Source organism: Schistocerca gregaria, chromosome 2 (assembly GCF_023897955.1).
Source record: "Schistocerca gregaria isolate iqSchGreg1 chromosome 2, iqSchGreg1.2, whole genome shotgun sequence".
Classification (NCBI taxonomy): Eukaryota; Metazoa; Arthropoda; class Insecta; order Orthoptera; family Acrididae; genus Schistocerca; species Schistocerca gregaria.
In genome coordinates this window covers 94,579,776-94,651,864 of record NC_064921.1, presented here as the reverse complement: position 1 = coordinate 94,651,864, position 72,089 = coordinate 94,579,776, and the positions used below count along the sequence as shown (strand labels likewise).

The following is a 72,089-nucleotide window of genomic DNA, read 5'->3' as shown; positions in this document are numbered from 1 at the left end:
AATTTGTAAGTAGACTGTTTATTTCTCTTATTGGTAACGTCACGTAGCGTTCTATATGAAAATCACTGACTGTGCTGTGTGCAGTCAGTGGCTGGTTGGCATTGTTGTAATACTCGCCATTGTAGTGTTGGGCAGCTGGATGTTAACAGCGCGTAGCGTTGCGCTGTTGGAGGTAAGCCGCCAGCAGTGGTGGATGTGCGCAGAGAAATGGCGGAGTTTTGAAATTTGTAAGACTGGATGTCATGAATTGCTATATATATTACGACTTTTGAACACTATTAAGGTAAATACATTGCTTGTTCTCTATCAAAATCTTTCCTTTGCTAACTATGCCTATAAGTAATTAGTGCATTCAGTAGTTTGAATCTTTTATTTAGCTGGCAGCAGTGGCGCTCGCTGTATTGCAGTAGTTCGAGTAACGAAGATTTTTGTGAGGTAAGTGATTTCTGAAAGGTACAGGTTAATGTTAGTCAGAGCCATTCTATTGAAGGGATTTTTGAAAGTCAGTTTGCGTTGCGCTAAAAATACTGTGTGTCAGATTAAGCACAGTCATGTATAATATTTCTAAGGGGACGTATCAGATTCTGTTGTCGATCATCAATGCAAGCAAGATATGAAATATATTTAGCACTGTTGTCTATTTGTTGCAAAAATTTAATTACCCTATGTATCAAAAGTATCCGGACACCCCCAAAAATACGTTTTTCGTATTAGGTGTATTTCGCTGGCATCTACTAGATGATATTCCATATCAGCGACCTCACTAGTTATTAGACATCGTGAGAGAGCAGAATGGGCGCTCCGCTGAATTCACGGACTTCGAACGTGGTCAGGTGATTGGGTGTCACTTGCGTCATACGTCTGTACGCGAGATTTCCACACTCCTTAACATCCCTAGGTCCACTGTTTCCGATGTGATAACGAAAGGGACACGTACAGCGCAGAATCGTACAGGGGGATCTCGTCTGTTGACTGACAGAGACCGCCGACAGTTGAAGAGCGCCGTAATGTAAATAGGCAGACATGTATTCAGAGCATCACACAGGAATTCCAAACTCCATCAAGATTCACTGCAAGCACTATGAGAGTCAGGCAAGAGTTAAGAAGACTTGGATTTCAAAATCGTGCGATTGCTCATAAGCCACACATCATGCTGGTAAATGTCAAACGTCGCCTGGCTTGGTGTAAGGGGCGTAAACATTGAACGATTTAACAGTGGAAAACGGTTGTGTGGAATGACTGATCACGGTACACAATGTGGCGATCCGATGTCAGGGTGTGGTTATGGCGAATGTCCAGTGAACGTCATCTGCCACCGTGTGTTGCGCCAACAGAAAATTCTGAAACGATGTTGTTATGGTGTGGTCATGTTTTTCATGGAGGAGACTTCAACACTTTGTTGTTTTGCGTGCCACTATCAAGCACAGGCCTACGTTGATATTTTAAGCACCTTCTTGCTTCCCACAGTTAAAGAGCAATTCGGATATGGCGACTGCATCTTTCAACACGATCGAGCACCTGTTCATAATGAACGGCCTGTGGCGGAGTCGTTACACGACAATAACATCCCTGTAATGGACTGGCCTGTACAGAGTCATGACCCAAATCCTACAGAACACCTTTGAGATGTTTTTGGACGCCGGCTTCGTGCCAGGCCTCACGGACCGACATCGATACCTCTCCTCAGTGCAGCACTCCGTGAAGAATGGAATGGCATTCCCCAAGAACCTTTCCAGCACCTGATTGAAAGTACGCCTGCGAGAGTGGAAGCTGTCATCAAGGATAAGGCTGGGCCAACACCATATTGAATTCCAGCATTACCGATGGAGGGCGCCACGAACGTGTAGGTGATTTACACCCAGGTTTCAGGAAACTTTCGATCGCATAGTGTACTCGGCTTGCATTATGTTTATGTGTGATACTAAAACGTTGAAAATATATTTTATTACCAACAAGGATCATCTGAAAGTAGTGGTGAGTGTTTTAAGAGATCTATTCGACTCCCGTAAATTGTTAAACAATTAATTTTATATAGTAGTCCAAATGGTTTACTTCCCTCTACTTTAATAACGACATTCCGTCAGCTCTCCCTTTCTCCCAGCATTAGCCAGTAGGAATACAGTATTCTGAGGAGAGATGAAAATGTTAGTCCGTGTGTTTGGAGACGTTGGTTCACACATACTCTCAGGAAGTAGCCACTTGAGAGAGAGGGAAGAGAGAGAGAGAGAGAGAGAGAGAGAGAGAGAGCATGTATTTCGACCCGAGTTTCCCAGGTATCAATATCAAAGAGAACCGCCACGTGCCGCTTTGTCTGACAGGAGGTAACTGGAGTGGTGAAGGGAGAGAGGAGGGGTTTGGAGGGATATGGGACGGGGAGGTTGCTATTCCCTGTGTCCTCTGCTGATGGTATTGTGAACTTCTCAGTCAGTATCTGCACAACAATGCGAGCACAGCAGTTGCTTCCACAACCCTTGTATGGAATGTGTGTGTTTGGGAACGACACAGACAGTGTGACTAGCATCAAAGAGGCGCAGACACCTGATGCTTTGTTCAGGGATTAAGTAGCAGACGACCGGGGGGTGCTACCGATTGCGGCCCTGCTTTCCTGCAGTGGTTGCCTTGTGCGGCCACGACCCAGTCATCACCCAGCACTTGTGGATGACATTTATTTATTTATTTATTTACACGCCAAGTTCCGTAGGAGCAAATTGAGGAGCAAATCTCCAAGGTCCGAACTGACTATGCGAATGTAGACGAGATGTGGCTCAAATTCAAAGATATAGTAGCAACAGCAATTGAGAGATTCATACCTCATAAATTGGTAAGAGATGGAACGGATCCCCCGTGGTACACAAAAAAGGTCCGAACGCTGTTGCAGAGGCAACGGAAAAAGCATGCGAAGTTCAGAAGAACGCGAAATCCCGAAGATGGGCTAAAATTTACAGACGCGCGAAATTTGGCACGTACTTCGATGCGAGATGCCTTTAATAGGTTCCACAACGAAACATTGTCTCGAAATTTGGTAGAAAATCCGAAGAAATTCTGGTCGTATGTAAAGTACACAAGCGGCAAGACGCAGTCAATACCTTCGCTGCGCAGTGCCGATGGTACTGTTATCGATGACTGTGCCGCTAAAGCGGAGTTATTGAACGCAGTTTTCCGAAATTCCTTCACCAGGGAAGACGAATGGAATATTCCACAATTTGAAACACGAACATGTGCTAGCATGAGTTTCTTAGAAGTAGATACGTTAGGGGTTGCGAAGCAACTCAAATCGCTTGATACGGGCAAGTCTTCAGGTCCAGATTGTATACCGATTAGGTTCCTTTCAGATTACGCTGATACTATAGCTCCCTACTTAGCACTCATATACAACCGCTCTCTCACCGATAGATCTGTACCTACAGATTGGAAAATTGCGCAGGTGGCACCAGTGTTCAAGAAGGGCAGTAGGAGTAATCCATTTAACTACAGACCTATATCATTGACGTCGGTTTGCAGTAGGGTTTTGGAGAATATACTGTATTCAAACATTATGAATCACCTCGAAGGAAACGATCTATTGACACGTAATCAGCATGGCTTCAGAAAACATCGCTCTTGTGCAACGCAGCTAGCTCTTTATTCGCACGAAGTAATGGCCGCTATCGACAGGGGATCTCAAGTTGATTCCGTATTTCTAGATTTCCGGAAAGCTTTTGACACCGTTCCTCACAAGCGACTTCTAATCAAGCTGCGGAGCTATGGGGTATCGTCTCAGTTGTGCGACTGGATTCGTGATTTCCTGTCAGGAAGGTCGCAGTTCGTAGTAATAGACGGCAAATCATCGAGTAAAACTGAAGTGATATCAGGTGTTCCCCAGGGAAGCGTCCTGGGACCTCTACTGTTCCTGATCTATATAAATGGCCTGGATGACAATCTGAGCAGTTCTCTTAGACTGTTCGCAGATGATGCTGTAATTTACCGTCTAGTAAGGTCATCCGAAGACCAGTATCAGCAGCAAAGCGATTTAGAAAAGATTGCTGTATGGTGTGTCAGGTGCCAGTTGACGCTAAATAACGAAAAGTGTGAGATGATCCACATGAGTTCCAAAAGAAATCCGTTGGAATTCGATTACTCGATAAATAGTACAATTCTCAAGGCTGTCAATTCAACTAAGTACCTGGGTGTTAAAATTACGAACAACTTCAGTTGGAAGGACCACATAGATAATATTGTCGGGAAGGCGAGCCAAAGGTTGCGTTTCATTGGCAGGACACTTAGAAAATGCAACAAGTCCACTAAAGAGACAGCTTACACTACACTCGTTCGTCCTCTGTTAGAATATTGCTGCGCGGTGTGGGATCCTTACCAGGTGGGATTGACGGAGGACATCGAAAGGGTGCAAAAAAGGGCAGCTCGTTTTGTATTATCGCGTTATAGGGGAGAGAGTGTGGCAGATATGATACACGAGTTGGGATGGAAGTCATTACAGCATAGACGTTTTTCGTCGCGGCGAGACCTTTTTACGAAATTTCAGTCACCAACTTTCTCTTCCGAATGCGAAAATATTTTGTTGAGCCCAACCTACATAGGTAGGAATGATCATCAAAGTAAAATAAGAGAAATCAGAGCTCGAACAGAAACGTTTAGGTGTTCGTTTTTCCCGCTCGCTGTTCGGGAGTGGAATAGTAGAGAGATAGTATGATTGTGGTTCGATGAACCCTCTGCCAAGCACTTAAATGTGAATTTCAGAGTAGTCATGTAGATGTAGATGTAGATGTAGATGTCATGGAACGTGTCAGTACATGAACTTACAACATAAAAGTAATAACAGATAAAAATAAATGTTCATGAACCTGCAAGAAAATCTGCCCATAAGTTTAAGCAAACGCTATCAGCTATAGAATGAGAATCAGCTTAATTTTTCAAAGGAACTCCTCGACAGAATAGAAGGAGTGATCCACGAGGAAACTCTTCAGTTTCGATTTGAAAGCCCTTGGATTATTGCTAAGATTTTTGAATTCGAGTGGCAGTTTATTGAAAATGGATGTAGCAGTATACTGCACACCTTTTTGCACAAGAGTTAAGGAAGTCCGATCCAAATGGAGGTTTGATTTCTGCCGAATATTAACTGAGTGAAAGCTGCCCATTGTTGGAAATAAACTAATATTGGTAACAGTATCCATATTGAGAGGCCAATGTCAAAATACCCAGACTGGTGAACAGAGGTCGACAAGAGGTTCGTGAACTCGCATCACTTTTTGCCCGAACCGCCAATTTCTGAGCCAAAACTATCCTTCTATAATGGGTAGAGTTACCCCAAAACATAATTCCATACCACATAAGTGAATAAAAATAAGCAAAGTAGAGTAATTTACGTGTCGAGGTATCACTCACTTTCCATACCGTTCGAAAAGTGAAAATGGCAGTGTTAAGTCTTTGAACAAGATCCTGAACGTGGGCTTTCCACGACAGCTTACTATCTATCTGAACACCTAGGAACTTGAACTGTTCAGTTTCACTAATCACATGCCCGTCCTGTGAGATTAAAACGAAAGATTTTGTTGAATTGTGTGTTAGGAACTGTAAAAACTGAATCTTACTGTGATTTAGCGTCAGTTTATTTTCTACAAGCCATGATCTGAGGTCATGTACTGCACTACTTGAAACCGAGTCAATGTTGCACACAACATCCTTTACTACCAAGCTAGTGTCATCAGCAAACAGCAATATTTTAGAGTTACCCATAATCGTAGAGGGCATGACATTTATACACTCCTGGAAATTGAAATAAGAACACCGTGAACTCATTGTCCCAGGAAGGGGAAACTTTATTGACACATTCCTGGGGTCAGATACATCACATGATCACACTGACAGAACCACGGGCACATAGACACAGGCAACAGAGCATGCACAATGTCGCACTGGTACAGTGTATATCCACCTTTCGCAGCAATGCAGGCTGCTATTCTCCCATGGAGACGATCGTAGAGATGCTGGATGTAGTCCTGTGGAACGGCTTGCCATGCCGTTTCCACCTGGCGCCTCAGTTGGACCAGCGTTCGTGCTGGACGTGCAGACTGCGTTAGACTACGCTTCATCCAGTCCCAAACATGCTCAATGGGGGACAAATCCGGAGATCTTGCTGGCCAGGGTAATTGACTTACACTTCTAGAGCACGTTGGGTGGCACGGGATACATGCGGACGTTCATTGTCCTGTTGGAACAGCAAGTTCCCTTGCCGGTCTAGGAATGGTAGAACGATGAATTCGATGACGGTTTGGATATACCGTGCACTATTCAGTGTCCCCTCGACGATCACCAGAGGTGTACGGCCAGTGTAGGAGATCGCTCCCCACACCATGGTGCCGGGTGTTGGCCCTGTGTGCCTCGGTCGTATGCAGTCCTGATTGTGGCGCTCACCTGCACGGCGCCAAATACACACCAAGGCAGAAGCGACTCTCATCGCTGAAGACGACACGTCTCCATTCGTCCCTCCATTCACGCCTGTCGCGACACCACTGGAGGCGGGCTGCACGATGTTCGGGCGTGAGCGGAAGACGGCCTAACGGTGTGCGGGACCGTAGCCCAGCTTCATGGAGACGGTTGCGAATGGTCCTCGCCGATACCCCAGGAGCAACAGTGTCCCTAATTTGCTGGGAAGTGGCGGTGCGGTCCCCTACGGCACTGCGTCGGATCCTACGATCTTGGCGTGCATCCATGCGTCGCTGCGGTCTGGTCCCAGGTCGACGGGCACGTGCACCTTCCGCCGACGACTGGCGACAACATCGATGTACTGTGGAGACCTCACGCCCCACGTGTTGAGCAATTCGGCGGTACGTCCACCCGGCCTCCCGCATGCCCACTATACGCCCTCGCCCAAAGTCCGTCAACTGCACATACGGTTCACGTCCACGCTGTCGCGGCATGCTACCAGTGTTAAAGACTGCGATGGAGCTCCGTATGCCACGGCAAACTAGCTGACACTGACGGCGGCGGTGCACAAATGCTGTGCACCTAGCGCCATTCGACGGCCAACACCGCGGTTCCTGGTGTGTCCGCTGTGCCGTGCGTGTGATCATTGCTTGTACAGCCCTCTCGCAGTGTCCGGAGCAAGTATGGTGGGTCTGACACACCGGTGTCAATGTGTTCTTTTTTCCATTTCCAGGAGTGTATAAATAAGGAGCAGGAGTGGCCCCAACACTGATCCTTGGGGAACCCCCCACTTGACAGTACCCCAATCAGATCCCATATCACAGCCGTTATCAACATTGTGAATAATGACCTTTTGCTGCCTGTTGCTAAAGTAAGAGGTGAACCAATTGTGAGCTACTCCCCTTATTCCATAATTTTCCAACTTCTGGAGCAATATTGTGAGATCAACACAGTCAAATGCATTTGTTAAATCAAAAAATACGCCAAGCGTTCGAAACTTTGTGTTTAGCCCATCCAGTACCTCACAGAGAAAAGAGAATATAGCATTTTCAGTTGTCAAATGACTTCTAAAGCCGAACTGTACATTTGATAGCAAATTGTGTGATATAAAGTGATCAATGAACCTTACATACAAAGCCTTTTCGATAACTATTGCAAACACTGATGGCATAGAAATAGGTCTAAAATTATCTACATTATCCCTTTCTCCCTTTTTGTAAAGCGGCTTTACTACTGAATACTTTAATCGCTCAGGAAACTGACCATTCCTAAAGGAAAAATTACAAATATGGCTAAATACAGGGCTAACATGTGCAGAACAGTACTTTAATATTCTGCTAGACACTACATCATAACCATGAGAGTCCTTAGTCTTCAGTTATTTAATTATTGCACAATTATTGCACAAAGAAGCAAGAATGTGCAATCAGAGAGTTGTTTTTTCACCAGGTAAGTTTAGCACGATCTGTAACAATATAATTAAGTGTGGTGAGTGTTTTATGTTGGCAGTATTCCTTGCGCGACCGGAAAAAAGTTATCTATTTACGTATTTAATTACTTATTTTCGATGTATTTTACAAGACCTGTATCTTCCACCATATGAGAGAGAGATCCAATCCCAGAAAATAGAACTTTGTAAATAGGCAATTTGTTTTTATCCCCTGGCCGAGCGGTTCTAGGCTCTTCAATCCGGATCCGCGCTGCTGCTACGGTCGCAGGTTCGAATCCTGCTTTAGTCATGGATGTGTGTTGATGTCCTTAGGTTAGTTAGGTTTAAGTAGTTTTAAGTCTAGGGGACTGATGACCTCAGATGTTGAGTCCCATAGTGCTTAGAGCCATTTTTGAACCCTCTGCGAAGTAGCTGAATTTTCTGTTTGGGGATTCTTCCAGTACACCAGCTCAGCGACTTTTTCCGCCAGTCTCTTATAGAATTGGTGGGGAGAAAGGGAGCTATGGGTACACTGCGCACTAGCTCAGTCGATCCCAGCATGTCAAGGTGAGCACAGACGCAGAAAGTTTCTAAACAAGACAACACCTCCAATCTGAAGCAGTGTAATTACTTAATTAGGAGACGTAGTTGCTAAACAGGGTAATACTTGCACCAGTCAAACCAACAGCTCTGCACAGACTCAGTGAAATTCCTGCCAATTTTTTCTGGGTGGCGAGAGGGGAAGTGCGGGCAGAGGAGAGGGGGGCTAGGGGATTTACAAGGAGGAGGAGCAGAGGTAAGTAAGTGATCAGTTTAATTAATTAGTCAATTAATTTGATATCAAAAGTGCGCTAGCATCGGCAAGGGGGAGGGGGTTGAGGTTGGGAATTTCACAGAGGGCTGGCAGATTTGAAGGTGGAGGCTGAGGACTGGTCTTTTTTTTCAGGAGGGTGGATTATCCCCTGAGGGGTCATAAATGAACTCCAGGACATAATGAATCAGTTAATCCATAGGGGGACATTAATCAGTCAATTGTCACAATTTAATTAATTTGCTTCTCCATAGGGGGACATAATGAATCAGTTAATACATAGGGGGACATCCATCAGTCAATTGTCTTTAATTAATTTGCTTATAAATTTGATACTAAAAGTGTCCCAGAACCCGTTTGTCCTCCTACTGATGTGCAGTGGAGCAGAAGTGGCTAGCATGATTGGTTTCCTCTACTGGTTCTGGTGACACGAATTTTTCCCCTTAAATGACTAAAGCGAGATGTAATGGGGTTGATCTTGATATGAAAGTTTCCCATCGAGTCACTGTTTTTATGAGAGAGGAGTTACATAATCGACAGTGTCCTCCTGAAGCAGAACAGTTGTGGAGTTATTTCTCTCAATTGTTGGGTCTGTTAGTAACTCACGGACTGTGAAAGCACCGACTGGTGTCGGTTATATTCTCCAAACTTTAGTTTAGTGCTTACTTGCTGCTGCAGGCAGTGACAAGCTGACCTTCGAATTGTTTTACGGTGGGTACGGTGAGCGTAAGTGTTCCTGGTGTGTTTTTGTATCACGGCTTGGGAAACTGATTGTGGCCTGCGATGCGAAAATTTCCTGAACGACGCGTGGTTTGCGATTTGGGACCTTGTATTTTTACTTGGATGCAACTGAGTGAAGGACCAGTTACCAACAGTGATGGTTAACACACTCAGTTATGTATTCAGTTGTTTGAGTATGTGCAGTCTGATTGAAATCATGTACTGGTTTTCTACTTCAGTCATTGCGTGCTTTACTTAGGCCGTTCATTGATGGTGAAATGAATTTTGTATTTATTGAGGAGGAAAGGAACAGCAAGTCTCGCTTTGGTACTGTGCGAAACTTAAGCAATTATAGCTCAATGTGGTTGTCATAAATAAGACCAGCTGCACTGATCTTATTTGGATTGCCACTCGAATTGGTGTGTACCTGTTTGGATTGTCCCACGACGTGTGGTTCACAGAGACTGTGTACGGGCGTTCTTTGAATTTTGGCTGATTGAGTTTCATTAACTTTCTAAGCCTTGATGATAAAATCTTCTAGAGTTCACAGCCAGAGAACGATGCATTGACGCGGCCTTAATTTGAGGAATATATTTCTAAGAATGTACGTTTGGAGCACAGTATTGTATAGTAGTAAACCACAGACCGTGGGAATAACAGAACAGAAGGTAATCGAAGCACTTGGGATGTAGTGCAACAGACGAATGCTGAAAATTAGTTGGACTGGTACCGTAAGGAATGGGGAGGTTTCCACAGAATCGGAGGGGAAAGAAATATCTGGAAAACACTGACAAGACAAGGAAGAGGGACAGCATGGTTGGACATCTGTGAAGGCGTGGGGGAATAACTCCCATGATACAAGAGGGAGCTGTAGAGGACAAGAACTGTAGAGGAAGACAGGGACTGGAATAAATCCAATAACTGAGGAAGTGGGTTGCAACTGCTACTCGATGATGAAGAGGGAATTCGTGGTGGGCTCTATCAAACCAGTCAGGACACTGATGACTCAAACAACATAAGTAACGGCCTTTGAATTAGTTGTGACATTTTCGTCATTAAAGTTAATGACCATCAAGTGCACACTCTACGATAATAGTTGGCTTGGGTTAGTTATGTGAGTTACCACTAGTGTGTTCACTAAAGCACAGTAGCCATGACTACTAAACGGGTACATGGTAACATCTGATTTCCCTAGGTAACCAACTCTGTTACGCATTTGGTTTTTCATTAGTAGCCTTGGCGACCATTGAACCTGTGTTTTTATCAATGCCACTAGGCGGTTGTCATTGTGTGAAGTGGCGTACACTGATTGTGTGGCTAGAATTACAAGCTATATGATATCGAATTAAACTGTTGTTCCAGAGGCGTTTTCGAGTCTCGATCATCTGTTATGAATATATGTAGACTGAAGTGACGAATGAAAATTTACCAAGGCTAGGATTCTAATTTAGGTCTGATGCTCACTAGGCAGACGAGCTAACCGTCTCACCAGCCTAGCGCATCGGCTTTGTACAACAGTACGGACTTCCCTAACATACCGCACTTCCCAATCCATATTCCCATTCATACCTCAGCACACTCAGTATTCCCTCAGTATTCGAACACAAGTGCGGTTGGAGCATCTTTCTAGAAAGCGGGAGACCAGGGTTCGAATCCTGGCCTTGGTACAACATTTCGTTCATGTCTCCAGTCTGCATATATATATCATGTATGATATCGACTTGAAGTGTGTTATTTGCCACGTCTTTCAGTATTCCTTCATGTCGGAAATTGACCTTCTTTTAGGTGGTCAATTAACTGTCATGAGTCAATATATTGCTCATCCAATCCATAAACTGTTTGTTGACTGTATCTTGTTATTTGGTGTGTTTTAAGTAGGTTTCCAGCCAGTGTTTCTGCAGGGAGAACGAACTTGAAGACGTTCTGTAGATCACATCACTTATTCAGACCTCTGTTTCAGAGCGAAGTCGATTGTGCCATGCGTTTGTCATCAAACCTCAGTGACTCCGGGATTCACGCAGTCCCTTCTTCCGACGCCACACTGGTTAAGACGGTTGAACTTCTGGATGGCGTCTAGTGCCGGGTGCCCTCTGAGGACGTATCGTCGAAATCGAAAATGGTGCGCTTATCAAAAATAAAATTAAAGCACTGAATAAAGGTGATTGCTTTAGCATGACTTACTCTGTCACAAATAACCCAGTGCTCCATTTCCCAATCACTTTTGATTGGTTTACCCTTAATGGTGGCGTCATCGCAGTAGTCGTACCAACAACAGCTCTTTAGTCATTCACACATACATGTACATTGCATTTGATGAGACGGTGATGTTAAAATACGTACTCATCATGAAGATCACGATGTGTATTCTATAATGAATGGTAATGTAAGTTTTGGTATCTCCATAGAACAGAACTGAAGCGAATATTTTATAAGAAGAAGGTGTGTGGGGATGGGAGAAAAAATAGGACAAAGAAGTCGCTAAGTGAGTAGTTTTCCAGGTATGCAAGAGGAAGATTGGTTGGAGCCTTTGGCTGCGAAGGGGTGGGTATGTTATGTTAGACTTGTTTGCGTGGGATGGAATATTTTGATATATGCGTCGTAGCGGGTTAGAGTTTTCAACCATGGGTACAACCTTGCTGTGAGATGTAGGTAGGTGGCTCTGGAAAGCAAGGTGGCGTGCTAATACTGGCGGGGAGTTCCAAGCTAGCTGAGAAGTGGTGAAAATGGGATGTATATGTGTATTATCTGTCGCACAGCAGAGTAATGTGCTTTGTTTTCGATGCTTAGCAACTGGGGATTCCATGAAACAGATTACAGATACGCATTACAGACAGGAAATGAAAACATAGATACGTAATCTGTATTGCCATTTTCGGCCACATTGAGAGTAATGCTAACGTGGTACTGACTGATTGGTTGGTTGATATGGGGCGAGTGAGCCAAACAGTGAGGTGTTTGCTCCCATCAGATTAGGGAAGGATGGAGAAGGATGTCGGCCATGCCCTTTCAAAGGAACCATCTTGGCATTTGCATGATGAAATTTGGAGAAATCATGGAAAACCTAAAGCAGGATGGGCGGACGTAGGTTGGAACCGTCGTCCTCCCGAATGAGAGTCCAGTGCGCAAACCACTACCCTACCTCGCTCGGTAACCTGTATTGTGTTAACTACGAAGTATTACTGTGTTCAGTAGTGCCATTAAGTCTTACACCAGACGAATTTTATTAAGGCAGTCATAAAGGAAGCTGCAGATTGCTCAGTTATATTGGATATCTTCTTTATAACTGCAATTATTAGTTTAAAATTTAATTGTATAGGTGTTTTTCACAGAGAATGTTTACCTACATCTGTGAATAATGAGTCCCGTATACAAAACATTATCATCATGCAGTTTTACAACGACAACTGATAATTGCCCTGTTCCTAGATGGGCTTTGCAGTCCCTGAATCTAGATATTCAGGCAATTTGTAGAAAGAGCAGATAATTAGCATTTTTGTAATTTTTCTTCGAAAGGGTACTTGCTTTGTGTTAATTGAGAAGTTTTTAGATATCTTCCCACCACCGGATATAACTCTAATTTCAGCCTTAGACAAGAAGAAAAATTTACGCAAGTGTCTGTCCTATATACAGCACATTACTATCATGACGTTTTACAACGACGACTTGGCATGTAATTAACAGAGATTTTCAGTCCTTGAATCTGGATATTTAGACAATTTACAGAAAGAGTAGGTAATCAGCATTCTTAAGATTTTCCTTCGAGAGGATTGGAATTTTCAGTTTCTTGCATTCTGTTAACTGAGAGGTTTTCGAATATATTCCCATCAGCGTACATACCTCTAGGTTGATCCTTAGACTAGAAGGGAGGGTTTACACTAGTGTTCACTAAAGTAGAGGCTGTTAATTATTTTGTTTGAGTCATCAGTCTCCAGACTGGTTTGATGTGGTCCGCACTGAATTCCCCTCTTCATCTCAGAGTAGCACTTCACACCTACGTCCTCATTATTTGCTGGATGTATTCCAATCTCTGTCTTTCTCTACAGTTATTGCCCTCTACAGCTCCCTCTAGTACCATGGAAGACATTTCCTCATGACTTAACACATGTCCTGTCATCCCGACCCTTCTCCTTATCAGTGTTTTCCACATGTTCCTTTCCTCTCCGATTCTGCGCAGAACCTTCTCATTCCTTTCCTTAACAGTACACCTAATTATCAATATTCGTCTGTAGCACCATATCTCAAATGCTTCGATTTCCTTCTCTTACAGTTTTCCCACAGTCCATGCTTCACTGTCATACGGTGCTGTACTCCAGACGCACATTCTCGGCTTCCTCGGATTAAGGCCGACATTTGATACTAGCAGACTTCTCTTGGCCAGGAATGCCCTTTCTGGACTTGCTAGTCTGCTTTTGATGTCCTCTTTTCTCCGTCCGTCATTGGTTATTGTACTGCCTAAGTAGCAGAATGCTTTACGTTCATCTACTTCGTGACCATCAATCCTGATGTTAAGTTTGACGAGTTTCTCATTTCTACTAATTCTCATTACCTTCGTCGTTCTTCGATTTACTCTCAATCCATACTCTGTACTCATTAGACTGTTCATTCTGTAATTCTTCTTCACTCCCACTCATGATAGCAATGTCATCAGCGAATAGTAACGTTGACATCCCTTCACACTGAAATTTAATTCCACTCCTGAACCTTTCTTTTATTTCCATTATTGCTTCCTCGATGTACAGATTAAACAGTACGGGCGAAAGGCTACATTGCTGTCTTACATCTTATTTAATACGAGTAATTCGTTCTTGGTCGTCCACTCTTATTATTCCCTCTTGGCTGTTGCACATGTTGTATATGCCCCATCTCTCCTTATAGCTTATCCCTACTTTTTTCAGAAGTTCGAACGTCTCCCACCATTTTACATTGTCGAACGCATTCCTAGGTCCACAAATCCTATGAACGTGACTTGATTTTCCTTTAGTCTTGCTTCCATTATTGACCGCAACGTCAGAACTGCCTCTCTCGCGCCTTTACTTCTCCTAAAGCCAAACTAATCACCATCCAGCCTGTTCTCAAATTTCTTTTCCATTTTTCTATATATTATTCTTATAAGCAACTTGGATTCATGACCTGTTAAGCTGATTGCGCAATAATTCTCGCACTTGTCAGCTCTTGCCGTCTTCGAATAGCGTGGATGATGCTTTTGCGAAAGTCAGATAATATGTCTCCCTACTCATACATTCTACAAACCAACGTGAATATTCGTTTTGTTGCCACTTTCCCACATGATTTTAGAAATTGTGATGTTATCTATCAATTCTGCCTTATTTGATCTTATGTACTCCAAAGTTTTTTAAATTCTGATTCTAATACGGGGTCCTCTATCTCTTCTAAATCGACTCCTGTTTCTTCTTTTATCACATCAGACATTGCTTCCCTCTTATAGAAACTGTCATTATATACTTTCCACCTATCTGGTCTCTGTAGTAGGTGTGGGCTTCGTATCTATCTTGGTCACAATAATGCGATCACTATGCTGTTTGTAGTAGCTTACCCACATTTCTTTTTTCCTATTCATTATTAAATCTACTCATGCATTACCCCTATTTGATTTGTTTTGACAAGAAGAGAATAGAAGCTTTCGAAATGTGGTGCTACAGAAGAATGCTGAAGATTAGATGGGTAGATCACATAACTAATGAGGAGGTATTGAATAGAATTGCGGAGAAAAGGAGTTTGTGGCACAACTTGACTAGAAGAAGGGATCGGTTAGTAGGACATGTTCTGAGGTATCAAGGGATCACCAAGCCAGAAGACGGTGAAAAGTTCAAATTTGTGGCTCGTCAGGGTCGCCTGAACCACAAGCCGTTCTTCTACCACACTATATCTAGATTGAGACTTTGCATTTCTCTTTTCAGATTTTCTAGTTTCCCTACCATTTTCAAGCTTCTGACATTCCACGCCCTGACTCGTAGAACGTTATCCTTTCATTGATTAGTCATTTTTCTTTCTAATGGTAACCTCCCTCTTGGCAGTCCCATCCCGGAGAAACGAATGGGGGACTATTCAGGAATCTTTTGTCAGTGGAGAGATCATATGACATCTTTTGAATTACAAGCCACATGCCCTGTCAATACACGTTACGTGTGTTTAATGCAGTGGTTTCCATTGCCTTCTGCATCCTCATGCCGTTGATCGTTGTTCGTCCTTCCGCCTTTAGGGACAGTTTCCCACCCATTGGACAAGAGAGTGCCCAGAACGTCTGTGAGCTCCTCCGCCCTCTTTGACAAGGCCGTTGGCAGTGTGAGGGTGACTTCTTATGCCGGAAGTCTTGGGTTGCTAGCGCTTATTATTTTTCAAAATTTAAGCAGTGACGGGATTCGAATTCGGACCGAAGAAGTTTTGATTATGAATGGCGCTATCCCCACCTTCATCCATAGTGTTTCTTCATTTAGTGAGGTTGGCAAAGTAGACAGATGGACGCCACATGGAAAGTTACTTGGCTAGTTTTTCCTGTAATTAGTGACTGGTTATTGATTAGATTAATTGAAAGATGTTCCCTTCCATATAACTTGGGCGACCAACACCGAGCACCTGCATCGGATGGAAGTTATCTGTTTTGGAAGCAACGAACGTTATCGAGCCCACGCTTCTGTTTGAAGTATCCATTTTTGTCTGTAGTATTACAGTTCTGTACTCCACTCCATTTCATACAGATATCCTTTCTTGTGATGAATATATGCATTTTTTTCTGTTAGGATCTTTATTAAACATATGATTCTTGAGTTTCTCCTGGCGTACTTGATAATCAAAATATCCACGGGTGTACTGCCGGTCTACAGTGTCCAACGGTGTCAGGTACCTGATGATGGCGACATGTATGATCGCTGAAATATTGTGCCCGTTGGACACTGTAGACCGGCAGTACACCCGTGGACATTTTGTTTATTAAATATATTTATATGTAAGACGAAGTCAGTTTCAATAATGACAAATGTCTAGCGATTTTTAGCTCTGTACATGATTTCTGGTGTGGTGGAGCACTGGTTAACCCCCCTGTCCTGCAGAAGATAGCCACGGCTTGTTCACCCCATATTCGTGCTGGGTGTACTTCCTCTGTTCCCGTCAGCCCTTTCTGCTAATTGGGCAACTTACAGTTATCACACAGTACATTCTTCTTCTCTTTGATAGTTGAGTGAGAACGTAAAAGAACAAAGACACCGTGTTTTAGGTTCAAATTTTTATTTTTTTCGAAAAAGTAAAAAAGGCATGTAAAAGAGCGAGTGACAGTCGATGAGCAAGTAGGTCAGTCTGATGTAGATGCTCGAGGAACTCTGCCAGTTCAGGCTGTGGCGTTGATGTCCTCCTCGCGGCGGTGCACGACGAACGTCTCGTCGAAGTGCGCGTTGGGCACGTCGAACTCGAACTCGACGACGCGCCTGTCGAACGGGAACCCGGCGGGGTGGTTGTCGCCGCGCTCCAGGATGGGGTGCTTCTCCTGGGAGACAGCGGGGGTGACGATGACGAAGACGCTGAGCGGCAGACCGCTGCGGGTCCCGCGGGGAAGTGCCAGTCGCTGGGGGAAGCCGAAGTGAGAGCGGAACTCGTCCAGGAAGAACTTGCTCTCGCCCTTGATGGCGGCGAGGGTCTGGTGGTGCAGGTCCGAGTAGCTCGGCGCCTCCTTGCCGTACAGCGAGAAGTCTCGGGAGCTGCGCTTGATGTCGTTCTCACCAACGGACACTGCAAAAGGCGAGGTATACGATCGGCACCAGTTATCAACTGATTCTAATAGGGCAAGCTTAATGTTACCGGGTTTCTGGGCGAACCTATTGAGCCATCTCAATAACAGTCTATCAATTGCGAGGATATGAACGTAAGGACAACACCCTCTGAGCAGACAAAATCTCTGAGTCAGCCAGGAATCGACCACAGGCCTCTTCGCATGGTGATCCGCAATGCTGCAACGCTAAATGCACAGCTACCGATGTGGACTAGAGGCCAAGAGCATGCATCGTCTAAGAGTAAATTTTATTGTGTTGGCCCCACTCGGCAGAAAACTGCACTGGATGCCCGTTGCTGCAGAGTGTTGTGACGTAAGGGCCAAACATTTCCTATTCCTTCGGGTATTCAGGTAAAAAGTGGGACTAGCTGAAGCATTCGGTTTAATGTTGACTACTCGGAACCAAAAATGTCACTTTTCAACCTAAACTAATCCTTTGCCTACACTATAGATCACTAGGCCAGTTCGTCGTAGAATTCGTTTGCACTTCGTTCACCACGCTAACTCACAACCAAGCTATCGCCTTACAGCTTTATATACACCTCGGGCCATCCTACTGAGCAATCAACCATCACAACCTGCATTTCAAAAAATAATATACAAGGTGTCCTGCCCAATGCTAATGGCCTTGCTGCAGTGGTAACAGTGGTTCCCGTTTGGTCACCAAAGTTAATTACTGTCGGACTGGAATAGCACTTCAATGGTCTGCCAAGTGCTGTTGACAAGCACGATGCACTCAGCCGTTGTGAGGAAAACTGAGGAGCTACGTCACTGAGAAGTAGCGGCTCCAGTGTCGTAAACTGACATAGGGCTGGTAGAGCAGTGTGCTGACCACATGCCCCTTCTTTTCTGCATCCAGTGACTCCTATGGGCTGAGGATGACACGGCGGCCAGTCCATACTGTAGGGGCTTGATGGACTTTTTGGGCAGACTTTTTCTGACATACCCAACATTTCATGTATTATACAGGGAGTAACAACTATAAGTACTGATATTTTAATATGTGGCAACTTAATACCTACTCACATCTGTGAGTTGCTTTCTTTTTTTCTATGTGTCGAACAGTCTTCCCACAAACACATCACAAACTTGACGACCAGAGGTTTTCTGCATGATCGTTACTGCCCAACTAAATAGGGAGCTACACCTGTCAGTATAGATTAACCGTCTTGTGTCGATCCAACCACAGTTAAACACATGCCCTGCTGATCACAGGAAAATTAGCATTAGTAGATTGCTCATGCCTCATATGCTTGGAGGTTTAACTAACCTGCAAACATACCACTTAATAGCAACAGCTATTTGTCTGCAAATGATGTTAATACTAAGTCACTATCCTCAGTATGCGACGAGGCAGACATCTGCTACTGGTAACCCATCGGAAATAATTTCATCTAATCTGGCACTATCTTTAGTAGTTCTGCTTAAAAGTAATGCGGATTCTGTTGCCAGTACGAAGTATTCCGCTCATCACTTACGCTTCTGGTTGAAGATGTCCAGGAGAACGTAGTACTGCTTCCTCTCCTCCAGGCTGAGTTCGCGGCCGAGGGCGTCGTACTTGGGACCAATGAAGACACGGACGACGGAGTCGACTTCTTTGTCGCTCTTAACCTTAATGTGGTAGAAGAACGGCTTGTGGTTCAGGCGACCCTGGCGAGCCACAAATTTGAACTTTTCACCGTCTTCTGGCTTGGAGAAGGTCAGAGCGTTGCTGATGTCAAAGTCGAAGCTGTCGAAGTATGTGACGAGTTTGTCGAAGGTGATATCTTCAACAGTTACGCCTGGCAGGAGCAGCTGAAATTGAAGATTTGGTTTAGTTCATGACTAGTGCAGTACTCTGCGAGAAAATGTATACTTTTGTATCAGTGGTTTCAATAACTACCTCCTCCTGAGTGTAAGGCTTCAGAAGGTTCTTGTAGTGGTAGAAGATGGAAAGAACGCGCTTCGCGATCCTGTAGAAGAGTGGGTCCCTCAGCTGGGTTTCTGGTAGTTCAAGGACGCTAGCAGGAACCTAAAACGGAAGTAAGTTATGTAATCTCGTATCCAAATAAGACCAGTGTAACGTCAGAGAGAGTAAACATCATGCGGACATACTCCGTATTTGTGAACAGGGTCGACAATGTGGCCGAAGAGGGAGATGAGGTTCCTGAAGTATGCGCCGTAGTACTCCCAGTTGATGTTCTCGTAGTTGCCCTCGACGATGTTTCCAAGGATGTTGGTGAGGTCCTTCTCTCTCAGGTTGTACTTTTCGTAGTTGTACTGTTGTTTTAGGAACATAAGGATTAATGCTGGTCGCATTCTGCATGAAATCGTATTAGAGACAAATCTGCGAGGACACACTTACGCCTGACAGGTAGCCGTAGTCTATTCCGTCACGGATCCTCCTCTCGTAGTTCCTGATCTCTTCCACGTACAGAATGTCGACGTTGCGGGGGAAGACTCCCTCTGGGCGCGCTGGAGCCTCAAGTCCGTTCTGCAGCCTCAGCTCAGGGTAGTAGCCGACCTGTAAACGGAATACACAGTTTGGTGTCGTCGTTGGAAGGTCGTTCCAGTAAAGTGAAAGTCGTGCAGGAATTGAACGTACCAGCACAGGGTGGTTGTAGTCGATAGCCTTCACTTCAGGCAAGTGGTTGGAAAGCCTCTCCAGGTGGTAGCGAGCCAGGAGCTGCTGTAGGACGAAGAAGAAGCTCTCGCCGCGGTACTTGTACTCGGGAAGGCTGTAGTTGGCGGGGTTCAGCCAGAAGGGGTACTTGTAGCTCAGGTATGCGTAGAAGGAGTTGAGGCCGACGTCTTCGGTGAAGTAGGAAACCAGCTGCTCGGGGTTGCTCGGCACGGGGTAGCCACTGTGGTTCGAGTAGAATATGTACGGAGCCTCCTTAGAGCTGACTTGACCTGCAGAACGGAACAGATAGTTTTGATTAGCGATTGTGTGATGAAAGCTGTTGCTGTAACTGCCGCTACTTACTGAGGTCCAGTGTGGGTTTTAATTACTGGCTGGTAGCGAAATTCGGTAGGTATGGTAACACCTTCATTTTGAACCCATCGACGCTGGAAGAAAATGTAGTTGCAATTATGGGCATACGCAGCAGTTAATAATAAAATCAACATTAACCCTTTCTCAGTTTGTGGTCTTTGCTATTATTACCTGACTCCTAATCTATTACAAGAAACATTTCTACAGGTCTTTCTTGCATTCATAGCGCCGGACTCACACCGGGCGGCTAAAGTTGCAACTATTTTTTTCAAGTGTAAATATTTTCCGCATTAACGCATTAGAGTATGTACGAAGTCTCGTTGCCATGCGACAGCAAAAAGGCACACGGGACATGTTTGAGTAGCTTCTCTTTAATTATAACCACTCGGTGTATGTTTAGCACATGTACTCTTTGTTATCAAAGAGCTATAAGTTCAACAGTTTAATGTAAACGGCAGCAATTATTCCGGTCAATTTTAAGTCACCCCACACTCTCCGAATACACGACCATGCGATTTTGTTGTTATATAGAGCAAAGTCTTGGGCACTTGATTTTATTACATTAGCATCAATACATGTTCATCATCATGATGGAAGTCTGAAACGTTGATTTATGCAACAACGTGATTACGCAATCACATCAATTGAAAAGTCTATTTAAACTACAAGGGGCTTCGCTGCACATGAAGCAATAACGATCTTTAGCGCTGTTGGGTAGTGTAACGGAGTTTGAGAGGGAAGTGAAGACCAAAGGGTACTTGTAGCACACGTGGGCGCAGCAGGCGTTCAGTGGATGTATTGAGCATGTTGTGAAGAACAGCCAGGAGAAATTTGGAAAGGCATTTAAAATGCAGGGAGAAGTGACGAAAATTACGAGGTATACTGTTAACGTATAAATTTTGTAAGACACGTCAACTGGCTTGGAATGGATAGTGTCTTGAAGCGAACTTATAAGATCAAGAAAAACAAAAATAAAACGACGGTAATGATATGTGGTCAGCTACAGCAGTCGATGTTAAGAGATTTACATAACGAAAGGAGATACTAAAAGAAAGTAGATGATTTGTGCTATTTGGGCTGAAAAGTTGTTGATGATGCGGGAAGCAAGGAGCATAGATAATGCTGACAGAAACAGTGAGAGAAGCGTTTCTGAAACGGATTTCTCTGGGGCGTAGTTTTTTACTGGTGTGTACTGTGGACTGTAAAGAGTTCGCACAGGAAGAGAATGCTGAGTGTTAGATTGACAGATGGAATATGTGAGAAATCAAATTTCTGTCCAGAACTCGACTAAAAGAGAGAATCAGTTGCTAGAGTTGAGGGGAGGGGGGAGAATTAAAAATTATAGAGGGAGACGCAGGTTCATATGGATGTAGGTTGCAGTAGTTATGCAGAAATGGAGAGGCTTGCAGAGGGCAGAGTAGCGTGGAGAGGTGCATCATATCTGTCATCGGATGGAAGACCACCATCACGATAACAAGGACAACAACAACATGAGTCCGATGCGGGGAATTATGTGCTCAACAAACCAGTGGATAAGTGAAACTGCCTGGCAGATTAAAACTGTGTGCCCGACCGAGACTCCAACTCGGGACCTTTGCCTTTCGCGTGCAAGTGCTCTACCATCGGAGCTACCGAAGCACGTCTCACGTCCGGTACTCACAGCTTTACTTCTGCCAGTACCTCGTCTCCTACCTTCCAAACTTTACAGAAGCTCTCCTGCGAACCTTGCACAACTAGCACTCCTGAAAGAAAGGATATTGCGGAGACATGGCTTAGCCACAGCCTGGGGGATGTTTCCAGAATGAGATTTTCACTCTGCAGCGGAGTGTGCGCTGATATGAAACTTCCTGGCAGATTAAAACTTTGTGCCCGACCGAGAGCTTCTGTAGAGTTTGGAAGGTAGGAGACGAGGTACTGGCAGAAGTAAAGCTGTGTGTACCGGACGTGTGTCGTGCTTCGGTAGCTCAGATGGTAGAGCACTTGCCCGCGAAAGGCAAAGGTCCCGAGTTCGAGTCTTGGTCGGGCACAAAGTTTTAATGTGCCAGGAAGTTTTATATCAGCTCACACTCCGCTGCAGAGTGAAAATCTCATTCTGCAATGGATAAGCATTTACTTACCATTCTTAGACGTAGAATACATTAAGAATCCTTCTGAATTTCAGCCACTGCTGAGGGGGGTATCATCGATTGTTTTATAGAAAATATTTTTATTATAGCCGACCTGGTTGTCGTTTTACTTTGCATAGTGATGCCACCGGCAATGACACGTGGGCGTAGTTTGTACACACCTTGCAGGCGGGCGTCATATGCCTTCTGGATGACCTCTGCGTTGACGAAGAGTTGTGGGTAGATCTCGTAGGGAGCTGGCAGTGTGACATCCTTGGTATCCTCGCGATGGAGCACAGCGACAGTGAATGAGTAGACGAACAGTGCCTCGTTCAGGTGCTCCCGCGCCCAAATGGCCGTCTGGAATCAAAAGGACACTCGTTATACACGAGGAAAGTTTCGGGGAGATGCAGTGCTAGCTACGACTTACTTCCTCGTCTCCAGACACAGGTGACAATTTAGATGAAGACACAATTTGACCAGTATCTTCGTGTACAATCTGACTTTACGCTGTGCATTCTTTCATAACGATGTAATCCTCGCCTGGAGTATAGATGATTGTTGCCCAGGAAACGATGCCCTTATTTTTTAGGATAATTTGTGTCATGGAATTTGATGGGGAGTAGTCGGATTTAGGAAAGATGTGCCACTCGGTGATCTATATTTATAGTACGTAGGCCATGAGTGTGGTCAACGGCACCTGTACAAAGGTCCACAAGACGTTTCTATGCTACTCCTTACCAAGCAGTCAAAATTTAAGTAACTGTTCTTTTAAGTTGCTTGCGAAGATTCCGAACATCGGCTGTTGTGTGAGAGCTCAACTAAGATGTTTTGTTGCGGGGCCTCATAAAAGATTTGAGTATTCCCTTGGCGAAAAATGGGGACATGGAAGAACAGTGTTAACTGAGGAGGTGTGATAATTTAAAAGTCTAGAAATGCAAATGTGACTACGTCAGTCTCTTTTGTTCATAGAGCAGAAGCAATTCAGCATGTTACGTGAATTGCAGACATACTTTTTGTAACGCAGTTATCAGCAGGCCGAGTCTGATAACGGACTATGCTGTAAACTAGTTACATGGTAAGATGATGCAAAATCTTGATTGTGAACTGTATTATTGTATGCTTACGTAGATTTTTTCGTCAAGTAACAGATTCATTAACGACGACGATTGTGATGTTTGTCAGGCATTAGTTAATGATAACTATGAGGTCATGTTCAGTATAAAGAACTTTTGAGATCTGTGGTATCTGATGACGACTGCCTATTTTAGAGCACCAGATGCTAGACATTATACATATTGTCAGCTGAACATGCCTTGAACGTGCGTCCACTGTCTCTTGTTAACGTTGAACATAGTGGTGAACGGATATTATTCAATAAGCTACTTCACGTTGGTGTTACGCAAATAAGCAGAAGAAAGAATTGACAACAAAAAAAAATTGAAGGTATATCAGTATTTGCAAATAGATAGGTATGATCAAAAATTAAGAGGAATGTTTGCTAATAACTTGCTGGTTCAAGCAGAATGAAAAAATCAGAACTGCGTAGCATTTTGTGCCGAAGCGCTCGTACCTTGATGAACGTCTCAAAGTCCTTGGCGAAGTAGAACAGCTCAAACAGTGCCCTGGCCTGGTAGTAGTGCTTCTGGTAGTAGATGGAGAACACTTCCCCTTTGGGCAGGAAGCCAACGTCGACGTAGTACTTCCAGAAAACTTCCACCTTCTCCTTGAACTGAAAAGTTAAAAAAGACAGTAGGTCGCTACAGTTCTCTGGCCGTTCAAGAAATCGGATCCTGGTTTGTAACGTGACGTATTTATACCTGGTAGTTGTCGACGTGTTCAATAGGTTTGTAGGTCTTGGCTATTTCCTGTTCTTCTTTGATGAGTGATGGCTGCTGTACGTGGTAGAAGAGCGCCAAAATCTTGTTCTGTTTCTCCAGAAGTTCCTTACCGGCTGGAATAACAATTAACAAAAAAAATTATATACAATAGGAATCATTCAGGTGGTAAGATCACAAGAAAATTGTTATAGCGGATATTGCAGGTTTTTTACGTTTTTTTTTGTAAGGTTTACGTTCGCATTATTCAGGAAAGAGACTAATACTAATGCCTCCTTATTATACATTATATTTGCAGCAGGATTTAGGAGTGTATTGGCAGAACGCTTGGAAGATGCTTAAGGGCTACGAGAGACAGCGTGCGCTACGCTTGTCTGCTCACTGCTAGAGAATTGCTGTGCTGTATGGGATCCTTACGGATAGGGTTGACGGAGGACATTGAAAAATTCAAAGAAGGACAGCTCCTTTTGTAATATGCCGAAACAGGGGCGAATGTGTCACGGATATATTACGAGACCTGGTCTGGCTATCATTAGCACGAAGTGTTTTTCGTTGCGGGTTGTTTTCACGAAATATCCGTCAACAGCTTTCTCCTCTGAACGCGTCCGCTTGCTTAGCTGCGTGACTACGTACTTGCCTCCCATGCAGCGGGCCTGAGTTCTATTCCCGTCCGGTTTAAGGATCTCCGTCCGTGGACTGGCTGTTGTGTTGTCCTCATCGTCATTTCATCCTCATCACCGTAACGCCATTCGCCTAACGTGGCGTCGACTACAATAAGGATTACATTTGGGGCCGAACTTCCTCGGATGGGGCCTTCCAGCCAACAATGCCATACTATCATTTCATTTTTTCCTCTGAAGGCGAAAATAGGTTATTGTCGCCTACCCTGTGTAGGGCGATATGATCATCGTAAGAAAATATGAGAAATCAGAGCTCCCACGGAAAGATTTAGATGTTAATAATGTGGAACGGTGTAGAATAACCTTTCGTGAGGGTCTTCAATGTGAACTCCAGAGTAGAGATGTAGATGCGAATGTGCTTTCGATACTGCTCTGCTCCTCACAATGAGAGGTCCAGTATTCGTCTACATACGTTCTCTGCAAGCTACCTAATGCATGTGTATGTGGCACGAGGTAATATGTTGCCCGCCTCTTTTTCGAACACACGCTCTCAGAACAGTACAGAGAAATTTCTCCATCATAAGTAACGCAAGACAGGCCATGATTTTCGCCTAATAGAGTTAACCAATACTGACAATGGTGTAGTGCTAAACTCTCTAACCGGTTACACAACAGTTGGTAAGAGTGAGGCTGGTAAGAGTGAGAGACTGTGAGCAAGTAGCATGAAACGTCCCCTTACAACAATTTATACACGACTGTGCTTAAGCTGACACACAATATTTTTAGCGCAACGCAATCTGACTTCCAAAAATCCCTACGAAAGAATGGCCCTGACTAACATTAACCTATGTTTCACAAATCACTTACCTCACAAAAATCTTCGTTACTCAAGCTACTGCAATACAGCGAGCGCCACTACTGGCAGCTAAATAAAAGATTCAAACTACTGAAGACACTAACTACTGATAGGCATAGTTAGCAAATGAAAGATTTTAATACAGAATAAACAATGTATTTACCTTAATAGTCATAATATATATATATATATATATATCAGTTCGTGACACCAATTCTTACAAATTTCAAAACTCCGCCATCTCTCTCCCCACGTCCACCACTGCTGGCGGCTTACCTCCAACTGCGCAACGCTACGCGCTGTTAGCATCCAGCTGCCGCTGCCCAACACTACAATGGCAGACAACAATGCAAACCAGCCACAGACTGCACACAGCACAGCCAGTGATCTTCTTACAGAGCGCTACGTGGCGTTGGCGTTACCAATAAAAAAAACCTAAACATCCTACTTACAAGCAGAGTGACGACGTATAGCCTAAGTATAGTCCGCTCACAATGACCCGAAAGAATCCGAATGGCGAAGTGGGGAATGGAGAAAGCAAGTTCCACCCGCCGATTTCCAGACACAATCACGTAGTGCTGGTGGCATTACGTATGTGCTCACTACTTTGGCACGACAATCGTCTCGCAACGTTTACGGTACACATGGCAACTGTAATTTAGATAACAAGTGCTGGCAGCATGTGAACTCTTAGAGTATTAACAGGCTGATGTCGACTGAGTTCTACCGACTTCTGGCTATGCAGAATTCTGCTGCCATGGTTAAAATCACTTATAACAAATAGTAGTGGTAGAAAGAGCGCATGACTTACCCTCGCTGTGCGGTACAACCGCGGCGGCCGCAAGGGCTGCCAACAGTGACAGGACGACAACGGTCGCAGTCCTCATGTTGCTCGCAGAGGAAGTACGAATTGTGTGCCGGCTGGCGGGCCTCTTATAGCGGATGAGGTGCGCGATAAGCTGGCGTATCTGCGCACTTGGTGGGGGAGGTAGCGACCCCGCGACCTGCCAACGGTAAAACTCCCGGAGATGCGGCTTATGTAACAACCGACATTAGAGTTCCCTGCCCCCGCTATCGCTCGTGGTAGCAGAGTGGCCAGGGCACAGACTGGCTTCACAGAGGAGTGGGGTTAAATCATCATCCAGCTTCCATTTCACAGAATTTATCAAGGTTGCAGTAGGATCCAGACGCAAAGACAAGCAGAGTTGTTACATTTCCCATAAAATACTAGTGTTATAAATATCCCATTTTGCAGAAGACATTGTTAATAGCGGTTTTCCATTGAATTACTGAGTGATTCTCTGGAAATGGATACCCCCTTAATTATGAGACAAAGCTCTGCAATCGTTTTCTGTTGTTGTTGTGGACTTCAATCCAGAGACTGGTTTGATGCATCTCTCTGCGCTTCTGTATCCTGTGGAGGCGTCGTCATCTCCGAATAACTACTGCAACTTACACCTTTCTGAATCTGCTTAGCGTATTCATCAGTTGGTCTGCCTCTTCGATTTTTAGCCTCCGCCCTTCCCTGCAGTACTAAACTCGTGATCCGTTGATGCCTCGGGACGTATCCTACCAACCGACCGTTTCTCCTTGTCAAGTTGTGCTACAAATTCCTCTTCTTCCCAATTGCACTCAGTACCTCTACATCTACATCTACATCCATACTCCGCAAGCCACCTCCTTATTAGTTATGTGATATAGCCATCTAATCTTGAGAATTCTTTTGTGTTTACTAATGCATAGCAACTATGACTACTAAACGGGTACATAGTAATATCGATATTATGTAGGTAACCAACTCTGGTATGCATTTGGTTTTTCATTAGTTGCCTGTGGTGACCATAGAACCTATGTATTTATCAATGCCAGTAGGTGTTTGTCATTGTCTGAAGTGGCATACACTGACTACTTGGGTAGATTTACAGTCTGTATGATACCGGATGAAACTATGTGGTTCCAGAGACGTTTTAAAGTCTCAAACATGCATGACGTATATACTGGGTGTTTCTGTAAGGGCATTAAAAAATGTAACAGGACTCAGAGAATGCTACACTGAACAGTTGTAGGTAGTGAACTTGGCGTCAGAGAAGCCAGCTTAAGGAGATAAGGAAGTAAACTTGTCTACCGCTTTGACTGGCGCTACTGTTCTCCAGCTTATTTACAACTAACATGCGTACACGTTTACACGTACTTTGTTGCTGATTTCCATGTACACTCTTTATTTCCTGCAAAGAGATGATGAGGAGGAGCCTCATTACCAGGAAGTCATGATACAGGTTTTGATTGCTTCATTCCCAATAAGGTGGCTCTGTTTTTACATGAGAAATGTTGTGTATTCCTATACTTTCCTTAGTAAGCTGGGTTGCAACTTCAACAAAATTATCACGCAGTATACGTCGGATCCTATAAGGTCCATTCTATGTCAGAAAGAATTTATGATTGAAATGCTTCTTCTTATGTGACAATGAATGGGGATTCATGAGAACTTCCTGACTAATATGCAGTTTCTTTGCGTTTGTCCTATTGTGTAGTTTTCTCCTTTTGTCTGCAGCAGAATTAGTATTTTTAATAGTCAATTATGTCTTTATGTCGAAGTTTACGTGTATTCGGAAAAGGTACAAGTTCTCTGATTCTGTTAGGTGGTTCCTCATTCTTCAGTACAAGAATAGGTGGAAAGGCAGTGGCGTCATGAGACATTTCATTCAGTATGTTTTGAAATAAGTGTAAGTATCTGTCCCAGTACTGCTGCTTCCTGTGACAATAAAGTCTGCAAACCTTATTGATTTCTTTCATAATCCTTTCTGACGGGTTACAATGTAGTGAGTGCAATGTAATAAAACAGGTCTGATTTTACGTTTCCGAAGCATGCGTGACCAAACAGCCGATCTTAATTGTGGTCCATTATCTGAAATGACTTTGGTAAAGTGTCCAAATTCGTGTAAGAAATTTTAACAAAGGCCTTGGATACAGACCGTCCAGTGGCAATGCATAACAGTGTGGAAGAAACAAATTTTGAAGTAAGTTCATCAGCGACTAGAACGTACGAAAATCCATTCTCTGTTTTGACAAGGGGTCCCAGAACATCAACAGCAGGAAATTGTTTTAATCTAGTCGGAATGATAAGGAAACGATGTGAGATGGTAGATGGTTTAGCTTTTTGACAAAGTTTACAAATAAACAAGACTATCCTAATTATCTTTTCCATATTGTTAAAATAACGAGTCATTCGAAGAATATGACAACATTTTCGTGTACCAAAGTGTGCGTTGCTGAAATGAATGTACCAGATGACCTTATTAACAAAATCGTCAGGAATACAAAGTACCCATAAATTATCATCAACAGTGCAGCGTTTGAAGAGTATGTTGTTCCCAACCGGATAAGAATGACGAATCTGTGTGTGTCTTTTCATGTCACTTACGTGGATATCTTTCCAAATCGGATCTTTGCTTGTTCATACGCAATGTCCTTTAAAGATGCAGTGATAAAGTTTTCAAAGGCTACTTTTTGAATGTAGAGAATTCCGAAATTTTTCTCAAGGTTAGCTTCTCTGTTGCTTTTCTCAAAGCCAGCTGCCGCACGTGGCTGCCTGCAGTGCGAGTCATTGTCTATTATCTCTTTGTGGTCACGCGTCGTTACTGGGATTTAGAGATCTAACTTCCACAATTTCAACTTGTCGAGAGGGCCCTGCCCTGTTTGAATTCCGCCAGTTCCGATTAAATTCAGGTCTGTCGTCATGTCGGTAGTTTCTTTCTTGTCGGTTCAGTGGTGAGGAATTTCTCCCAGAATCGTAACTGCGAGGTGGTCCGTTGCGTCTGAAGTTATTCTGTTTTCCTTAATAATAATTATTCTGGTTCCCATATTTTCTGTTTCTACGATTATCTCCGTGTGGCGAAATAAAAAAAAAATTAAATTTATTGATTTTTTGAAAAGAAATAAATATGGATGTGGAACTTTAATGTCAGAATTTTTGAAAGGCTTTTATACGGACTGTATTGCCCGGCTTGAATGGGGACAAATTCGGTGCTACGTGAAATTTGACTGAAATATAATTTACAATTCAGATTAATTATAATATTGAATTCTACGTCATTGTTGAATTATTCAGAGTTCTAACTTTAAACTTAGAATTAGTCCTTCTGCCACAGTATTAATTAATTAGTCGCCATCGATGTTCTTCTCTTTGTTGACCGTTCGTATCTTCCTAAGTCGGCATCGGTTTACTTCACGACGACGGTGGAAACAAAGGAATACAATGCTACGTCGCTTTTAATTATTCTCGCAAAACTTAGATGATTTTCACTATTTTTTCATTCACAAGACAGTAAGACTTGCTATGCTCGTCGGACAAATCATAAATACTAACAAGAAGGCTGCCTTTCAGCACACACCAAAATTACGTCCATCGCCTACAAGGTAACAATCGAGAGAGTATCTTAACGCCTTCTTGGAGTATGAATCAAAAGACAATCCAATATGAACATTGCAGAGATTATATTCTACATGATTCTCAATTTAATCTTTGGCGCAGACTTTACGGTAATGTATCTCTCCGCGTCGTAATGTGGCATTACAACTGCCGCCCTACTATACACTGTCACTAGAAAATTTTATTTGGTTGACAGGATACAGTAGTCGACCTTGCAGTTGATAGGTTTGGGGTCTTTTATTTAAAAATTTCATTTTTACTGTCTCATTTTCATGGCACTGTGAATCCTTTCGTATTACTGAATGTGTGTCAGTTTTATTTGGAATTCTTATGCTAATATTTACAAACCTTAATCCTAATATACAAATGTTTGATTTATACTGAGAAACCAACATAATACAGTAAAGTTTATACAATAAAATATAAAAGAATACAAGGTTATTTACAAATGTTTCCTTCCTCATCAGAGGTGAAAATTAAGTCCGTGTTTTGCTTTCGATTTTATTCCGTGGCGGCAAGCTTTGTTCGCTGGCCAACTGATGAATATGGGCGGGCGATATGCGCTCCCTATTGTTTAGTTGTTCGTTAGTGGGCAACGTTGGCTGATTGCGCGCCAGTGCAGTAAATTTCCAGTGTGCGAGTACTGTCTACACCTCAGAAACTCAGTATGCGTGTGCTTTTTGTAGCTCCCTCCAGTACTTTGATCGGATACGTCGTGGTACATTTTAATATGTTCCCCGAAGAACACACCATTCTATGTCCTAGGCAGGGGACGGTCCCGTCAATGCACATCCCGGTAAGAAGCGTGGCAATGTCTTCTCTTATTGTGTCGCCATGGTCGGTTGACGATACAAGCTTCAATTTTCGATGTCACTTGTTTAGGATCGCTGACACTTGAAACGTAATACTGTGCGTAGGAACCTGAGGTTCAGAAATCAGTTGGTAATTCAGAGCATACTCTCTTAGCTCAAATGGTTCAAATGGTTCGGAGCACTATGGAACTTAACATCTAAGATCATCAGTCAACTAGAACGTAGAGCTACTTAAACCTAACTAATCTAAAGTCATCACACACATCCATGCCCGAGGCAGGATTCGAACCCGCAACCGTAGCAGTCGCACGGATCAAAAGTAAAGCACCTAGAACCGCTCGGACACTCCGGCCGGTACTATTTTGAAAAATTTTGATTTCTATACAACAGTTTGATCGTGAATATTGCGATCGAACCTTTCTTTTTCACTACACTTTTTTTTCACATTACCCACCCAGATTCATTCCCCTCGATACTTCTGGTCAATACACATAAGTATTCACAAAGTCACGAGATTTGGCATGAAATATACAAAATACATCAGATACAATGGAATAACACGTAACACATACAATTCATTGTTTACATTAATTACACGAAAAATTATAGACGAAAATTGTATAATTTTTGACCACTCATAGTCATGATTTTGTCTTGTATTTTACTGTCACACACCCGTTTCCATTAATTAGTTGCAAGCAACAAGTCCTTTGTTTTCATTCTTGAACTCGAGTGTAAGTTAAGGTTTACCTTACGTTACGTATTCTTCATACGAAACGAGATGCATCAGCGTGCAAAGAATACACCTGTAGCCGCTCCATTGAAGCTTGGGAAGAGAATTTTCTATCTTAATGGCAACGACTACGTGTTTTCTATGGTTTTTACGTATAAAATCTGAAAACGCATGATATAATCATTTAGGTGTAGCTTAACGATAATATGTAGAGTGTTTCGTGCATGAGCACGTTCTGGTGTGTTTGTAAATCATTCTAATTAAACTTCTTACACTAACATGGACATATGAACATAAAATCTTTAAGTTCAGTGTGTAACTACTATTGCTATGTACAGTGTTTCATAATAGCGGTACGCCCTTGCGTGCGTGTATCATCTTTAATTAAAGTGCGCTTATAGTCGTCTGGTGTAATCATGAGAAAAAATATAAACATTTTAACGCATCAGTTGACATGAAACTCTATGTACACGAATAATTCGACATTCATAACTCTCTAATCCAGCATATAGTTCTGTGTGACGGTTTTTGTTTATTGTTTATAAGCGATTCCTTTCGTTTACAGGTCGTCGATCACTTTACTTACCTGTTCTCGTATAGCGGCGATATCATTTTCATTCTAAGTGACTGTAAATCGTGATATGTATGAAAGACATAATTTTGTCACGATTTATCATTTCATGTTTCAAGTGTGTAAACTTCCTTGTGCATACGTGAGTGAAGTATCGCTAATGTTGCACCGTGTATCAGGTTTTTCCTATTTTCTCGTAAACTCGTAAAGTCTTACGGTTTTAATTACGTTGTTCTTACGGTTGTAATTACGTTTTTCTCGATGTTAGGTATCCACGTTTATACGAGGTTGTCTTAGAGTTTGATTTTTCCTTATACACTTCTATGTTGTGAAGGTTCCGTACATGTACAGAGCTTCTTTCGCCTTTCGCATATTCATACATACATTTATACACGCAAAAAAGTATCTACCACTATAACATACACTGTACTGGTGGGGCCCTTTCTCGGTACCCTGCACCATTCCGTCAATGTTCCAAAATAATTCAGAGTGTGCTGAGCATCGACCCCTCATACTAATAATACGTACAACTAAATGTTTATTCTGACATACATAACTGACTTACGGTCCGTTAATGCAATCATTCCATATTTTCCTCCTTTACACTTTAGCTTTCGCTTTCGTACATGTACCCTCGGGTATAGCTTACATATTCTAGATAGTTGTGTTTGCTAAGTGCTTTAGGTGTTTCTCTCTATATATAAAGCCTAGGTATTTGCTTTGAGAGCGATTCACGTTCATTACTTACGTTGCATAGATCTGTTAATTATTTTCTTGTTTTAAAGCTTCTGTCATTCGCTTCTTTAGTCACAAAAATTCACGCGTTTATCTTGTTGTTTATACTGAAAATCGCTCGCTACTGTGTAATGTAAATGTATGGGTTACCTCTTTGCTTTCCTCTTTGCTGCTAGCTTTTCCCTATATGAAATTGTGTGTTGTTATCGTGTACATAGCCTTTCTTCAGGTTATATATCCTCATTATTTTTTTTTCTATTTTTCTATTTTCTTTCTCCTTCCGTACAGCTAGTGTTACCTCTAAGATTTTACTCATTACAATGTAATATTAAAATACTGTCCATGACCAGTATGTACTTGTATGTTCGCTTAATACGACGCACTACCAGCTTATAACTAAATTTTCTAAGCTACTATTTACAAGACTCATGTACCCCTTTCCTTTTTGTTTTTGAATGACTTTCGTCACTGTGTCTCATAGTAAGCGTAGTGTCAAAACATTCATGAAACGTCCCCCGCATGCGTGCTTATGTACCACGAATGGACTGCAGACACGGTGAAAACTCCGCATTGTTGGTGAATATTACTTGTGATAGAAGCCATCGCGTAATATGGGTCACGTGTCGCCTGGACTCGACCATGCATGCACCCTCGCGCTTTGTATGTACTCAGCTGATCGCACAGGGGAGGGGGGAAGATTTCTCCTCGGCTGCCTACAGCGCGTCCAATGCCCTCGTCTTGCCATGTAGCTATCGCGTGCTCATCAGCTGAGCGTTGGATTGCAACTTTGACGCGGTTTGTTGCTCGTCTGAAGCGAACAAACTCTGACTTCCGCGCTAATTTGCCATTGTTCATCGCTCCTAAATAACTGAGTTAGACTACAAAACTACAGTATGATTTATTTTATAGTGTTAAGACTCACAGTAACGCATGTTTCGTTAGGTGTGTTTAACTATGCGTTTTAAAGCTGGCATATGCCCCCAAGTTTCGATGTTTAATTGAAACTACAGTTATGTTTTCTGCTTTAATGCATGTTTTTCACTAACTGACTGACTTTTTGAATGTACTTTTTAAATGACGAAGTTTCTTATGCTAATGACAGCAATTTTAATGTGTGATAAAATGTTGCGTATTTTAATAATACAACATATGACATTTAATGGAAAGGTTCCCTGATATATTTGTGAGAGTATAACCCTTTCACCTTGCCCGTTCTTGCGTTGCCTAACAGATAACATCCTGGTTGAGGTTTGTCTTTTAAAGACTGCCACTCTTTGTTGATGCCTTAATTTTAGAGGATTTGGGGTGGGTACGTAGTAGTACTTCCTGCCCAATGTCAAATTCTGTAACCATTCTTATATTTTTGTTGAACTGTTTTCTCCTCGTTTCTGATTGCTCTTCCATCTGTAGTAGGCTGATGCTTGCCGTACCTTTTCGTCTAGTTTTATTTCTTTCGTGCCTAATTTAGGTAAAGGTTTAGCCCATTCGTCAAGTTCTGTGCCTTGAATCAATAAGTCTGTAGGTGTAAAGCCTGTTGAAGTATGAAGTAAATTATTTACAATATGCTGAAATGGGGCTAGGTATTGTACCAATTTTGTCTGTTTATTTGGTATAAGTTCTTATAATGCGATTAAATTCTTTAAAATGTCTCTTAATCGGGCTCGATTCTGGGTGAAATTTGGACACTAATATATGTTTTATGTTTTGAAATTCGGGAAATGTTTTCCATTTATTACTAGTGACGTTTGTTGCATTAACAGTAAATATAATTTTCGGTTTTCCTACTCGTGGTATGTAATCTTCCATCATGCATTTTATTATTGATCCCGACGTTACTGCTTTTATAGCATACATTTTTAAGCACTTTGTAAAGAGATAATAAAATGCGATCACGTATCCAACTCCTGCCCTAGCTCATGGATATGGTCCTTCTGCGTCCACGGAAACTAGTTCTCTTAGTCTAGTTGGAATGATGGGGTGTAACACGTCCAAACAAGATCTATTAAAATGTTTATCCCTCTGACATATTGTACACTTTATTATCATTTTTTCAATCCTGTGGAAGTAGCAATACGTTGATATTTTCGCTGTACATTTTGATACCTCATAATGTCCCCATAATCCATGTGTGTGTCTTATCAAATTGTCTATGTATTCTTCCAGGATGCATACACACCTTGGGTTGGGCTGTGGATTGCGCCTGTAGAAAAGAACTTCGTTTGACAGTGAGTAATATTGTTTCAATATAGTATTTTCATCTCTCTGCAGTTTTTGTATAATTTGTCTCTATCTACTGTCTTCCTTATGTAGTTTCCTCATGTCTTCAAACATCTTTCTGTAATGTTGTTGAAATGTGTCATCATGCATCAGAAAAACTCTAAAATCACAATTATGCTCTATCAATTCATTGAACTCACTCAAGGCTTGTGGCGAGCGCGATAGTGCGTCGGCAATTACATTTTGTTCACCCTTGATACAAACTGTCTTGAAATCAAATCCCTGGAGGAATAAACACCAACGAACAATTCGTTTGTGCAGCAATTTACACGTGAGTAAAAACGATAATGCTTGGTCACAAAACACTCGTGTATGCCTTCCCCACAGGCAGTACTGGAACTTGCGGAGAGCCCTCACTACAGCTAACGCTTCAAGTTCCGTTGCCGAATAGGCCCTCTCGCATTCCGTTAAAGTTCTACTGGCAAAGCTAATGTTGTTTATCTTCTGTTCTTCATTGTCATTTACTAATTGGAACAGACAAGAGCCTAATCCCTTACATGAGGCGTCCGTGCTCTAACAAAAGTTGTTGTTCTTGGCTGGTTCAAATGGCTCTGAGCACTATGGGACTTAACATCTGTGGTCATCAGTCCCCTAGAACTTATAACTACTGAAACCTAACTAACCTAAGGACATCACACATATCCATGCCCGAGGCAGGATTCGAACCTGCGACCGTACCAGTCGCGCGGTTCCGGACTGCGCGCCTAGAACCGCTCGGCCACCGCGGCCGGCAGTTGTAGCTCTTGTCAGGAGTCTTCAGAATGGATGCATTTATGAGCGCCTGTTCCATTTTTACGCAATCTTCCTCACATTTTTTCTGTCTACAACCATGTGTGGTTTTTCCTTAAAAGGTTGAGTAGGGAATCACTATTGAGTAACTGTTTGGGGACGAATTTTCGAAAAATTGACGTGACCCCTACAAAAGTTTTCATCTGTTTACGTGTGCGTGGTGAGGGGAAATATTTTATGGCATCAAACATTTTGTATCTGGTAAAATTCCGTCGGGTGAAATAATGTGGCCTAAAAATTTTATTCGATCTATTCCGAATTCGGACTTCTTAAAATTGGCTGTGACGTCATTTTCTCGGAACTTTTGGAATACCTTGTGTACCAGTTCTACATGCTTTTGCCAGGTCTCCGTTGGCTATTAATAATCGTCTGCATACAACGTCACTTTGCTAATCAGTTCTGCACCCAATACTCTGTCTGAAGCCTCTATAAACACCCCAGCACTTACACGGAGTCTGAAGGGCAGTACTTGGAACTGCCAGCATGTATGAACGCAGTATATTTTCTGCAGTCGTTATGTAGGGCTACTTGCCAATACGAAGTCTTCATGTCAACGGATGTGAAATACTTCACTCAATGGAATTTAAGCAATTGCTCATCTAAGTTTTCTAGCCTAGTGCCTATTGGTACGATGATCTTATTAATTTCCCGCACATCAAGTACTAATCTGATCGATCTGTCCGGTTTGCTAATAGCTGGGACTGCAGTATGGTGAATACGAAGGTTCAATCACCTTCCACAGAACCATCCTACTTATCTCCTTGCGAACCGCTTCCTTCTTTGCCCAGGGTACCTCATGGCAGTACGATTTATGTGGGTAAACTTCCATTTTGTATCCATAATTTTTCATTTCTAAAAATGTCTCGGTATTCATAAGTAAGGTCTGCTAATTCATTTTGTTGAGGTTCTGAAAGACATGTAGATTTTCCTACGTTATCGTGGGCTGCTTGTTCTTTAAATATTTCTGTGTCTAATTGTTCGGGGAAAGGAATATCTATTAATAAAACTTGTGGGTAAACTAATTTTACTTCAGCGTGTTTCTTTAATTTGCCATTATCCTCTATTGTTGACTTTACAGGACCTACCCACTACACCCGCCCACTCGAAAATAGCAAAGTGCACTGCCTATGTCGATGTTTACTTTATAGTACCGGAAAACTTCTATACCTAAAATACAATTTAAGATTAAGTTGTCAACGATTGAGATTGTACAGTTTATCGTGACGTCGCTAATGCTAAGAGGTATTTGAGTCAGCCACTTAATACTTTTTGACTTGTTACATACAGCTGTCAAGATTTTACAATTTTCCGTTGGCAACAACGGAACTTTTAACGTTTTCGAAACTTCTTTAAGTAAACTATTATAAATAATATTCGTAGTTGCGCCTGTATCTAAAATTCCGTTGGTAGTTATATTCCCTATCTTTTCTGTTATTACAGCCGATCGGTCTCTTACCTTGTTTGGTGCTTTCAGCTCTTCTTCGTATAGATCTTCTTCTACGGTAGCGCTCTGATCGTATCTTGAAAATAATAGTTTAAGATGTAATGAGTGTATGTCCGTGACCCCTGCTGTGATATCGGTCAGCCAGTGGGGGCTCGTTGCGACCAATTGTTCTCTACCGGTGGGCGGGGGGACCACGGCGTTGCTTCATTAATGTCCGTTACCTCTACGATGTGTACTGAGTGGTTATTCTGTCGCCATTTAGTTTCCAGACCTCTGCGTGCAACATTTTCTTGCGCCCGGCCGTCGCTATTTCTCCTTAGTCGTCATTCCTATTACTGTAACTATTGTAATTTTCATTGGCTGGCCGCCTTTCATCACGCGGCCCTGACCAATAATTTGCCCGATTTCTATCATTTCCATACCGACGTGGACCGTAATCTGTATTATATCTTCGGTCGTCACTTCTCTGTGGCGCCGAATTCCTCCGATTTCCATAATTCCGGTTTCCATTATTTGCCCATGTAGCATACGGATGCCAATTGTGTTGGTTTTGTCCACTGTATTAAAATTATTTTCGTTATCGCTATTTTTATTGGTTCCGAAGTGTTCATTCCGATTACTGGTGCTCGGCCTTTCTTCATACGTTAGATCAATTGGTCAAGCAGGGAAAGAAAGTATTCAAGGTCTTCCTCCGCTATGGTTACCAACTTTTTGCGTAAGTACGCCCGGGTAGTCTGTTTTTCAGAATTTTGAGAACATTTACGTGCTCTATTGGATTGTTCAAATACCGCGTCTTATTCAAGTACTTTTCGAAATACTTTCTCAACCCGCCGTGTTTAAGGTTGAGTGGTTGTGGGTTGAATACCTCATGTCTCATTCTTTCTTGGACCCCAATAGACCAATATTTCTCCAAGAAAGCCCCTTCGAATTTTTCATAGGTGGTGCACAGTTCTGCCATGTCTCTGGCCCACGAAAGTGCGTCGCCTTGTGTGAAGCCTACTACATATCTAATTTTCTGTGACTCAGTCCAGTTTCTTGGTAAGATATTTTTAAAAGCTCTTACGAACACTACTGGATGAGTTTTTCTAGATTCTGCGGCGAAAACCGGAAATTGTCTATGTTCCAATAGTCTCTCATCGACTAGAATCGTCGAGATGCAAGCACGCTACCTGTTGCTTGAGGTAGGCAGATCATTTGAAATACTCACAGACTACCAGCAACTTCCTTATACATTCTGTCCTCGGCTACTTTGATTTCATTACCAAATTTTTCAAAAAGTTTTGTTTCCCGGTCAGTTATTGATTCTTATACATTACCGGTTCCTAAAGTTTCATTTATTTTGATGATATCCGCGTTAATACGTCGTCTCTCCTGTTTCAGAAGACCGACTTCTTCGTTAACTTTATTGACTTGGTCAGGTATTTATTCAATATGGACTGTACTTTTAACTGAATAGCCTCTACGTATTCATGTATATCTTTTTGTGCCGTTTGTTTCTGATTGTGTGTTTCTACGATTGCTGACAGTTCCTATTTTTTGTATGATCTGAATATTTCTTTTCTAAATCATTTACCAATGCATTATATACACTATTGACTGTTTTGATGACTTTTTGACAATTTTTGGCCGATTTCATTGGTGAGTTTATGTAAGCGTCGAGCGAAATGTTTATACATATTTTCAAATTGCGTGTTTACACTTGAAAAATGCTGTCGGAACCCAGTTTCCATTCTTGACAGTTTTGTGTTTGTCGTGTTGGTACGGATCTTTAAATCAGATAATTGCGTGCTCACGTTTGACATCAGACTATATAATGCCTCAAGCGTAACTGTCTGAAGTTTGTGTGTTTGTATTTATGCCATTATTTGGAATCATTGTATCTGTATCATGGTCTGACTGAATCGTCACCGGGCTAGGTTGGCTGATTTCACGTGAAATATTTCCATCTGATCTGGTAATCAATAGCTAATTGACTGTGTACAAGGTTTCATTTGCAAGTGGTTCGATAATCACTGTGGAGTGCAATTGAATTGTATTTACTTCTACACTATGTTGTGCTGAAAAACTAATTGAGTAGTCATTTACGTCACTATTGTCAGAATCGGTGACGTGTCCATGAACATTTGTCAAATTAAAATTCTCTGATTCCATTGTGAAGATATTATTTTTGTCTGGTTTTTATTGTTTATCGAAATCTTTAAATTCTCTTGCAGATGAATTAATAAAAATATCTCGCAATAGTTATTTCGTGCAAATTTAGAAGATGGTGCACTACGTCTTCTAATTCTGCGATTGTTGAACATAAAAATATAATACTCAAAGTGTAATTGTGCATTGCCACAAACACTACCAGGATTTTAATATGGAAAGGAAAAGGTTCTGCATTAAGTGGCGTTAAGCCGAGGTGCAGCCGCTCAACGCGCTTGCACTTTCCTACCTTAATTCCGGCTGAGCTGTGTCACTCACGATTACGTTAGTTTTGTAAATCCTTATCCTTGTTCCTTCTGGTTATTGTGTCATCCGTTTATACAATTAATATTGTTCGAGCTTATTCGTCTTTTTCCATGTGCGTCATGTAACAGAGAAACAGTAATTAGTACAATTGTAGTGCAACAATCAAGTACTTTTTACTCTTTGTTCCATCAGCACCGTTCCTGTCAGTGGTCGCTAGTGTGGCGAAATAAAAAAAAATAAGTTTATTGATTTTTTGAAAAGAAATATAATATGGATATGGAACTTTAACTTCAGAATTTTTGAAAGGCTTTTATACGGACTGTATTGACCGGTTTGAATGCAGACAAATTCGGTGCTGTGTGAAATTTGCCTGAAATATAATTTACAATTCCGATTAATAATATTTTTGAATTCAGACTTCTCACCTTAAACGTAGAATTAGTCCTTCTGCCACAATATTAATTCATCAGTCGTCATCGATGTTATTCTCTTTGTTGACCGTGCTTATCTTCTTAGTCGGCATCAGTTTACTTCATAAAGACGGTGGAAATAAACAAATTCAATCCTATGTCGCTTTAAATAAGTCTCCCAAAACTTAGATACTTTTCACTATTTTCTTATTCAAAGACAATATGAATTGCTATGCTTGTCGCACAAATCATACAGGGTGTTTCAAAAATGACCGGTATATTTGAAACGGCAATAAAAACTAAACGAGCAGAGATAGAAATACTCCGTTTGTTGCAATATGCTTGGAACAACAGTACATTTTCAGAGGGCAAACTTTCGGAATTACAGTAGTTACAATTTTCAACAACAGATGGCGCTGCAAGTGATGTGAAAGATATAGAAGACAACGCAGTCTGTGGGTGCGCCATTCTGTACGTAATCTATCTGCTGGAAGCGTGTGCTGTTCACAACGTGCAAGTGTGCTGTGGACAACATGGTTTATTCCTTAGAACAGAGGATTTTTCTGGTGTTGGAATTCCACCGCCTAGAACACAGTGTTGTTGCAACAAGACGAAGTTTTCAACGGAGGTTTAATGTAACCAAAGGACAGAAAAGCGATACAATAAAGGATCTGTTTGAAAAAATTCTACTTACTGGGAATGTGACAGATGAACGTGCTGGAAAGGTAGGGCGACCGCGTACAGCAACCACAGAGGGCAACGCGCAGCTAGTGCAGCAGGTGATCCAACAGCGGCCTCGGGTTTCCGTTCGCCGTGTTGCAGCTGCGGTCCAAATGACGCCAACGTCCACGTATCGTCTCATGCGCCAGAGTTTACACCTCTATCCATACAAAATTCCAACGCGGCAACCCCTCAGCGCCGCTACCATTGCTGCACGAGAGACATTCGCTAACGATATAGTGCACAGGATTGATGACGGCTATATGCATGTGGGCAGCATTTGGTTTACTGACTAAGCTTATTTTTACCTGGGCGGCTTCGTCAATAAACAGAACTGGCGCATATGGGGAACCGAAAAGACCCATGTTGCAGTCCCATCGTCCCTGCATCCTCAAAAAGTACTGGTCTGGGCCGCCATTTCTTCCGAAGAAATCATTGGCCCATTTTTCACATCCGAAACGATTACTGCATCACGCTATCTGGACATTCTTCGTGAATTTGTGGCGGTACAAACTGCCTTAGACGACACTGCGAACACCTCGTGGTTTATGCAAGATGTTGCCCGGCCACATCGCACGGCCGACGTCTTTAATTTCCTGAATGAATATTTCGATGATCGTGTGATTGCTTTGGGCTATCCGAAACATACAGGAGGCGGCGTGGATTGGCCTCCCTATTCGCTAGACATGAACCCCTGTGACTTCTTTCTGTGGGGACACTTGAAAGACCAGTTGTGCCGCCAGAATCCAGAAACAATTGAACAGCTGAAGCAGTACATCTCATTTGCATGTGAAGCCATTCCGCCAGACACGTTGTCACAGGTTTCGGGCCGGCCGCGGTGGCCATGCGGTTCTAGGCGATTCAGTCCGTAACCGCGCGACTGCTACGGTCGCAGGTTCGAATCCTGCCTCGGGCATGGATGTGTGTGATGTCCTTAGGTTAATTAGGTTTAAGTAGTTCTAAGTTCTAGGGGACTGATGACCTCAGATGTTAAGTCCCATAGTGCTCAGAGCCATTTCACCATTTTTCACAGGTTTCGGGTAGTTTCATTCAGAGACTACGCCATATTATTGCTACGCATGGTGGATTTGTGGAAAATATCGTACTATAGACTTTTCCCAGACCGCAGCGCCATGTGTTGTTGACAATTGTAACTACTGTAATTTTGAAAGTTTGTCTGCCTGAAAATGTACTGTTGTCCCAAGCATATTGCAACAAACGGTGCATTTCTATCGCTGCTCGTTTAGTTTGTATTGCCGTTTCAAATATACCGGTCATTTTTGAAACACTCTGTAAATGCTAACAACATGGCTGCCTATCAGCACACAACAAAAATTACCTCCACCACCTACAAGGTAACAATCGAGAGAGTTATCTTAACTCCTTCTTGGAGTATGAAAAAAAAGAGAATCCAATATGATCACTACATTGATTAATTCTACATTCCTCTAAATTTAATCTTTGGCGCAGACTTTAAAGTATTGCATCTCTCAGTGTCGTAATGTGTCATTACATCTGTTATAATCATTACTATGAAGAGGTGATCTTTCCCTGTTACTATTGTTATTCTGCCAACGGTTATCGTACGGGTCGTGTCAAAGGTCACAATTTCTGTTATAAAAGTGGTCTTGTCATGTCCGGTTATTATTTCTGTGAAATGGTTCACATGGCTCTAAGTACTATGGGACTTAAAACCTGACTAGACTTAGGACATCACACACATCCATGCCCGAGGCAGGATTAGAATCTGCGACCGTAGCAGCCGCTGACTGAAGTGCCTAGAACCGCTGGGCCACTGCGGTCGGCTTATTTCTGTCGTCACGGAATTGTGACGGATGTGGTCTGTAATAGTTGTTTTCCAGTTTTCGCGTCCCGCGACAGTATGTGTCAATTTCCAATTCTTGTAAAACTCCCCGAAAAGCTCCGATGTCGTCTTTACATCGTCCTGCCAAAATAATATGTCTTAAATGTTCAGGCAACGTAATTCAGCTAATGAGGAAGAGTTCTGAGGGGCTGTACGCATTTGACAACTACTGATTTTTGTGCAACATATCCTCAAAATATTTTACCGGGCAGGAGAATTCAGGCTGTTCAAAATGATTCATCATTATTATGCTGCGTTTTACTCTATCTTGCGTCGCCTGTGTCCAATACACAGAAAGGAAGGCATGATAGAAATCTCCTTCACTGTGACAGTGGCGAATGACCGATTGCATTCTTACTGCTGGTTCATTTTCTAGATAGCCACACATAAATTCTAATCTGTGCTCCAATGACCAATTGGGAGGAAAATGAGCAAAGTGATGAAGCCAAGCAGGTGGATGTATATCATTGCCGGAATTTTTGAATGTTTTAAATTTACGAGTTGTGATGAAGAACTTATAGTCAATATGGCCGTGTCGGCGAGTTGCAAATCGGTCATTGTTACGTAGTGTCGGCGGTTCCGTCTCAAGATTCGATACACGTTGCCAACTCCTTTCAAAAACTCCAAAATGCCCAGTGTTGTTACTTTGTGAATTTTCCTTATTTCTGAATCCCTATTCCCGTGTTGGAGCGCGAGTGTCCTCTGAAATATATAATTCTTGTACTACCTGCGCCAACTGACGTACTTCCTGCATTTCTCTTTTGATTCTGATTTTGTTTTAATTTCCTAATTTGTTCATAGCCTTGTGTGTCAGTAAAGGCTACCGGTCTTGTATCATTCAGATCTTCGTCTACGTTCGTAGATAAATTAGTTACCTGGTGCGAAAGTTCAACTACTTTTTCCGATAATGTATTGATTACCACCGTGTGTTTTTCTGAACCAAGTTACAGTGCGTCCATTTGTGTCGAAATCGTTTCTACTGTGTCCTTTAGGTTTTCCTGATTTTGTACAATTTGCGTGACCGTATCGGTAGATGCAACTGAGTCAATTTTAGCCTGCAAGGTGGCGTGATTTTCGTGTTCAGTAGTCTGCAGTTTAATTATTGCTGCGTCATAATTCTCTAAGGCGTTTTCATGTGGCGAAAAAATAGTATCAAAATTCTCACAAATTTGTGTTTTTGCATCTTTACAAACTTTTTGACAAAAAAATGATTCCAATGGCTCTGAGCACTATGGGACTTATCATCTGAGGTCATCAGTCCCCTAGAACGTAGAACTATTTTTTGTTTTTTTTTGTCTCTTTCTTTTTTCTCTTTTTGTTTTTCTTTTTCTTTGTGCTTTCTTTTTTCTTTATTTTTTACTTTTTTCTTTTGTTGTTTTTTCATTTTTCACTTTTGTAGCATACTCTTCAAGTGTAACCGCATCCTATTGCTCAGTTACTGTCTCGCGCTCTAAAACTTCTTTTCTTTCTTTCTTTTTCCTAATATATATATATATATATATATATATATATATATATACTAGTTTATAGGTAGCATATAACAAAGATGGACAGATACATGGAGACTGGTTATTTCACCACCTGACGCTAACTATAGATCTAGACTTATATTTGCTAGAACAACATCTAAGAAGCAAGAATGAAATCCGTGTATGAATCCATCAAAACTCAGTTGCGACATTAAACGGAAAATTGAGGGAAATTGAGAGGAGCTCACACACATCTTAGAGTTGTTTCGCATTTGCATGATGCAATGCAGCTGATAAGAAATTGGCAAAATATTTATGGCGTTTTTCACTGATTTTGATCTCAGCATATTGTTCCCAAATGTAAGTCAAAAAGGTGAGTCCCTCGTGAATTTGCCGGTCGATGAGGGCGTAGACAGTGTGGCCCAACAACCACACAGCAGTATTGTGTTTTGCACGTGGGAAATATTTTAAAACCCGGTACAATGACGCTATCAACAGAGACGTGGGCCGGCGTAGTTCACGTGATGAGAGCCACCATTAACTTGCAAGTCCCCCACACATCTGAAACAGCTTGACATTGCAGACGGTGTTCTCTGGTGTGAGGCACGCCACACCTGCCACAGTTGCGGGATGGGAGAAGCTGGATGTCGGCGGTTAGGGGGCAGCGTGTTGTTGGCAAGTTTGTACCACAACGCAGACACATCGGACGGCAGATTGCTGTTATTCATATTTTACCACACTTGCTTCCAGTTTACAGTTTATTCAGGGGAGGTTGGCCCATCAATTCAATATAGAATTGCCGTGCTGTCCTGTGTGGATCCGTGGTCGTGCGGAAGACGTAACTTCTATTGAGGATATACTCTCGTACAAATGACATACGGTTAGGGATGTTGGCCACCGATACTGGGGCGCTTTCCGATTCTGGCCGATAGATTTCCAACAGGGCTGCTGTCGATCCATTGGGGAAGCCGGCCTGCAGTTCAGCAGTACGGTTCACGAGCAACGCTGCACATTTGCGACTGAAGTCTACTAGCCCGAGTTCTCCCTGTGACCGGTCCAAGACACAAACTGTTGCTCGCACTTTAAAGATTTAGTGACGCCAGAGTAACCAGTAAACAGCTTGAGACATAGCACGTCCTATTTGTTTTGGCACGCTAAGCAACTGCGCCATATACGACGCCTTAGAGAGGATAAAGGAATTGATTTGTTTGACTTTCTGGTGCAAGTTAAGGTGCCGGGTTGCGTGGCTTCTGCAGAGGCCCTTAATGGAGTTGAGAATTCTCCAATTTCGTGCTTGCATATGCTGCGGGCACGCAGTTATGTCTATACCCATTACTTGGTGGTCTCTCACGACTCTGTGCCATGGACGGACAACATCGGTGGATAGCATACCCAGTGGAAGTAGACCAGTTTCAGAAGTATTTATCGCTGCTCCAGACGCACGTTCATACTGGTGAAGGGAGTCTATGTCTGCTGTGTGGTCAATGAAAGCGCCTACATCATCTGCATATGCCACACATTAAATGGCAGCATTGTGTATTTGTACACCTTTTGACGTCCTGCCTATTGTTCTGAGAAGCGGGTCTATGGCGATCACGAATAGGAACATTGGCAGCGGACATCCTTGCCTCTCAGCGGCAAATGGGGATCGGTTTAGTTTGGCATCCGTTTAATGTGACTATTGATCTTGCTACCGTGAGAATATTTTGAATAATTTGATAAATTTTCGGCCAAATCCCATTTTGGTCACGACTTGTAGAAAGTATTTATGGCTTATGCGATCGAAAGCGTTCACAAAGTCAATAGATAGAAGAGCTGTCGATACCTTATGGACTGCCGTGTGCACAACTATGCCTCGGTATAAGGACGCTGCGTGGAAAAAATTGTGGTGAGTGACTCCGCACGTTCGGTATGAGCTGATAGCTTTGTTCATCACTGACTTCATCTTCGCTGCAAGACACCTTGCAACGATTTTGTAATCCGTATTTTGTAATCCGTATTGAGTAACGGAAATCTTGGCCACGACATGTATGTTGCGATTTGGGGACGAGCACAACTCGACCTTCCAGAAATTTTGCGGGGATTTCGGTGCCACGAATTACTTCATTTACTATGTCGGTGAGTTTTTGTCCGAAGAAGTCCCAGTAGAACTGATAAAATTCGGTTGGGGGGGGGGGGGGGGGGGGGGAGGGCCGTCAGGTCTCGGAGACTTTCCTTTAGAGCATGATTTTATAATAGGTTTTGTGTCTTGTACTGTCATCTCTGCTATCAACTGTTCTCGGTCCGCGTTCGAAATGTCAGTCTGCAGGTCACATAACAAGTACTTTAGTGCTACGTCGTCTATCTCGACGTCTTGAAATAAGGGCATGTAGTGGGCTGTAATGTGTTGGAGATTCTCTGTTTTCCATGCAAGGTGCTAGCCTGACGCATTCGTTATCGATGCTACGTGTTTGGGTATTGCGCGTGTTTTTTTCACGCGCGAGGTAGGACGACGCACAAGGCGCGACTTCGGACCAAAATTCCTTTTGCCTTTCGTTATGTATACGGAGAATCTTTGCTTTAATACGGTTAAAGCGAAGGCGGAGATTGTAATTTTGTCCGACAGGGGCGTTTAAAGCATCTTTGAGGCATTGTTGGTAAAATTCTGATGTGCGCTGCGACCAGAAGGATACCTCGTGGCTATAACATTAAGCAATCATCATAATTAGCGGCTTTGCGTAGAAAGTCCACCACTCAAGTGCTGAGCTGTAGTTTTTCTCTTTCTGCAGGCAATGCTACCATACAGATTATATTTTCGAGCGGAAGTCTGTCGCGGCAAGATGTTTCATATTAAGCTTCCACAACCTGGGAGGAGGTGTTTCATTTGTACGCTACAGGTGGATGGAAACTACATAACTGCAATGGTCGCTAAATGCGACAGGGATGATATTTACGTTATTTAAATTGTTTGTAATCTGTTGACAGACGTATATGCGGTCTATTCTGCTTGCTCCATTATTATATATGTACGTATACTGCGTTGTATGTGGGTGGAGGCGAAGCCACGTGTCTCGCAGCTCTGTGGCGGTCAACAGTTTCCCTAATGCAGGACACGTAGTGGCCTTAGGGCGCTGGTCGGATGGGTCTGTTACACAGTTAAAATCGCCACCGAGAACTATGGGACGGGTAGCATCAAACAAAGGAATTATTTCGTGATTGAAAAATGCTGCGCGCGCATTCGTCTATTATCTGTCCCTCAGGGGGTGTAAATATCGATAAATCTCATCCCTTGTATATTACACGCAATTGCGCGTCCGCTTGGCAACGTTTGGACATTGTCTGGCTCTAGGGAATTTTTGTATACACTCGCGGTACCGCATTTTATACTAGTGTTAATGTTATAAATAACATCATATCCATTTATGTTATTGAGGATGTTTGCGGTAACTTCCTCAAGGAATATTATGTCAAAACGACTGAAATGTACAAACTGCACTATGGATAAAATTTTGTGATTAGCAGAAATCCAGTTTATATTTATATTTAAGGTAAGAATAGATAAATCTTTTATTTGCATATAACAGACAGGCATTGGAAGTGGAGAAAGTAACAGAGAAACATTAACTAAGGCAGACGGGGTATAAATGGAGATAATTTCATTGTGCGAATGGTTTGTTTTGTTATGTGACGAGTATTGCTACTAATTTCCAACCGAGTTTGTACTCAAACGTCTTCGGACCAAACAGTAAGTACTGCGTTGTTGATCTGAGCGCGGAGGATCATTGTTGGTTTCCATCGGTATGTGCGGATGTGGCGAATCGACTTGCACGGATTGGGCCGCATGAACGTCGTCCGTCAGGACGTAGGCTCTGACTTCTGAAATTTTCCCGGCGTATTTGTTCTTCTAATAATTTCCGGGTATGCAGCCGGATCCCGTCGACATTCTGCCACGATATTTCGGCCAGAGACGTCCGGCCCTCATCAGGTGAGTACACAACTACTGAAGAGCCCAGGTGCAGTCGCGGTATTTATGCCGAACCTCGCGCATGCGAAATGTACTGGCATCCTATAGCGCATACGTCACGTGTTGACATGCGCGTCATAACCGAGTTGTACGTGCTGCCCTCGGTGGTGAAAGTAAAAGATCATCTAGTCATTGAGTATCGAATGACGCTCTCTATTCCGCTGTGATTGTATAATTTTAATAACAGGATTCCAATTTTTATCCAGTTGAAAGCCGTTGTCACGATTTATTAAGTGAATAAATGACGGCCTTGTTTGAACATATACTCTCCTCAACGTACTTTTTATTCAATGACGAATTCTTTGAACAAACAGACGGCGTCGACATGGGGAGCCCTTTGTCCCCTGTGGTAGCTAATCTCTTTATGGAGGACTTTGAGGAGAAAGCACTTGAGTCTGCTGTCTTAAAACCTACGGTCTTCTGGCGGTACGTAGATGATACTTTTGTTGCATGGCCTCATGGCAGACAGGAACTGGAGAAATTCCTTCATCATTTAAACTCTTTACATGAGAACATCAAATTCACGATGGAGATTGAAAAAGATGGCACTTTACCATTTATAGACGTGCTAGTACGCTGTAAAAATGATGGGTCATTAGGACATTCTGTGTACAGGAAGGCTGCCACCACCCATCACAAACAGCCGGTGTTCTCAGTACCTTAATACATCGAGCGCATGTAATATCGGATGATGAAAACCTCCACGCAGAATTATAACACTTGGAGAAGGTTCTAAAGAGAATGGCTACACTTCACGCCAAACAAGAAAGGCCATGCGCAACTGTCATAACAAGAAGCAGCGGATTGAGGAAGCTGATGACGACTTTAAATCAACTGCGTTTCTTCCATACGTCGGGAATGTGTCGTCGAAAATAGGCCGATTACTGAAGAAGAATAAAATGAAGGTTATCTTCCGTCCACCAGCAAAGAACCGGGCCCTGGTTGGATCCGTTAAAGACGATTTACAACTGAAGAAAACAGGCGTCTACAAAATTCCCTGTGAATGTGGCTCTGCATATATTGGCCAGACGACAAGAATTGTCCACGAACGATGTACAGAACACGAAAGATATACCCGTCTGCGGCAACCGTCAAAATCGGCAGTAGCAGAGCACTGTATTTCATTGGGACATTCAATGGAATACAATAAAACAAAAATTTTAGGTCCATTTTCCGTATTTTGGGATTCCGTAATCAAGGAATCAGTGGAAATACGTCTTGGCGGTAATCTTATAAATCGTGACAACGGCTTTCAGCAGGATAAAAATTGGAATCCTGTTATTAAAATTATACAATCACAGCGGAATAGACAGCGTCATTCGATACTCTATCACTAGATGATCTTTTACTTTCACCACCGACGGCAGCACGTACAACTCGGCTATGCCGGGCATGTCAACACGTGATGCATGCGCTGTAGGATGCCAGTACATTTCGCATACGCGAGATTCGGCATAAATACCGCGACTGCACCTGGGCTCTTCAGTACTTGTGTACTCACCTGATGATGGCCGGACGTCTCTGGGCCGAAATATCGTGGCGGAATGTCGACGGGATCCGGCTGCATACTCGGAAATTATTAGAATGACGTAGGCTGTGTGCCGAGCACGACATTAATGCATTTCCTCTACTTTTCTTTTAATTGGCGCGGATAATACAGCCTCGGTTACAAGCGGTTGTACGCTGATTTCTTTCTCTTTCTCTTGCTTATTAAGAAATTCCCTTAGACGGCGAACCGTTGCATCGCGCCGGCGTTCTGCATCTGTTTCAGGCGACGCAGCAGGGACGACTGTCATGGGGCATTGTTGATCAGATTTAGAACTTGCATCAGAATTTCCGTTTCCATGGCAGCTTCGATGTTTTCTTTTTGAAGTTTTATTTCGTGAATGGCTCATCGACCTCCTACTCGGAGATGGACTGGGGTCTTTACGAGAAACACGCATTTGTGCGGAGGCAGCAGCAGGGTTGCGCCCACTCACTGAATTTTGCGTGTTGTTCGGAATAATATAGGATGCGGTATCGTCACTGTTTGGCGGCTCTGGGTGAATGTCAGCCACAACCGTGACATTTGTTGCATTATCGCCAAGAGAAATTTCTGGAATGACGGCTTTTTCGTCAATTTCTGTTACGTCCATGACATTGTCCGTGTTCGCTGTTGTCGCAGAAGATTCACAGGCAACCTCCGTCACAGGAAGTGACGAGGGCCGAATCGGAGCAACACCTAACGCTACAGACGGATAAGAATTTTTCTGCATTTGAGCGCTATCCCCGCCGAGTGGGAGCTGCGTAGGGCGACGCTTATTCGGACAATTTTGTCGAAAATGACCAGTTGCATTGCAGTACGAGCACGTCTGTGGCTGTCCATTGTACGATATAAAAGCCCTGTAACCGCCTATGACGAGAAAAGACAGGATGTGCTGTTTCAGTTCAATAAAAACACTTCTTACTACGTTGTATACTTGTAGGCGGAAACCACTGCCCCATGTTTCATTTGTCACCGAAGGCACATTCCCATACGGCATGAGACCACAAGCAATGATTTGCTTTGGTATTTCAAAAAGGAGGTTGAAAATGCGCACTTGACGAATACCGTAACCCGCGTGGCACACGGTCACGTCGCGAACGCTTCCATCACGTTATTTAAACTTCCGTTTTCCACCGTTTTCATTTACGAGCTTTTCGCACATTTCCGCATTGAATTTTATAAACAGGGTTCCGGTAGCAAAAGTCCCACTGGACGTTTTTGTATCGGCAATACCGAGTTCGTCTATAACCCAGTCGTGAGCTTCGTATGCCGTAGGGCGTACAGCTTCTTTGTCGAAAATAACATTAAATGTGTTCGATCTGTTTACTTTTTCCATTTTCTAAACTGTTATTTTAACTTAAGAACTACGCCAAAAACGCGCGAAAATGATAAACTCGACAGCGGAACGCAACGCGGCGATGCCAACAAAGCGCCCGCTAGCCGTAACTAACCTGAGGATATTACACACATCCATGACGTAGGCAGGATTCGAACCTGCGACCGAAGCGGTCGCGCGGTTCCAGCCTAAAGCGGCCTAGAACCGCTCGGTCACACCGTCTGGCAAACTTTTGTACGTTTCGATTCGATTTTAAGTAACTCGGCAGTTAAATCTTCACGTGTTTGTTCTAGCGTTTGCACAATTGTGTCTAGCTTTTGAAGATTTTGTTCCATTATGTCTAACTTTTCAAGCTTTTGTCCCATTTGTTGCAATAATTCTAATAACAATACATTAGTGTCTGGAACATGTTCCTTTGTGCTTTTCGGCAGTGCATTTGCACATTTTGAAAACCAGAGAGTGAGTCTTGACTTAATTAAGAAAAGGGTAAGGGCGCAAAACCTTAATCTACGGTATTTGCTAGAGTTTGTTCTGTCATTTCGCATTCCTGAGATGAACTATTGCCCTCCAATCTATCGACAATGCTTCCCTGTTCACTAACTGTATCACTATCTACACCGTTATTTACTGCCTGGTCCATTTCCCTATGCACAATTACTAAGTTATTTTGGACATTTGTCACATCATTCCTAGGTGGTGCTAACAGGCTACTCTTGTCTTCACTGTCATTTCTCAATTTACTTTGGAGCCTAGAGTTGCGCTTTTCACACGCGATGATTGTCACATAATATCACACGATAACACAGAAAAACAATTTGAGAAACAAAAAAAATAATAATAATAAAAAATAAAAGACACATTAAAAATAGTACTTAAAATAATATCTGATTAATTGCAAACGCTATTGCGAAGTACTTGGTGCAATCCATGTGCATGCCACAACTGTTTTGCTCAATACAATACTGAACAACAATGAAAAACTACAACTACAAAGTAAATTCTCTGTATAATTACAAGCTTGCAGTAACAATATTTTCAAATCATGCACTAATTATTCAAAGTACCAGAAAAATCAGAAGATTCCAGTGAGGTATACTCGGCTAAGGGTGGACAGATCAAACTTCTTTATTTAAATATGAGAATCTGCACTAAAAGTGCTGAATGACAGACCGACAACATCCTAGCGCAACGCAAGCAGACTGCTCAAAAAATATAACCTGATTTCAAATAAGTAATTCAAAAGAAAGGCCCCGACTAAAAAGAAATCCTAACTATAACCTATACATTTTATTAATCACTTAAGTCACAAAAATCTTGATTACGCGAATATATATATATATATATATATATATATATATATATATATATATATATATCGGTGTTGTAGTAATGTGAAAGTGCATTACGGTGGTCTGGATAGATAATCTGGAAGAGTCGAACCATGTATTCTTCCTGATACTCGTTTGTTCTTCGCACTGTCCACAATGAAATTGTAACGGTATTTCACCATCAAACTGTAATTACGAAGTTTTACACACTTCGCACCACCGCAGTCTACACAGTCTCTTCTTTCGTCATCCGGTAGTACTCCATATTTGCTACAAAAAGTCGAACAATTTTGTACAGCCTTCTTCGAAAACTGGCGGGATCGAACTGGAGTACACATCCACAAACATTAAGAACAACAGCTCTTGCCTTATGCTATTCTGCAGGAGAGTATGCTAGTCCAGTGTGGCAGAATTCAGTACATGCAAAGCAGCTCGATGTAGAATTAAATGACAGATGTAGGATTGTTACAGGCTACCAAAGGCCGGGGCCAAACGAGCGAATTGTTTCCGCAACGATCGACGGCCTGCGGCTAGACGCAGAGTCCTGTAGCCACGCGGCTAGCTGCGGAATGTTCGTGCGGAGAGCCAAATATCTAGTCATCTATTTCGTCTCGAAATAAATTGTTTCATGTAAATGAAGGAACGCTACATCCGTCCATGTAGTTAGTTCCTCATTACAGCTTATACGTTTCGTGTAAAAAAATTAAAAACCACTGTTTTGGAATTCGTCTGCGTTTTGCGCTGCGCAATCTCTCTCATTCGATTGTGAGGAAACTGTTCGACGAAAAACGTTTATTTTTTGGTATGGTATAGCCTGATATCACAGCTTGATAATGAACTGATTTTCGATTCGCTGCTGACCATGGGTATCGTGATACTTCGTAATTAAGTAAAATACAGCGTATATTTTGAAAAGTTTGCAGTAAAAAATGTCGTCGCTGGCTACTTTGCGTTTGGTGCATCTGAGGTCGCATAATGCTGCGTAGGAATTGTAGCTAAGATATCGAAATTGTTTTTAACACCGGAAGGAGAGCCATACCTCTTTCCATTCTCGAGTAATCGAGTGATATACATTGGTGCTTGTCCGCAGCTGCCTACGGCGCGCCACGCTGGAGGCTATTCTCGCTCACAATGCAGAGGTGTGCCGTGTTTATTTTCCGCATGTCGTCTATGAAGGCATTTACAGTCACACTTTATGTATGCATCTTTAAGAGGTTCGTCATTTTAAAAGTAGAAAAAGACATTTGCAGATTCAGGTGCAGAGTTAGGTATTTGCTGTATGTGTCATTTTCTCTTGCCTACACTGTTTCATTCACGAAACATTAAATAACTATTATCAACACAATTTTTAAGAAAGTAAGTAAAGTCGACCTGGTAACTGTTTGCCTTGCGATTAAATGACAATAGAGACGAAAAAAAATACACTTTTCATTCTACTACAGCGCGAAATGTTCTTGGAATGAAGGTAGTTCGCTTCATAGCCGCGAGGAGGCCAAGCAAATAGACTGAATTGTTCTCTCCCTTTTTTTTAAGCTGGTAGTCGCGATGGATGCTCGACACTGTGCAGTAGTGGCATACGTAGGGTTAAAAATACTGAAAAAGAGAAAAATACACCGAAAGTACTGGGTGCATGCAGTAGTGAGTAGTCGGTTGTTACAAGGAGCGTCTTACGTTATATATAACGACCTACGAGAGGATAAAATGAAATTTTTCAACTATTTCCGAATGTCTCTCAAGCTTCGATGAATTAGATCACACGCTTGGACACGCCTTACAGATGCAAGACACGAACATGAGACTCGCTTTACCTTCAATGAAAATGTTGGCTATAACTTTAAGGTAAGTGAATTCTAATATGTAAGTATCCTGTTTCAGCCAAAAATTATCTCAGCTAAGATTAAAGAAACCCAGTAATGCCTATCACTAGTTTAAACAACACTTTCATTTCAATTAATAAAAGATAATGATTAGGTCAATAAACAAACAAGTTTAATTCTCTTCTCTTTATTGATATTGAATGAAATGTTACATGTAAATCTGTCATTTGAGGATAAGAAACATCAATTAACTGTAAATGAAATTAACAGAATGGATATGCAAAAAGGGAAAGTAACTCTTTTTAATTCACTTTTCTGCAAAAACCCTCTACTCAAGAGTCAGAATCAATAAACTCTGGTAAAATAGAAGGCGGTTGTTCTCTAGACGTCAGAATTCTTTCAGCTCAATACTGTTGAGACTGCATCTGCAGTAAACGAGGAGCTGCAAGCTGGTTGTACATATTTCCTTGTGTATGTTGTTGTTGTGGTCTTCAGTCCTGAGACTGGTTTGATGCAGCTCTCCATGCTACTCTATCTTGTGCAAGCTTCTTCATCTCCCAGTACCTACTGTAACCTACATCCTTCTGAATGTGCTTAGTGTAGTCATCTCTTGGTCTCCCTCTACGATTTTTACCCTCCACGCTGCCCTCCAATACTAAATTGGTGATCCCTTGATGCCTCAGAATATGTCCTACCAACCGATCCCTTCTTCTGGTCAAGTTGTTCCACAAACTCCTCTTCTCCCCAATCCTATTCAATACTTCCTCATTAGTTATGTGACCTACCCATCTAATCTTCAGCATTCCTCTGTATCACCACATTTCGAAAGCTTCTATTCTCTTCTTGTCCAAACTATTTATCGTCCATGTTTCACTTCCATACATGGCTACACTCCATACAAATACTTTCAGAAATGACTTCCTGACACTTAAATCTAGAATCGATGTTAATAAATTTCTCTTCTTCAGGAACGCTTTCCTTGCCATTGCCAGTCTACATTTTATATCCTCTCTACTTCGACCATCATCAGTTATTTTGCTCCCCAAATAGCAAAACTCCTTTACTACTTTAAGTGTCTCATTTCCTAATCTAATTCCCTCAGCATCATCCGACTTAATTCGACTACATTCCATTATCCTCGTTTCGCTTTCGTTGATGTTCATCTTATATCCTCGTTTCAAGACACTGTCCATTCCATTCAACTGCTCATTCCTTTGCTGTCTCTGATAGAACTACAATGTCATCGGCTAACCTCAACATTTTTATTTCTTCTCCGTGGATTTTAATACCTACTCCGAATTTTCCTTTTGTTTCCTTCACTGCTTGCTCAATATACAGGTTGAATAACATCGGGGAGAGACTACAACCCAGTCTCACTCCCTTCCCAACCACTGCTTCCCTTTCATGTCTCTCGACTCTTATAACTGCCATCTGGTTTCTGTACAAATTGTATATAGCCTTTTGCTCCCTGTATTTTAAATCTGCTAGCTTCAGAATTTGAGAGTATTCCAATCAACATTCTCAAAAGCTTTCTCTAAGTCTACAAATGCTAGAAACATAGGTGTACCCTTCCTTAATCTAGCTTCTAAGATAAGTCGTAGGGACAGTATTGCCTCACGTGTTCCGACATTATTACGGAATCCAAACTGATATTCCCCGAGGTCGGCTTCTACTAGTTCTTCCATTCGTCTGTAAAGAATTCGCATTAGTATTGTGCAGCTGTGGCTTATTAAACTGATAGTTAGGTAATTTTCACATCTGTCAACACCTGCTTTCTTTGGGATTGGAATTATTATATTCTTCTTGAAGTCTGAGGGTATTTCGCCTGTGTCATACATCTTGCTCACCAGATCGTAGAGTTTTGTCAGGACTGGCTCTCCCAAGGCCGTCAGTAGTTCCAATGGAATGTTATCTACTCTTGGGGCCTTGTGTCGACTCAGGTCTTTCAGTGCTCTGTCAAACTCTTCACGCAGTATCGTATCTCCCATTTCATCTTTATCTATATCCTCTTCCATTTCCATAATATTGTCCTCAAGTACATCGCCCTTATATAGACCCTCTATATACTCCTTCCACCTTTCTCCTTTACCTTCTTTGCTTTGAACTGGGTTTCCATCTGAGCTCTTGATGTTCATACAAGTGGTTCCCTTATCTCCAAAGGTCTCTTTAATTTTCCTGTAGGCAGTATCTATCTTACCCCTAGTGAGATAAGCCTCTACATCCTTACATTTGTCCTCTAGCCATCCCTGCTTAGCCATTTTGCACTTCCTGACGATAATACTTTTGAGACGTATGTATTCTTTTTTGCTTGCTTCATTTACTGCATTTTTATATTTTCACCTTTCATCAATTAAATTCAATATTTTTTCTGTTACTCAAGGATTTCTACTAGCCTTCGTCTATTTACCTACTTGATCCTCTGCTGCCTTCACTGCTTCATCCCTCAAAGCTACCCATTCTTCTTCTACCGTATTTCTTTCCCCCATTTCTGTCAATTGCTCCCTCATTCTCTCCCTGGAACTCTGTACAACCTCTGGTTCTTTTAGTTGATCCGGGTCCCATTTCCTTAAATTCCCACCTTTTTGCAGTTTCTTTAGTTTTTATCTACAGGTCATAACCAATAGATTGTGGTCAGAGTTCACATCTGCCTCTGGAAATGTCTTACAATTTAAAACCTGGTTCCTAAATCTCTGTCTTTCCATCATATAATCTATCTGAAACTTGTCACTATCTCCAGGCTTTTTCCATGTATACAGCCTTCTTTTATGGTTCTTGCACCAAGTGTTAGCTATCATTAAGTTGTTCTCTGTGCAAAATTCTACCAGGCGGCTTCCTCTTTCATTTCTTTGCCCCAGTCCATATTCACCTACGACGTTTCCTTCTCTCCCTTTTCCTACTACCGAATTCCAGTCACCCATGACTATTAAATTTTCGTCACCCTTCACTATCTGAATAATTTATTTTATTTGATCATACATTTCTTCAATTTCTTCGTCATCTGCAGAGCTAGTTGGCATATAAACTTGTACTACTGTAGTAGGTGTGGGCTTCGTATCTATCTTGACCACAATAATGCGTTCACGGTTTGTAGTAGTTTACCCGCATTCCTATTTTCCTATTCATTATTAAACCTACTCCTGCATTACCCCTATTTGATTTTGTGTTCATAACCCTGTAGTCACCTGACGAAAAGTCTTGTTCCTCCTGCCACCGAACTTCACTAGTTCCCACTATATCTAACTTTGACCTATCCATTTCCCTTTTTATATTTTCTAATTTATCTGCCCGATTAAGTGATCTGACATTCCAAGCTCCGATCCGTAGAGCGCCAGTTGTCTTTCTCCTGATAACGACATCGTCTTGAGTAGTCCCCGCCCGGAGATCCGAATGGCGGACTATTTTACCTCCGGAATATTTTACCGAAGAGGACGCCATCATCATTTAATCATACAGTAAAGCTGCATGCCCTCGCGAAAGATTACGACCGTAGTTTCCCCTTGCTTTCAGCCTTTCGCAGTACCAGCACAGCAAGGCCGTTTTGGTTATTGTTACAAGGCCAGATCAGTTAATCATCCAGACTGTTGCCCCTGAAACTGCTGAAAACACGTTTGTCTGGCCTCTCAACAGATACCCCTCCGTTGTGGTTTCACCTATGGTACGGCTATCTGTATCGCTGAGGCACGCAAGCCTCCCCACCAACGGCAAGGTCCATGGTTCATGGGGGGAGGCTTGTGTATATAATGTTTGGAAATGTTGGGCTTACTGCATGCGTTGGTGCATGTAGCATAGGCTGCTGACACGCTGCATAACAGCCATGAAATGGTTGCGATTTTGCGTTTCGGATGCGCTGAAGTAGGCGTAAAACTTCCATACGGAATTCTAGTTTTTGATATAAATCAAACGTACGCAGCTTCGGCAACAAGGAATCAAAAAACGATTTGTCTTCGTCCTCAGCTAACGGAGAACGAATTGGAAGACTATCCAGAAATTTGCATAATTTAGTTTCAAGATCTTTGACGCTTTTCACTTTCGTTTTCTTTTGTGGAACTGATAAGCCTAGTGAAATGTGCTCACGTGTGAGGCGTCATCTGATGTTACTGGATTGCCGGTGTCGTCTCTGCCAGGGAAAATTCCAGAGGATGTTCCAAGTGCTGAATTTCGTCTTCCTGTAGACTTGAAACTGAATCTCTTGTTTCTAAACCAAGCGCCAAGAACCCCAGCTGGTCAGCGTAGACGTATTTTAATATTCTTACTACTTCTGAACCAGATTTCTTCACTTTCCTTACATATTTCCGATAATAGTCCCTAATGTTACGTCACTTTTGTTGTGCCTTATGGCCTGCAAAAGGGATAAAAAGAAACGGAAATTAACGTAACCTTAAAATCTTTAACATCATTAAATAATGAGTAAATAATGAACGTAATTTTTACACATTTATATCTTTGGTTTTAGGTATTTGGCTACTGGTTGTCACCTAGTTGATCTGCACTATACATACAGAACAGGCAAGTCAACAGCCAGTGACATAGTGAGGAAAGTGCGCTTTGCGATTTGGGGCTGCCTGCGTGACAAGTATCTGCCTCAGCCGACAGAGGAGGAGTGGAAGAATATTGCCAATGGATTCCAAATCCGTGCAAATTTCCCAAATTGCATAGGGGCAATCGATGGTAAACACATTCGGTTGGTCAAACCTAAGACGAGTGGTTCACTGTTTTATAATTATAAGTACTTCTTTTCCATTGTTCTTTTAGCGGTGGCAGACTCAGATTATAGATTCGATTTTGTTGACATTGGCTCGTATGGAAAAGATTGAAACAGCACAATTTTTAAAAAGTCTACTGTGTGGAAACGTCTGAACAGCAATACATTGTGTATACCAGAGCCCTCTGGCTTACCAAATGCACTGGGATAGTTACACCGTATGTGTTTGTTGGTGACAAAGCATTTGGACTCTCAGAACACGTACTACAACCATATGGTGGTAAAATGATACACGCGAGAAGAGAATTTTCAACTATCGCTTGTCACGGGCTCGTAGGTACGTTGAATGTTCCTTCGGCATATTGTCGAACAAATGGCACGTGTTCCAGCGAGCCATGAATGTGACATTAGATTTTGCTGTTGACATAACAAAATAATGTTGTGTTTTGCATAGTTACGTGCACGAGAGAGATGGCACCAAACTGAAGACACATTTATTGTGAATGGATTTGAGACTGCAACAAACTTGGATGAAAGAAGAAGAAGTGTGTTAGCAATAAGAAACAGAGATGTAATGGCAAATTATTTTGTAAATGATGCTGGTAAAGTGCCTTGGCAGGACAGCAAAATCTGAGGTGTTACATAGAGCAGAAAATGAAGTTTTTAATGCATTTTCCTTAATATTTACAGTTTTATTAATTTTATTGTTCTAGCTTGTTTTTATCGGTAATTGCACCTGTAAATTCACCTGAGACTTAATAAAACTAACTAATCAGCTATTGTTGACTCTTTCATACACTATCAAGAAACTCGTTTGAGCGCAGTGCTTACTGAACCTGGTTTGATTAATGATCGATTTTTAGTGATTTATCACTCTATCCAATATTGTAATTGTCCAAGGCGATCATGTGGCTTAATTCATGCCATGCAAAAGAATCGATACCATTATTGCGAATTCTTACATATTATTGTCCAAATATGCTGTTCTTTTCTATTGTTATATTTGTGCATTGTTGTTACATTATCAATGTGTACCATATCAACAATAAGAGAAATGCAGGACTTTCTCAACTCTTTATCATTGTTCAGCATTCTCTAAACAAAAAACTAATTCGCTAACTATGTTGCAATTCTGAGTGATCTTTTGCCCAATTATATTATTCTAATAGTGGACAAAAACTTACCAACGGAATTTTTTCTCTGTGCTTGAATGATGTGCGAAATCATCGAATAATGCACAGCAGACTTCATGCCATGCTGCATCCTTCTTATCTCTGTCCTTGTATTCCTCGGTCCCTACATCCCAAATACAATGCCTTTTTCCCACTTCCATTATCAGAATCTCCATATCCATTTTCTCAATGGCACTCCGCTCCCAGCACTGACTGCTGTCAGCTGGCCCTTCTCCGCACACCTGTCCCACCGGCCGTAGGAAATGCCTAATTGATTCTCATGACCCATAGCGTTGCGTGTGCCGCAGCAGGTTTTCCGCCTCGCTATGGGTGATGCGGCTGGCAAGCGGCAAAATTCCGCAGCCGCAGACGTTCCACCCTGTATGGACTGCTGCATCTACCCCATGCGCCATAGCGGTGAGGTCATTTACGGCGCGTCTGACGTTCCGCAGCTATTCCGCTCGTGTGGCCCCGGCCTAAGGCCAACCGCCATGGACAAAGTGCAATGACTCGCTGGAATTGTTCCATGTGACATCAGAAGAGAAGTCGCCACTAACATCGATAGGCATAAATCAAATACAATGACCTAACATCCACTCTTTGGATATCAACCTGCCAAGCCAAGACTGAAGTCCAGGAAGAGTTTCCTAACACCTTCACAGCCCTTAGAAGGACCAGCTGCGGCTACCCGACTCACCAAGTGGAAAGAAAGATGCCAACACCTGTCAAACTGGATGACACCACAAGAATCTCTGCCGCCTGGAGAATGGGTCATCTGGAAGTCCTTGAACAGACTACGGACCGAAGTCACAAGATCGAGAGACAATCTCCTTAAATGAAACGTCCAGCAGCCTAATGCCAGCACAACACTGTGTGAATACGGTGAATTTCAGACAACCCGGCATCTCTTCAAATGTAACTCATGCCCAACCAGCTGTAGCATGAAGGACTTAACGTCTGCAGCACCTAATGCTACCAAAGTTGCCCAATTCCGAGGGAATACTGTATAGTTTTCTTTGTATGCATTGTATACGGGTTCATTTTTGTGTACCACTGACATGAATAGAAGAAAGACGAAAGATTCTAACTACTAAAGTCACTAACTACTAACAGGTGTATGATTAGCAAAGGAAAGATTTTGTTGCAAACCAAATAATGTATTTTTTTATCTTAATAATGTCACATCCAGTTCAAACACGAAAATAAATCTTCATTGACATCCAGTACAAGGCTATATGATCATGACTAATATACAATCTCCTAGTCAGATACTTCCAGATTGTGAGCCTACACTAACAATTCAGACCCTCTACCCTTCATCAATGTAACTTCTCACATGTGAAATCCATCACTGCTGGCTGTTCACCTCCAACTACCCAACAGTACTTCCATCACTGCTGGCGACCAACTTCCAACTGCCCAACAGTACTGGTGATTAGCTTCCAACAACGAGTCCAACCAGCCACAGAGTCTCTTACAAAGAAAGCGCAGTCAAAGCTCCAATGCAAAGCGCTACACAGCGCTGCCAACACAGTAGAAGCCCACTTACATAGTGAGTAATAGACCCAGGTTTAAATCCTGATCTTGGTACAAATTTTCATTCTTCTCTTCAGTCTGCATATATACATCATGTATGATACCGACTTGAAGTGTGTTGCTTGCCATTTCTTTCAATTTTCCTTCATGTCGGAAATTTACTTTCTTTTAGGTGCTCAAGTAATTGACATCAGTCAATATATTGCTCATCCAATCCATAAACTGTTTGTTGACTGTATCTTGTTATTTGGTGTGTTTTGAGTAGGTTTTTCAGCCAGTGTTGTTGATAGTCGGAGGGAGAACGAACTTGAAGGCGTTCTGCAGATCATATCACTTATTCAGAACTCTGTTTCAGAGTGAAGTCGATTGTGCCATTCTTGTTATTTGGTGTGTTTTACGTAGGTTTTTCAGCCAGTGTTGTTGATAGTCGGAGGGAGAACGAACTTGCAGACGTTCTGCAGATCACATCACTTATTCAGAACTCTGTTTCAGAGTGAAGTCGATTGTGCCATGCGTTTGTCTTCAAACCTCAGTGACTCCGGAATTCACGCCTCCGCTTCAACCGACGCCACACTGGTTAAGCTGGTTTAAGTTCTGGATGCCGTCTGGTGCCGGGTGAACTCAGGACATTGTGTCGCTGAAATCGAAAATGGTGCACGAATCAAAACTAAAATTAAAGCACTGAGTAAAGAAGATTGTTTTACCATGACCTACAGTGCCAAAAATAGCCCTGTGCTCCACTTCCCAGTCATGTGGGATTGGTTTACCCTTATTGGTGGCGTCATCGGAGCAGTCGCACCAACAACAGCTCTTTAGTCATTCACACATACCCGTTCAGTGCTGACGATAAAATACTGATTATTAAGACAACAATGTGTGTTCTGTAATGAATTGTAATAAAGGTTTTGTGATAGCCATAGAACAGTACTGAAACGAATATTATATACGAAGAATGTGTATGGCGCTAGGAAGAAACAGGACAAGGGTGTCGCTAAGTGAGTAGGATTCCAGGTATCCAACAGGAAGATGGATTGGAGCCTTCGGCTGGGAAGGGGTGGGTAGGTTAGGCTAGCCTTGATTGCCTGGTGTGGAATAAGTATATATATATATATATATATATATATATATATATATATATATATATATATATGTGGCAGCGGGTTGGAGTTATCGAGAATGGGTAACTCCTTGCTGTGAGATATAGAGAGGTGGGAATGTTAAGCAATGTGCCATGGTGATGCTAGCGAGGAGGGGTATTCCAAACTAGCTGAGGAGTGGTGAAAACTTGATGGACATTTGTTATGATCTATCGGAGAGTAATGTAATATGCTTTGTTTTTGATGGGTATTAGCTGGGTATTCCTAACAGGTTTTCTATCAGACTAGTAAAAATATGCGTTGATGACAGGAAATTGAATCATAGATACGTAATATGTATTATGATATTTGGCGACATTGGGACTGCTAGTGACACCGAATGGTTGGTTGGTTGGTAGGTTGGTTGATTTGGGTGGAGCAGGCGAAACAGTTCAAAGGAACCATCCTGCCATTTGGTTCAAATGGCTCTGAGCACTATGGGACTTAACATCTATAGTCATCAGTCCCCTAGAACTTAGAACTACTTAAACCTAACTAACCTAAGGACATCACCCAACACCCAGTCATCACGAGGCAGAGAAAATCCCTGACCCCGCCGGGAATCGAACCCGGAAACCCGGACGTGGAAAGCGAGAACGCTACCCCACAACCACGAGCTGCGGACATCATCCTGCCATTTGCCTCAATGAACTAAGGCAAATCATGGAAAACCTAAAACAGGATGTCCAGACTTGGGTTTGAACTGTCGTCCTGCCGAATGTGAGCCAGCGTGCTACCAACTGTGCCATCTCGCCAGCTGACCTGTATTGTGCTAATATTAAAGTGCCAATGTGTTCCCCATTGCTACTCAAACTTACATCAGATGAATTTTATTAAAGCAGTCATAAAGAAAGCTGCTGTGTGCTCAACTATAGTGGATTTCTGCTATATAACTGCAATTATTAGTTTAAAATTTATTTGTGTAGGTATTTTCCACAGAGAAAATTTAGCTACATCTGTGAATAATAAGTCCTATATACAGTACATTATCATCATGCAGTTTTGCTACGACGACTGATATTTGCCCTTTACCTAGCAGGGCTTTTCATAACTAGAATCTCGATATTGAGACAATTTGTAGACAGAGCAGATAATTAGCATTTTTGTAATTTTTCTTCGAAGGGGTACGAATTCTCAATCTTTTGCTTTGTGTTAATTGAAAGTGTTTTGGATATCTTCCCGCCAGCGAATATAGTTCTAATTTGAGCCACAGACAAGAAGAAAAACTTACACAAGTGTCTGTCCACAGTATTTAATTATTTAGTAAGTGTAACAAAGCAGCTGTAGGTAGGTGGATGCCACAGGGGATGCTTTTGGATAGTTTTCCCTGTGATTAGTGACTGATTATTGAGTAGATTAATTGGAAAATGTTCCCTTCTATATTGATTCTTAACTCTCTGTTGGTCGAGCAACACCCATCACCTGAATCAGCTGGTAGTCATTTGCCTTTGGATGCAGCGGCCGTTATCCAACGAACACTCTTATGTGAGGTACCCATTTTTGTCTGTATTATTAGAGATCTGTACTCCAATCCATTTCATATGGATTTCTTTTTTTGTGATGAGTATATGATATTGATGTTGTTAAGATCTTTACTAAACATGTTTATATGTAGGACTATGTCAGTTTATATTATGAAAAAACGCCAACGATTTTTACCTCTGAGTATGATTTCTGCTTTCGTGGACGCATAAAGCACTGGTTAGCGCGCCTGTCCTACAGGCGATAGCCACGACTTGTCGACCCTGTATTCGTGCTGGGTGTACTGCCTCCATTTCCCTCAGTCCCTTCTGCCAATTGGCCAACTTACAGTTATCACACAGTACATTCTTCTTCTCCTTGGTAGTTGAGTGAGAACGTAAAAGAACAAAGACACCGTGTTTTAGGTTCAAATTTTTATTTTTTTCGAAAAAGTAAAAAAGGCATGTAAAAGAGCGAGTGACAGTTGATGAGCAAGTAGGTCAGTCTGTTGGAGATGCTCGAGGAACTCTGCCAGTTCAGGCTGTGGCGTTGATGTCCTCCTGGCGGCGGTGCACGACGAACGTCTCATCGAAGTGCGCGTTGGGCACGTCGAACTCGAACTCGACGACGCGCCTGTCGAACGGGAACCCGGCGTGGTGGTTGTCGCCGTGCTCCAGGATGGGGTGGTTCTGCTGGGAGACAGCAGGGGTGACGATGACGAAGACGCTGAGCGGCAGACCGCTGCGGGTCCCGCGGGGAAGTGCCAGTCGCTGGGGGAAGCCGAAGTGCGAGCGGAACTCGTCCAGGAAGAACTTGCTCTCGCCCTTGATGGCGGCGAGGGTCTGGTGGTGCAGGTCCGAGTAGCTCGGCGCCTCCTTGCCGTACAGCGAGAAGTCTCGGGAGCTGCGCTTGATGTCGTTCTCACCAACGGACACTGCAAAAGGCGAAGGGTACGGTCAGCACCAGTTATCAACTGATCCCAATAGGGCAAGCTTCATGTTAGCGGGTTTCTGGACGAACCTATTCATCTCATTATCGGAATGTCAGTTACTAGGATATGAACATAAGGACAACGGACCCTGATCTGAGAAATCTCCTAGCCAGCCAGGATTGGACCACAGGTCTCTTGGCTCAGCGATCCAGTTATGAATATGCATCGTCTAAGAGTAAGTGCTAATGTGTTGTCCCAACTAGGCAGGAAACTGGACTGGATGCCCATTGCTGCAGAGTGTAATGACGTAAGGACCAAACTTCGTCTTTTTTCTCGGTATTTAGGAAAGAAAGTGGGACTAGCTGAAGCATTTGGTTTAATTTTGACATCTAAGAAACAAAAATGTCACTTTTCAAACTAACCTAGATCTTTGGCCACGCTACATATCACTAGGTAAGTTTCTCGAAGAATTTGTTTTCACATTCGTTGACTGTGATAACTCACAACCAAGCTTTCACGTTACAGCATCACGTAGACCTTGGGATATGCTATAGATGAATATACCACCACAAACCTACATTCCAAAAAAATAATATACAAAGTATCATACCCAACATTTCATATGTTATACAGAGTGTAACCCGCATAAGTGCAAGTATTTTTAAGTGTAGCGCCTTAATACGTACACAGATCTGTATATTGTTTTTTTTTTTTCTCTGTGTGTCGAACAGTCCTCCTACAAACACATCACAAACTTTACGACCTGATGTTTTCTGCATGATCGTAACTGCCCCACTAAGTAGACTACAACTGTCAGTATATACTACTCGTTTTGTGTCGATGCATCCACACTTCAACACATGACCTGCTGATCAGAGGAAAATAAGCATTACTAACTTGCTCTTGCCACAGGTGAGAAAAGGTACTAACCAACCTAAAAACATGCAGTTAGTTAATAGCTATAATTACGTGTCAGCAAATGATGTAAATCCTGATGCAATATTGTTCAGGTGTCGACCTCAGTTACTAACAGAAATATCTGCCTTTACACCCATTAAACCCTGTGTAAAGTCAGTGCTTTGTTAACCCCCTGTTTGCACATAATGGAAACACATGTCACATCATCCTTACAGTATGCGTCGAAGCTGACATGTGCGACTGGTAAGCCATCGACAACAATCTCGCCTAACCTGGCTCTATCTTTCCTAGATCTGCTTAAAAGGAATACGGATTCTGTTGCCAGTAAAAATTATCCCAGTCACGACTTACGCTTCTGGTTGAAGATGTCCAGGAGAACGTAGTACTGCTTCCTCTCCTCCAGGCTGAGTTCGCGGCCGAGGACGTCGTACTTGGGACCAATGAAGACACGGACGACGGAGTCGACTTCTTTGTCGCTCTTAACCTTAATGTGGTAGAAGAACGGCTTGTGGTTCAGGCGACCCTGGCGAGCCACAAATTTGAACTTTTCACCGTCTTCTGGCTTGGAGAAGGTCAGAGCGTTGCTGATGTCAAAGTCGAAGCTGTCGAAGTATGTGACGAGTTTGTCGAAGGTGATATCTTCAACGGTTACGCCTGGCAGGAGCAGCTGAAATTAAAGATTTGATTAAGTTCATGACTAATGCAGTACTCTGCGAGAAAATGTATACTTTTGTATCAGTGGTTTCAATAACTACCTCCTCGTGAGTGTAGGGCTTCAGAAGGTTCTTGTAGTGGTAGAAGATGGAAAGAACGCGCTTCGCGATCCTGTACAAGAGTGGGTCCCTCAGCTGGGTTTCTGGTAGTTCAAGGACGCTAGCAGGAACCTAAAACGGAAGTAAGTTATGTACTCTCGTATCCAAATAAGTGTAACGTCAGAGAGAGTAAACATCATGCGGTCATACTCCGTATTTGTGAACAGGGTCGACAATGTGGCCGAAGAGGGAGATGAGGTTCCTGAAGTATGCGCCGTAGTACTCCCAGTTGATGTTCTCGTAGTTGCCCTCGACGATGTTTCCAAGAATGTTGGTGAGGTCCTTCTCTCTCAGGTTGTACTTTTCGTAGTTGTACTGTTGTTTTAGAAACATAAGGATGGATGATAGTCGCATTCTGCATGAAATCGTATTAGAGAAAAATCTGCGAGGACACACTTACGCCTGACAGGTAGCCGTAGTCTATTCCGTCGCGGATCCTCCTCTCGTAGTTCCTGATCTCTTCCACGTACAGAATGTCGACGTTGTGGGGGAAGACTCCCTCTGGGCGCGCTGGAGCCTCCAGTCCGTTCTGCAGCCTCAGCTCAGGGTAGTAGCCGACCTGTAAACGGAATACACAGTTTGGTGTCGTCGTTGGAATGTTGATTCTCAATTGTCGTTGCTGGAAAGTGAAACTGGTGCCGAAATGGGACGTACCAGCACAGGGTGGTTGTAGTCGATGGCCGTGACGTCAGGCAAGTGGTTGGACAGCCTCTCCAGGTAGTAGCGAGCCAGGAGCTGCTGCAGGACGAAGTAGAAGATCTCGCCGCGGTGCTTGTACTCGGGAAGGCTGTAGTTGGCGGGGTTCAGCCAGAAGGGGTACTTGTAGCTCAGGTATGCGTAGAACGAGTTGAGGCCGACGTCTTCGGTAAAGTAGGAAACAAGGTGCTCGGGGTTGCTCGGCACGGGGTAGCCGCTGTGGTTTGAGTAGAATATGTACGGAGCCTCCTTAGAGCTGACTTGACCTGCGGAACGGAACACGTAGTTTTGATTAGCGATTGCGTGATTGTACCGGGCTGCTATAATTAAAGTGCAGCTACTTGTTGAGGTTCATTGTGGGTTGTAATTATCGTATGGCAGCGAAATTTGGTACTTATGCTACCACTTATTTGTGAACGCTGAGAGAAAGCTTAGTTCCAATTTCGGCCACCAAGTACAAATCTGTACAGCAAATCTGACATTCACAGCGGAAGATTCTCACCTGGTGACCAAAGTTGGAACTAATAATTATCCTGCATAAATCGTTTCCGCATTAACGCATCCCAATGTGCACTAAGTTTCGTTACCAAACACCAGTTAAAATGCACACAGGACCACTGTGTGATGCTGACTTTAGTTATAACCACCCGGTATACGTTTAGCTCAAGTACTTATCAAGGAACCATGACTTCAACAGTTTCATGTAAACGGAAGCAATTATTTCAGGCAATTATAAGTTATTCCACACAAAACAATAAAAATTCTTCTCATACGTCACCATGCGATGTAGTTGTTATATAGAGCAACGTCTTGGCCACTTCATTAATATTACATTTACATCATTACATTTACATTACCATGATGAAGGTCGTTTCCTGCTCGGGGCGAAACGTTGATTTATACAACAACGTTGTAGCTATTTGAGCTACAAGGTGCTTCACTGCACTTAAAGCAATAACGATCTGTAGCGCTGTTTGGTAGTATAACAGTGGTTAAGAGAGAATTGGGGCAGAAAGGGTACTTGTAGCTTACGTGGGCGCAGGAGGAGTTCAGTAGATCTACTGAACAAGTTGTGAAGAAGATCAAGGAGAAATCTGGAAAGGAAATAAAATTCATGGAGAAGAGACGAAAATTTAGAGGTCTACTGTAAACGTATAAATTTTGCCAGACAGGTCAATTGAGTTGGAATGGATAGTGTCTTGAAACGATCTTATAAGATCAAGAACAACAAAAATAAAACAACGGTAACGTTGTTGAGGGAGCTACATAACTAAAGGAGACACTAAAAGTAAGTAGATGTTTGTCCTATTTGGGCTGAAAAGTAGTTGATGATACACGAAGCAGGGAGGATAAAAAATGCTGACACAAACAGCGAGAGAAGCATTTCTGAAAAGTATTTCTCTGGAGTGTAGTTTTTTACTGGTGTGAACCGTAGACTATAAAGAGTTAGCGCAGTAAGAAAATGCTGAGTGTTAGACTGACAGATCGAATATGGGGGAAAAGAGGTTTATGGCCTGAGCTCGAGTAAAAGCGACTCAGTTGATTGGTGGAGGGGAATGTTAGGGGCGGGGACGGAGAAAGTAAGAATTGTTGAGTCAGACTAAGGTTCGTATGGATGTAGGTTGCAGTAGTTATGCAGAAATTGAGAGGCTTCCAGAGAACAGAGTAGGGTGGAGACCTGCATCAAATCTGTCATCGGATGGAAGACCACCACGATTATAACAAGGACAACTACTACATGAATCCTATACGGGCGGATATGTGCTCAACAAACTAGTGGGTAAGTATTTACGTTCGATTCTTAGACGTAGTATACATTAAGATCCTTCCGACTTTCAGCCACTGCTGAGGTGAGTAACAACGATTGTTGTACAGAAAATATTTTTCTTATAGCTGATCTGGTTGCCGATTTACTTTGCACAGTTGGCGGTGACTCCGGAAATGACACGTGCGCATAGTTTGTTCGTACACACCTTGTAGCTGGGCGTCATATGCCTTCTGGATGACCTCTGCGTTGACGAAGAGTTGTGGGTAGATCTCGTAGGGAGCTGGCAGTGTGACATCCTTGGTATCCTCGCGATGCAGCACAGCGACAGTGAATGAGTAGACGAACAGTGCCTCGTTCAGGTGCTCCCGCGCCCAAATGGCAGTCTGGAATCAAAAGGACACTCGCTATACACGAGGAATGTTTCGGGGAGATGCAGTGGTTTTTTTTTTTTTTTGTCATCAGTCTACTGACTGGTTTGATGCGGCCCGCCACGAATTCCTTTCCTGTGCTAATCTCTTCATCCCAGAGTAGCACTTGGAACCTACGTCCTCAATTATTTGCTTCACGTATTCCAATCTCTGTCTTCCTCTACAGTTTTTGCCCTCTACAGCTCCCTCTAGTACCATGGAAGTCATTCCCTCATGTCTCAGCAGATGTCCTATCATCCAGTCCCTTCTCCTTATCAGTGTTTTCCACATATTCCGATTCTGCGTAGAATCTCCTCATTCCTTACCTTATCAGTCCACCTAAATTTCAACATTCTTCTATAGCACCACATCTCAAATTCTTCGATTCTCTTCTGTTCCGGTTTTCCCACAGTCCATGCAGTGCTAGCTACGACTTACTTCCTTGTCTGCAGACATAGGTGAAAACTTAGACGAAAACACAATTCGACCAGTATCTTCGTGTACAATCTGACTTTACACTGCGCATTCCTTCATAACGATGTAACCAGTGCTTGCTCAGGAACGCAGTGCCGTGGTTTCTGCCGATTATTCGTGAGTTTCATGCAGTTTGATGGGGAGTAGGCGGATTTAGGACAGATTTGCCAATGACAATTTTCATGTCTTAGTTGTAAAAAATTATGTATGCTCTTCCTCCCAATGCTAACACAAGATACTTCGTTTGCTCTGGATTCATTAAGAACTTTGAGATCTGTGGAATTTGGTTTGGGTGAACGTCCCAGATGTTTTGGCATCTTTATAATGCCTATGTTGGAGCACCAGACGGAAGGCATTATACATATTGTGAGCTGAACATGCCTTAAATGTGCGCCCTCTTATTAAAGCTGGACATAGCGGTGAACGGATATTATTCGATAAGCTGCTTCACGTTGGTGTTACGCAAATAAGCCAAAGAAAAAATTGCCAACGAAAAAAATTGAAGGTATGTTATTATTTGCAAATACATAGGTATGATCAAAAATGAAGAGGAATGTTTGCTAATAACTTGCTGGTTCAAGCAGAATGAAAAAATCAGAACTGCGTAGCATTTTGTGCCGAAGCGCTCGTACCTTGATGAACGTCTCAAAGTCCTTGGCGTAGTAGAACAGCTCAAACAGTGCCCTGGCCTGGTAGTAGTGCTTCTGGTAGTAGATGGAGAACACTTCCCCTTTGGGCAGGAAGCCAACGTCGACGTAGTACTTCCAGAAAACTTCCACCTTCTCCTTGAACTGAAAAGTTAAAAAAGACAGTAGGTCGCTACAGTTCTCAGGCCGTTCAAGAAATCGGATCCTGGTTTGTAACGTGACGTATTTATACCTGGTAGTTGTCGACGTGTTCAATAGGTTTGTAGGTCTTTGCTATTTCCTGTTCTTCTTTGATGAGTGATGGCTGCTGTACGTGGTAGAAGAGCGCCAAAATCTTGTTCTGTTTCTCCAGAAGTTCCTTACCGGCTGGAATAACAATTAACAAAAAATTATGTACAACGGGAATCATTCAGGTGGTGAGATCACAAGAAAAATTTTATAGGAGGTATTACACTTTTACTCTACACAATAATATGTGTGTGTGTGTGTGTGTGTGTGTGTTGTATACAAGCTCAATATGCGACTGTAGCACGTTTGTTAGCTATAATTTTATATTTGTCTTTAATCGATTTCTTACGCCTAGGGAGGAGAAATAGGATGTCTCCACCACTCCAACATACATGAAATTTTCTCGTTCCTTCACGCATTGTTATTAATCATTTCGAGTCCAGTCCTATTTAGATACACAGGCACTTGCAGAACCGTAGAGTTCTAAGATTGTGCAGCTCTCATCTCCTTACGCGTAGTTTCACTTATAAGAACACGCATACGATGTTTGCTGAAGACAATGTTCATAGGTGTCTCAACAATGGTTTCTCTTTTACATCTAATTCAAGAAAGCAAACAAGGAACACGTTTGGCGACGCAGACTGTTTCAATTTGAGTGGGCGGCGACCTCATTGGATAAATAAGTGCTAAATAACTTGGAAGTGGCGCAACGCATCGAATTCTTTTCTGAACAAATGTACCTCAGGTCAGCCTACCCTGCAACACCCTTACAAGCTTTTCACACTGTTTGTGACGACCCTGTGTATCGAAGCCTGTAAGGAATTTAAAAGCTGTCTGCAAATAGCTGGGCCTAGGAAAAAAAGATATTTCTGAACTTGTGAAGGCCTCTGACATCTAGGTAAAAAGGTCCATTCATGCAAATCATAACGAAA

At 42.5% G+C, this 72,089-nt stretch overlaps 2 protein-coding genes across 2 annotated transcripts in view; both read right to left on the bottom strand.

Moving 5' to 3' along the window:
* Positions 1-16,605: 16,605 nt before the first annotated feature.
* Positions 16,606-26,675, bottom strand: LOC126334874 (hexamerin-like). Its single transcript, XM_049997572.1, has 10 exons — positions 26,365-26,675; positions 24,060-24,193; positions 23,813-23,971; positions 22,422-22,599; positions 19,745-20,052; positions 19,505-19,663; positions 19,255-19,419; positions 19,043-19,171; positions 18,639-18,954; positions 16,606-17,120 (listed from the first exon to the last, which is right to left on the bottom strand). The coding sequence occupies exons 1-10, from the start codon at positions 26,438-26,440 to the stop codon at positions 16,723-16,725; spliced, it is 2,022 nt and encodes a 673-aa protein (XP_049853529.1). The 5' UTR covers positions 26,441-26,675; the 3' UTR covers positions 16,606-16,722.
* Positions 26,676-64,695: 38,020 nt separating this feature from the next.
* Positions 64,696-72,089, bottom strand: part of LOC126334873 (hexamerin-like) — a 9,654-nt gene continuing 2,260 nt past the window's right edge. Inside the window, exons 2-10 of the mRNA XM_049997571.1 lie at positions 71,162-71,295; positions 70,915-71,073; positions 69,607-69,784; positions 67,592-67,899; positions 67,338-67,496; positions 67,088-67,252; positions 66,881-67,009; positions 66,477-66,792; positions 64,696-65,210 (exon numbers count right to left, since the gene is read on the bottom strand). Of these exons, the coding sequence (XP_049853528.1) occupies positions 64,813-65,210; positions 66,477-66,792; positions 66,881-67,009; positions 67,088-67,252; positions 67,338-67,496; positions 67,592-67,899; positions 69,607-69,784; positions 70,915-71,073; positions 71,162-71,295 (1,946 nt within the window). The 3' untranslated portion in view covers positions 64,696-64,812. The remainder of the gene's footprint in view (positions 65,211-66,476; positions 66,793-66,880; positions 67,010-67,087; positions 67,253-67,337; positions 67,497-67,591; positions 67,900-69,606; positions 69,785-70,914; positions 71,074-71,161; positions 71,296-72,089) is intronic.

Excerpts from the sequence above, each read along its gene's own strand:
- LOC126334874 (XM_049997572.1), bottom strand. The coding sequence starts at position 26,440 with ATGAGGACTGCGACCGTTGTCGTCCTGTCACTGTTGGCAGCCCTTGCG. Across the intron at positions 19,664-19,744 it reads ACTACAACCACCCTGTGCTG|GTCGGCTACTACCCTGAGCT; the intron begins GTACGTTCAATT and ends TTCCGTTTACAG. Across the intron at positions 18,955-19,042 it reads AGCCTTACACTCAGGAGGAG|CTGCTCCTGCCAGGCGTAAC; the intron begins GTAGTTATTGAA and ends CTTCAATTTCAG.